The 68,607-nt window shown below is 35.5% G+C and overlaps 12 protein-coding genes across 18 annotated transcripts; 8 read left to right on the forward strand and 4 right to left on the reverse strand.

Annotated features, from left to right (window-relative positions):
- The first annotated feature begins 5,722 nt into the window (after positions 1–5,722).
- On the forward strand, positions 5,723–7,660 carry LOC145621423 (uncharacterized). The gene is made up of 3 exons (XM_081676154.1): positions 5,723–5,889; positions 6,243–6,356; positions 7,150–7,660. Exons 1-3 carry the CDS (start codon positions 5,781–5,783, stop codon positions 7,302–7,304), a joined length of 378 nt encoding a protein of 125 aa, XP_081532280.1. The 5' UTR covers positions 5,723–5,780; the 3' UTR covers positions 7,305–7,660.
- A 1,545-nt stretch (positions 7,661–9,205) lies between these two features.
- Positions 9,206–10,722, forward strand: LOC145621289 (scopoletin glucosyltransferase-like). The gene has a single exon (XM_081676032.1). It carries the CDS (start codon positions 9,250–9,252, stop codon positions 10,720–10,722), a length of 1,473 nt encoding a protein of 490 aa, XP_081532158.1. The 5' UTR covers positions 9,206–9,249.
- An 885-nt stretch (positions 10,723–11,607) lies between these two features.
- LOC145620635 (scopoletin glucosyltransferase-like) lies at positions 11,608–13,399 on the forward strand. The gene has a single exon (XM_081675335.1). It carries the CDS (start codon positions 11,773–11,775, stop codon positions 13,222–13,224), a length of 1,452 nt encoding a protein of 483 aa, XP_081531461.1. The 5' UTR covers positions 11,608–11,772; the 3' UTR covers positions 13,225–13,399.
- Positions 13,400–14,989: 1,590 nt separating this feature from the next.
- LOC145619387 (scopoletin glucosyltransferase-like) lies at positions 14,990–16,697 on the forward strand. The gene has a single exon (XM_081674070.1). It carries the CDS (start codon positions 15,054–15,056, stop codon positions 16,482–16,484), a length of 1,431 nt encoding a protein of 476 aa, XP_081530196.1. The 5' UTR covers positions 14,990–15,053; the 3' UTR covers positions 16,485–16,697.
- Positions 16,698–17,160: 463 nt separating this feature from the next.
- Positions 17,161–18,743, forward strand: LOC145620760 (scopoletin glucosyltransferase-like). The gene has a single exon (XM_081675465.1). It carries the CDS (start codon positions 17,244–17,246, stop codon positions 18,708–18,710), a length of 1,467 nt encoding a protein of 488 aa, XP_081531591.1. The 5' UTR covers positions 17,161–17,243; the 3' UTR covers positions 18,711–18,743.
- Positions 18,744–19,576: 833 nt separating this feature from the next.
- LOC145620623 (scopoletin glucosyltransferase-like) lies at positions 19,577–21,097 on the forward strand. The gene has a single exon (XM_081675325.1). The coding sequence runs from the start codon at positions 19,637–19,639 to the stop codon at positions 21,095–21,097; it is 1,461 nt and encodes a 486-aa protein (XP_081531451.1). The 5' UTR covers positions 19,577–19,636.
- Positions 21,098–21,736: 639 nt separating this feature from the next.
- Positions 21,737–27,953, reverse strand: LOC145619510 (phenylalanine--tRNA ligase, chloroplastic/mitochondrial-like). 3 transcript variants are annotated; one of them, XR_014108137.1, is made up of 12 exons: positions 27,633–27,953; positions 26,986–27,176; positions 26,195–26,401; positions 25,993–26,110; positions 25,516–25,592; positions 24,427–24,606; positions 24,260–24,304; positions 23,653–23,757; positions 22,526–22,639; positions 22,125–22,232; positions 21,970–22,019; positions 21,737–21,885 (listed from the first exon to the last, which is right to left on the reverse strand). XR_014108137.1 is itself a non-coding variant. In XM_081674215.1 (10 exons), the coding sequence occupies exons 1-10, from the start codon at positions 27,892–27,894 to the stop codon at positions 22,182–22,184; spliced, it is 1,350 nt and encodes a 449-aa protein (XP_081530341.1). In that variant the 5' UTR covers positions 27,895–27,953; the 3' UTR covers positions 21,769–22,181. The 3 variants fall into 3 exon arrangements, 1 of the variants encoding a protein (XP_081530341.1); XR_014108136.1 differs by having other exon boundaries at positions 21,769–21,885; positions 21,970–22,232; XM_081674215.1 differs by having other exon boundaries at positions 21,769–22,232.
- A 1,592-nt stretch (positions 27,954–29,545) lies between these two features.
- LOC145620803 (polyadenylate-binding protein 2-like) lies at positions 29,546–35,989 on the forward strand. The gene is made up of 9 exons (XM_081675519.1): positions 29,546–30,250; positions 31,995–32,113; positions 32,220–32,876; positions 33,044–33,121; positions 33,194–33,283; positions 33,811–33,948; positions 34,886–35,056; positions 35,214–35,420; positions 35,560–35,989. Exons 1-9 carry the CDS (start codon positions 29,965–29,967, stop codon positions 35,797–35,799), a joined length of 1,986 nt encoding a protein of 661 aa, XP_081531645.1. The 5' UTR covers positions 29,546–29,964; the 3' UTR covers positions 35,800–35,989.
- A 6,546-nt stretch (positions 35,990–42,535) lies between these two features.
- On the reverse strand, positions 42,536–49,869 carry LOC145619460 (putative E3 ubiquitin ligase SUD1). The gene is made up of 9 exons (XM_081674149.1): positions 49,383–49,869; positions 47,822–48,514; positions 45,947–46,708; positions 45,527–45,738; positions 45,054–45,413; positions 44,668–44,828; positions 44,417–44,580; positions 43,606–43,752; positions 42,536–43,206 (listed from the first exon to the last, which is right to left on the reverse strand). The coding sequence occupies exons 1-9, from the start codon at positions 49,749–49,751 to the stop codon at positions 42,724–42,726; spliced, it is 3,351 nt and encodes a 1,116-aa protein (XP_081530275.1). The 5' UTR covers positions 49,752–49,869; the 3' UTR covers positions 42,536–42,723.
- A 1,498-nt stretch (positions 49,870–51,367) lies between these two features.
- On the forward strand, positions 51,368–56,552 carry LOC145619269 (filament-like plant protein 7). Of its 2 annotated transcripts, none has more exons than XM_081673928.1 (6): positions 51,368–51,491; positions 53,037–53,201; positions 53,447–53,579; positions 53,657–55,427; positions 55,615–55,681; positions 55,891–56,552. In XM_081673928.1, exons 2-6 carry the CDS (start codon positions 53,103–53,105, stop codon positions 56,380–56,382), a joined length of 2,562 nt encoding a protein of 853 aa, XP_081530054.1. In that variant the 5' UTR covers positions 51,368–51,491; positions 53,037–53,102; the 3' UTR covers positions 56,383–56,552. The 2 variants fall into 2 exon arrangements, with proteins under 2 accessions (XP_081530054.1, XP_081530053.1); XM_081673927.1 differs by lacking the exon at positions 51,368–51,491 and adding an exon at positions 52,677–52,749.
- LOC145619270 (protein IN CHLOROPLAST ATPASE BIOGENESIS, chloroplastic-like) lies at positions 52,367–60,854 on the reverse strand. Of its 4 annotated transcripts, none has more exons than XM_081673930.1 (12): positions 60,554–60,844; positions 59,232–59,315; positions 58,611–58,685; positions 58,484–58,526; positions 58,324–58,381; positions 57,966–58,133; positions 57,821–57,883; positions 57,640–57,734; positions 57,467–57,548; positions 57,050–57,160; positions 56,763–56,915; positions 52,367–52,724 (listed from the first exon to the last, which is right to left on the reverse strand). In XM_081673930.1, exons 1-11 carry the CDS (start codon positions 60,672–60,674, stop codon positions 56,775–56,777), a joined length of 1,041 nt encoding a protein of 346 aa, XP_081530056.1. In that variant the 5' UTR covers positions 60,675–60,844; the 3' UTR covers positions 52,367–52,724; positions 56,763–56,774. The 4 variants fall into 4 exon arrangements, 3 of the variants coding, with proteins under 3 accessions (XP_081530056.1, XP_081530057.1, XP_081530055.1); XM_081673931.1 differs by having other exon boundaries at positions 52,367–52,727; XM_081673929.1 differs by lacking the exon at positions 52,367–52,724 and having other exon boundaries at positions 56,562–56,915; positions 60,554–60,843.
- A 2,040-nt stretch (positions 60,855–62,894) lies between these two features.
- LOC145620083 (wax ester synthase/diacylglycerol acyltransferase 10-like) lies at positions 62,895–66,273 on the reverse strand. The gene is made up of 6 exons (XM_081674730.1): positions 65,515–66,273; positions 64,947–65,022; positions 64,248–64,315; positions 63,694–63,906; positions 63,229–63,366; positions 62,895–63,053 (listed from the first exon to the last, which is right to left on the reverse strand). Exons 1-6 carry the CDS (start codon positions 66,271–66,273, stop codon positions 62,895–62,897), a joined length of 1,413 nt encoding a protein of 470 aa, XP_081530856.1.
- Positions 66,274–68,607: the final 2,334 nt, after the last annotated feature.

Here is a 68,607-nt window from a genome sequence, read left to right on the forward strand (position 1 = left end):
TTGATATTTATAACTTAATATCTGACCATTATTATCTAATTTCTGACAATTAAGAATTTTTTTTCTTCATGTTTGTATGACCGGACTCACGTGAGTCCGTTCTACACAATACTTTTCCTTAATGTGTTGGTTTATTGACTGAATTTGACTTTTACTTTATTTGATCACTTCGTATTAGTAGGTTGTGTGTGTGTGTTTATATTGATTGTTAGATATCTATGAATCAACCATTTGTAAAAATGTTTGGTAAATCAAGCATTCAAAACGATGTTTGATTAATCAATTCAACCTTCCATGTCAACTACTTTTTATTAATAAAATAACACAATACTATTTGGGTCCTAAAACCAATTTGAAAGATGTTCATATGTTATTTTAATCAACGAGTCAACCAAAACCAAAACATACATTCATTGACTTATGAGCTAAATAAAAAGTCATTTACCAAACAATATTATTAGTTTGATGACCACATAAAAAGCCAACAACTAAATTTTTTTTTTCTTCAAACAAGATCGTTGTTTGATTTAAGTGTTGAATCAATAATTTATCCTTAAATATAGAGTAGATACTGTTTTTATTATACCTCTAATAAGTCAATTTACCTTCCTTTAGATGCACCAATATATGACAATGAAGAAACTAAAAGTATTTTTGTAGCAATACTTTCAAGAAAAAGTTAAAATTTTACACTAGTTGCAACATACAACACCTTTGGTTGGCAATCTTGGCATGTTGTTCCTTTCTAATTTCCCTCTCTCTCCCTGTCACATACACATATATACCATAATCTACTTCGTATGAGTATAATTTAATTTCTCAACAACATTACATATAATCTTTTGAGGGGGAAAAAAAAAACCATGTCAAACACAATTACACACACACACACATTTAAAAAACTAATAATCATGCAAATTGGAATTTGGAGTATGATTGTCGAGATGTTTGTATCATCAACTCACTTAATACCATTATCATATCCAGAGCTATCTATTACTCCGTATGTTGCTAAGCGGTGATTAATTATCCAAGTTTGCCTTTATACATTTTGATTTTTACTTTTGTATATTGAGTTTATTACCCCTTGTATATTAGTATATATACTAATATACCTATGCATGCATAATACATATACAACTAATACAAGCATTATGACTTAATAATGCTTGCTTATTATTTATAATATAATGTGTACACTATGCATTGTTCATCCTTATTTGAGAATTCATACTTGTTTTCCAGCTAAGATTAAAGTTTCACCTTATGACTTTGAGATTATGGCGTCAATCTTGACCAACTATCATTATTGGTGGTGAAATTTGTAAAAAAGACCAACTCAAAGGCCCAAGAATATGTTTTATACTCTATCAAAATTTATCATATTCTTTCCCTATTATTCTCAAGCGCCAGACTTGCCTGTTCACATTTACTGAACTGAATTGAATAGAGCTGAAATGAATATTTTATGAGAGAGAAAATAAGGAACTGAACTGAATTGATTGGAGCTGAATTGAGTTGAACTGAATAGGCCCTTAATTGTGTAGTTAGCTGACTAAGGGCCTGTTATGGATTTGATTTTTCTTTAGTTAAGGTGAATTTATAACAAGTTCTTGGTACAGTGAAATTTCAAAATACTAGTATTTATTCCAAAACAAGTTCTTTAATTTTATTAAATCTATATTACTAAATGTACCGTAAAAAAAAAGGGACATTTTGTAAAAAACTACCTTATAAAATACTTTTTTTTGCGAGAAACTACCTAATAAAAAAAAATGTTGTAAGAAACTACCTTATAAAAGGGTAATGTTGTAAGAGACTACCATTGATCGGAAAGTCACCGTTGACTTTCAAATTCCGGCGTTGACCAAATGTGACATGATCAACGCCGGAAAATAAAAGTCAATGATGATTTTTCGACCAAGGGTAGTCTTTTACAACATTTATCCTTTTATAAGGTAGTTTCTTACAACATTTTTTTTATTAGGTAGTTTCTCGCAAAAAAAATGCTTTATAAGGTAGTTTTTCACAAAATGTCCTAAAAAAAAGTGTTTAAAGGAAGTGAATTGAAGTTGATGTAAAATGTAAATTATTTGGTGAATTGACAATCTTACGGAAATATTATTTACAAGTTTATACCTACGAAATGAAATACTTCGTACATACATTCTTCACAATTGTTATTTGTACTGTGTTTGTGCTTATAAAGTTTGTGAGGTAGCAATCATGTTTGTATCAGAAGATAGGAAAATTGGGATGCATATGGCTAGTGACTAAGTTATTCGATCAACATGTGTAATGCTTTTAGGCACTTTATAAGAGTTCTAACGTGCATCTTTATGATTAGTATACATCTATGATCTATCTTTTAAATTTTACTTACACTCTCTCTCATCTCCTTTACTTACTACTTGATGATCAATATGTACTTTCTCGATTTCTATTTAGAAATTTAGTTGGTGCACTTACATAAAGTTAATTTGACTTTTTAGTATCAAGACAAACATAGTTATATAAACAGTAAGCTTGTTAAATTCATCTCAATGTAAATTTCAAAAATCATTTTGTTAATCAAAATCTATTATTTTTTAACTTACACTCTCTCTCATCTCCTTTACTTACTACTTGATGATCAATATGTACTTTCTCGATTTCTATTTAGAAATTTAGTTGGTGCACTTACATAAAGTTAATTTGACTTTTTAGTATCAAGACAAACATAGTTATATAAACAGTAAGCTTGTTAAATTCATCTCAATGTAAATTTCAAAAATCATTTTGTTAATCAAAATCTATTATTTTTTAACTTATACAGAAATAAAGTTATCTATAAACGAGGAATTGAAGTAGTAGTGTGGAGTGTTTCAAAAACCTTAATAAAATCCATTGTATATTTAAATTGCCTAAGGGTATTGCATTAAGCTAAGAGATTTTCTTCTATTCCCTTTCTATCTTTCTTGTTCGAGCTAGTCACTAATTATGTACGTACTATTTCAATTGAAATTTTGAAATATATATGTGGATGATCCTATGGTTGTCGTTTGAAAAATGACAACCATAAGTCAGAAAATGAATGGTTAAGATCTAATGATTTTTGAATTATTTTAAAATGTTAAGATTAATTACTTAAACATTATATACTGACAAAAATTTAATTTATATATTTTTAATTTTATTGATAATTAAAACCGAGTTTCATAAATGAATTTGAAAAAATTGAAAATTAAAATAGCCAAGGTGTTTCATTTTAAAGTATAATTAAATTATGCTTTCAAATTTAGATTTTGATATGTATATAGTTGTGTTAGTGCACTTCTATTGGTGCAATAGACATCTCCTTTATTTGTCGTATGATAGTGCAATGTTATGGTGCGACTCATCTCGCTATTAAAGTGAAAAATTAACTTTGTATATACTGATGACTAAAGAAGCCTCACCTATATGATACCTCAATGCATGTTTCACAAATTAAAGTAAATAAGTTAGTACGATTTGAGATTTGAAATAATGTCATAATTGTCATTGTTATGATAATAATAATAATCTTAAATTGAAATAAAAAAATCTATCTCAACAATAACACTAAATTTACTAGAAAATGAAAGCACGAGTGTGTAGAAAAGAAAGCAATCAAAATGAAATCGTAAAAGAAGAAAAGAGAAGGGGATACAAATTTCTAAAAAAAGCAAAAATAAAGACGAACCACATAAAAAAAGAGAAGATAGAAAAAGTCTTCAACATGTACTACATATCTATTATGATTTTTGAAGCATGCTTGAACCTTCTCAATCTTCATACATGTTTAGTCATCTTCTTATAATTACTCTTAATTGCATGTTTACATCACTACTTTAGTAAAATTTTAATAAGCACTTTCATAATCTTGTAATTATCTTTGGTACGTTGGACACGCTATTTGTATACAATGATATATCGATCATGCATCAACATCATTAATTAATTCATTTTGGGACTTGGGATAGATGAACAATCCTAACATGATTTAACTTAGCCCTTAGGGGTAACTTTTCTAGTGTATTGTGTTAGTATTAAGGTCGCATGTTTAAAGCTTGAATATACAATATATACAATACCTTTGAAATGATTTGTTTATATATACTTGTTGCGTTTGATTTTAGTTGACACATTTTTACTTTTGCCATCACTATTTACATAAATAAGTTATTTTGACTTTTATTTTTGTAATTTATATAAAGAAAAAACATAGTAGTCATCTAGGATCTTGTTTTATTCATCTCAAATCCTCAACGTTTATTTTAATTTCTCAAATATCAATTATTTACTTGTTGCAAGTAACTGAAGGTATTATTATTTAAAGTTATGCGTGCATAAGAAAACACACGTAAATGAAATGTGTCACTAATATATAAGTATAGATGATGATATGTTTATGAAAAGGCAAAACCTAACAAATGCCCTTGGGGCATTGGATAAGATGACTAAGGGTCTGTTCACATTTACTTAATTTCAGTTCAGCTCCAATCAGTTCAGTTTAGCTTCAATCAGTTCAGTTCAGTTCAGCTCCTAATTTCCCCCTCTCATAAAATATTCTTTTAAGCTCAGTTCAGTTCAGCTCAATTTAGTAAATGTGAACAGACTCTAAAAGCGGAATTATTGAATGAAAATAAACGTTAATTACAGTGATCAAGACAGCATGATTTAAGTACTTCGCATTAAATATATTGTCTATATATAATTTAAAGAAAAGAAAAAATCACATGTTTATTTTTATGTCACGTACTAATGTTTAATTAATGCACATGTGACATGTCTCATTTCAATCTCTTGCAACCTCAAAGTTAAGGTTATTATGTACTTCCTCCGTTTCTATTTAGTTGACACGTTTGATTTAGGCACATACATTAAGGAGAGGAAAGAGAGTGAGAGAGAAGGAAAAAACAAGTGGGGTAGCTTGTAAATGCAAGGTAAAAAATTTACCCCAAAAGGAAACGTGTCGACAAAAAAAAAACCTCCTAAAAAGGAATACGTGTCTACTAAAAAGAAACAGAGGTAGTATATCATCATTATGGAGTAGTAATGACCTTTTATGGCTCAACAACATCATCACTTGTTAAGCATTAATGATCTTATTAAAATCTGCTGTCAAAAAAAGGATCTTAGAGTCTGTTCTCATACGATTATTTTCAGTTCAGTTCAATTCAGCTCTAATAAGTTCAGTTCAGTTCAGCTCCTAATTTCCTTCTCTTATGAAATATTCATTTCAATTTAGTTTAGTTCAGCTCTAATAAGTTCAGCTGAGTTTAGTCATTGAGAACATGCCCTTATTGGACAAGTAATTTATTTTGATAATTATTCCATCTTGTTAGAATAATATTGCACCACATAAAACATATTACATTGGAGTGATTGCCTGATTGGACACATTACTACATGATTAACCTTTAAACAAAAAAATAATAATAATAATAATAACATAAAGCTTATTGTAGAGGTCAAGTAATATTAATTGAGAGAGTAATATAGTAATGAGAATTGCATGATTAATTAAATTGCTTTCGTACAGGAAAAGAGTTGTTCAATCATGCAACCAGGTTTTTTTTTTTTTTTTTTTTTTTTTTTTTTTTTTTTTTTTTGAGGAAAATCATGCAACCAGGATTTGATGTGCATGTATTCACCTACTTTGCGCACATTATTGCATTTTTACATGCAGTGAAAATTGACCTATAAATACACCTCCTTCGGCCTCATTCTTTACTTCACAATATTCTTAGTGCTACTTCTTCAATTCATATAATATAATGTCGACCTTCATCATGAAAACTTTGCTACTCACCATTTTCATCCTCATGTCCTGTACTTCCTTCCTTTCAACTACGTCTTTAGTTGCTGAAGCCGCTAGGCTTCCAGGTAATTATAATTATGTACTCGTACAAAGTATGAAGTACGGTGTATGTTACTATCTTCATATGATGTCCGCTCTATTTTTACTGCTCATTTTATACTCCTTCAATTTTATATGAACAACCACCCTATTTTAAAGAGTAAATTAGAGCAAGTCTTGAAATATGAGTATTATTACAAGACATTGAAACTTTTGGCTCAAAAAATTAGTAGAAGGAAGCTACCCTTGAATAAACATATAAAAGTAACTACGTATGTAGTCATATATTGAAATATGCTACATACGGAGGACCTTATAATATAATGTTTGCCCTTTTAACCTTATTATGGCTCTTCAAATTTTTGTATGCATGTTGCAGGGGGTACTATTGACGACTGGTATGCTAAAACTTTGAGAGTTGTAAGGAGGCCAGGACATTCGCCGCCACCATATCCAAAGCCAGCACCTCCAGAGCGTGATGGCGTGGTTGCAAGTAATTTTCTATGCACTCATAGTTCACTTATGTAGTAACTACTACACTGGGATAATAAAATTATTGCCTAATATAATGATCAACTATTTTGCGCATTTTTTTCATGTACTATGTATATTATAATTCATATTAAAAAGTAGAAGGGGAAATAGGTATAATCATCATTATTGTTACACAAATTATAGGATTGATGAAATTACACAATAAACGTTTTTACTTTTTAGTCATCCTGGTCATATCTTATAAACTTACTCATAAACGTCAAGCCATACCAAGCAACAAGGTAATAATCATGCTTGACTGCTCATCCATGCTATCCTAAATTATTAAATTTATGGTTGGTGATTTTGTAAGTTAATTATACATCTAACGCTTTAAATAATCATTTGTTGGATAATTAAATATTTGTGGCTCCTAAACTCATCCTTAACCTAACTTGATTCAATGATTCCTACTACTTTAGTTTCTTATTATTTGCAATAAAGGGTATCGTTATTGTGACATAAACAAATTATTGTTGCAAAAATAGGAAACATGGATAATATTTTTTTTTTTTTTAAAAAAAAAAAAAAAAAAAAAAAACTATGGAGTAACTTGATTCCAAGGACAACCTTTGTTGAGGCCCAAAGGGGCCCAACCCCTCACCAATTTTAATTTCTTTCTCTCTTTTTTTTTTTATTTATTTATTTTGGAGAGAAATGTTGTACAATGATTGTAAACATAATATAATCTTAGTTAGACTTAATGACTTATAATAGTACTAAAGATGTTATTATACATGAATGATGTGCAGGTTATCTTAACAAAGAAAGTAATAATGATATTACAGAGAGGCCTAGACATCCACCACCTTCATATCCAAAGCCAGCACCACCACACCGCGATGTAACATCTTCAAGGGCTGATCAATTATCCGTCTTCTCAGCATATATTATGACTACTGTATAAACAAGTGATGCAGTCATGCAAATCACTATATATTACGGTGCTTATATTGGTGTAGGACTAGGCGAAAAAACGACGTTTCGTTCAAACCCTAAGTGATTCTATCTATCTCCGGGGGCTGGCCTGAGGTCTTAAGCTACGTAGTACGTACACTTCTGCTTCCTTGATATATTTGAATTATATTTGTATCATAAGGTTGCTATGCGACTATCTTTGATGTATTTATTGTAATAAGTTAATTGCATGCCCTTGTTTTGGGCCTTACTCCCTATCCCAAGCCTGGTTTCATCACCTATCGTATAAAATATTGTACTCCGTAGTATTAATGAAATAAAATCACTGCCCTTGTTTTCTAGTAAGTGCAAGCTATTTAATTAGCTAATATTGTATTAACTATGAATGTATCATAGGCTATATATTGTCAATTAATGAATATGAATAACAAATAAACAAATTAATAAATCATTGGTAGGTTATAGTTTTTAAATTCATATATGTACTCATAGTTCAGTTCGTGTTCTTTTATAATTTTGTCCACTATGGTTAAAAGGTGAAATTTTTTGTCGGTAGACATCTCAACACGTTCAGTTTAGTTGATTATATTTATTTTTTCTAATGAGATTTTGTGTGAGACGGGTGTATATAAGCTCTTGATCGTTTCACTAGTAATTTGTCAAGACTTTGTGGTTGGTAAAATAGAGGTTCAACCGTACTGTATGGTACATACTTTGACATTAGAACTTTAAAAAGAATATGCTTACTGGGTTAGTAGCTTGTACAAAGTATTAAAAAACGTGGGTGATTTCTTCCGTGAATAGATTTTCATCCTTTGATTGATTAGGTGAAAGAATAACTTATTTTAGAGTTTATGAATAAAACCGACCAATTGTTAATAAAAGACAAGAAATTTTAAAAAATTGGTTAAAGAAAAACAACCCACTATAAAAAGACTCCATACATGCAACTACGCAAGTAGCTAGGCAAGGGCGATTATTATTGACTTCATATCTTCAAAAAGATATGCTTTAATTTGAGCAACTTTAACCAATTTACTGAATGGTGAAAAAAATCTTGGTGGGAGACAATGGTTGATTTGATATTGATTAAAATTATCCTCCTTTCCTTCAAAACAATGAAAATATTATTCATGTCTTTTTTTTTTTACTCTCTCCGTTCCCGGATACAAGGTCACTTATTTGTTTCAGACATCAAAATATATATTGATTTTAGCCTCTGGTACTCGTATTGAAAGGTGATACATTCTAGTGATTTAACTAAAAACTCTACGAATGAAATATTAATTAAATCAATATAAAAATCACTGAGCAAATAATTACTAAAGGTAAATCATGTCAATTCATCATTTCTCCGTTTTATGTAGATACAATATCGTTAAATGATTTCTTGACCCGAGTTTGGATTGATTGATCCAAACTCGTCCAAATTGCCATTATGGGAACTCGCTTAGTTAATAAAGTCTCAAGGATACACAACTCTTGTGTTCACATATATTAGAGGTCTATAGCACAAAAGACAATAATATTATTTCATATGAAAGAAATGCAATATCTGAGTTTTCATAAATATATTATTTTTTTAAAAAAAAACTTGTTCTCATACTGCTGCTAATGCACCTTTCTAGCTGGATTTTTTGTTTCTACTAACAACTTTTGCATAATTGCAGACCAATCATCAGATTTAAGATAATATTAAAAAAATCATTCACATAAGATTATGCAAAAAACTGGCCTTTGATTCCACAATGTTGTTCACTCTATCATGTGGCAAATTTGCTACTTCATATTATTTGCTTTTACAATATTACTGATCAAATTTTTTAATATGTATAACATCAGTATAATTTCTATAATTTGTTCTTTCATAATAATCTTGCATTACAATAGTATACTATAACCTGTTTTACATCTTTTTACATGTTAAAAGAAACATGGGCAATGAATATCAAGGTAACCTTCATATAGTGTTCTTCCCATTTATGGCTCATGGCCATATGGTCCCAACACTTGACACCGCGAGTCTCTTTGCAGCTCGCGGTGTTAAGTGTACCATCATCACTACCCCTCTAAACTCACCATTCTTCACAAAAGCCATTGAAAGGAGGGAGATAGATAAAGATTCAATGATAGGAATCAATCTGTTTAGGTTTCCGTCAGTAGAAAATGGTTTGTCCGAAGAATGTGAGAATTTGGAGCAAGCCATGATGTCTTCAGACATGGCAGAGAAGTTCATCAAGGCTGCATCGATGCTAAGAGAGCAGCTCGAGCAGTACTTGGAGAAGACGCGGCCTCATTGCCTTGTGGCCGACATGTTCTTCCCATGGGCAACGGAGTGTGCAGCTAGGTTCAACATTCCTAGGCTTGTTTTCCATGGGATTAGCCTCTTTGCACATTGTACTAAAGAGATGGTTATGATGTACAAGCCTTACAACAATGTCTCTAATGATGAGGAGTCGTTTGTTGTTCCTTTCCTTCCCCACGAGATTATGCTAACAAGGTCACAACTCCCACGAGAGTATTTGGTTGAAGGAGAGCAATCTGAACTCAAGAGAAGGCACAAAAAGATTCAAGAATCAGAGGTCCAATGCTATGGAGTGATTGTCAATAGCTTCTACGAGTTGGAACCTGATTATGCCGACTTCTTTAGGAAACAATTGGGAAGGAGAGTATGGCATATAGGCCCGGTATCCTTATGCAATAAGAGCCTTAAGGATAAGGTGCAAAGAGAGGATGATGAATCTTCCTTGGATGAACATGAGTGTTTGAAATGGCTTAACTCGAAGAGGCCAAATTCGGTGATTTATGTATGTTTTGGAAGCTTAGCTCACTTCATAGTACCTCAATTACAAGAGATAGCAATGGCTCTAGAAGTTCTGAAATATGAATTTATTTGGGTTGTGAGGGAGGATAAATACCGAACGAGTGAAGAATGGTTGCCACAAGGGTTCAAGGAAAGGACTCAAGGAAAAGGTCTAGTAGTAGGAGGGTGGGTTCCACAAGTGCTAATCTTGGAGCATGAAGCCGTAGGAGCATTTGTGACTCATTGTGGGTGGAACTCGACACTAGAGGCAATCTCAGCTGGTGTACCGATGGTTACATGGCCTCTTTTTGCTGAGCAGTTCTACAACGAAAAGTTGGTGAACCATGTCTTAAAGATTGGGACTCCTGTTGGAGCTAAGAAGTGGAAAGTGGTGCATTCTATAGAAGATCTTGTGAAGCATGAAAACATAGTGAATGCGGTCAGAAAGATTATGGACGGCAATAAGGCTCCAGAAATGAGAAACAAGGCAAGGAATTTGAAGGACATGGCAAGGAAAGCCATGGAAGAAAATGGTTCATCATATAATGATTTAACTTCATTGATAAATGAGTTGAGAGATTACCATTCTAAAAAACATGATTAGTATATGGTAATATATGTCCAAGAGTCATAAGACAATAATAGTGAAAGTTTTAAGGAATGCTCTAAATGTAAATAAGGCTAATGACAAAGATTATGTTTATTTGTGCTTATGGGTCTCTTCCAATACTATATGGAGAAACCCATTATTTTTTGGTGTTATTAGGCCCATTTATGGAAACCTTAATGACTGATTATGAGGTACTTAGGGTTTGCTTAAGGAGCAACATCATTAGCTTCCTAATGTTGATTTTAGAAGTAGCTCATCTGGTTTCCAAGAAAAATCTGTGATTGTCACTTGTCAGACCCTGAGTATAGAGTTCAAACACATATTTTTGTGGTCTGATTTTGGCCGAGTTTTCGTTTGCTGGTCCAGTACACATTAGGCTTCGATCTGAACGGCGTGATCGGAATTTGATGGCTTGGCTAGTGAGATATATGGCTGCATATCTGAGCTCTGTTGTATAGTGAAGTTTTCTACTCTGCCACCCTCTGTTTTGAATATGTATCCTAGCTTTTTTCATTTGTTCAATTGCTGCCTAGCAGTGAGCTTTAGTCATAATTGATTGTTTTGTTATTGGGATAAAATATTGTACATGGAAAAAAGCCTATTAAGCAAAGCTAAAAACTTAGATATTCATGTGTGTGAGATTGATTAATTTCGGACGGATATTAACATAAACAAACTTTATGTGTCATTGTACTGGTTGTCTACATCAATATTTCCACTAAGACAATGTCCCTTTCTTGCCAAAAAGCACATAAAAAGTTTCTTGTATTCTTTGTATCACAGAACCAATTAGAAGACAATATATGTTATTGGTGTTTCAATACATGTCATGTGTAGCTTTCTCAATAAGAAATTAAGAATACTCCATTAATTGCTGACCACTTATTAATTTATTTTAGACTAAAAGTAATACAAGAACATGATATGTTACATATGAAATTATGCTTCTTCACCTATACTATTAAAACCATAATAGAATTCTAGGCCATCTAGTAATCAAAACCATCTAGTTTACCTGATAATTTTTCTTTTCCTCATAAAAAAATGGGTAATGATGAACCTCAACAACTCCATGTAGTTTTCTTCCCATTCATGGCATATGGCCACATGAACCCCACCATAGATATCGCGAAGCTCTTTGCAGCTCGAGGAGTCAAGGCAACCATCATCACCACACCTCATAACTTATCATTCTTCACCAAAGCCATTGAAAAGAGCAAACAAGCCGGATCCCCTATAATTCATGTTGAGCTCTTCGAATTCCCATCAACACAATGTGGTTTGCCTGATGGCTGTGAAAACGTAACTCAAGCCATACCAATTGGCATGATCTCGAACTTCATGAAGGCAGTCAAGATGCTAGAGGTGCAGCTCGAACAATACTTGGAAAATATTCGACCAAGCTGTTTAGTGTCTGATATGTTCTTACCATGGACCATTGAATGTGCAGCAAAGTTTGATGTCCCTAGGGTGGTGTTCCATGGGACTTGCTACTTTGCTCTTTGTGTTCAGGAAGTTGTTAGGCTACAAAAGCCTTATATGAACGTTTTGTCTGATGAAGAACCATTCATCCTTCCTTCTCTACCCCATGAGATAAAGATTACAAAATTGCAAATTCAAGAGGATTTAAGGAAAGAAGAGCAAAGTGATGCCAAAACAGAATTTGATTTGATCAAAGAATCAGAACTCAAGAGTTATGGTGTAATTGTTAACAGCTTTTACGAGTTGGAACCTGATTATGCAGACTATTTCAGTAAAGAATTAGGAAGGAAGGCATGGCATATCGGCCCTGCTTCACTCTGCAATAGGAGCATTGAGGACAAAGCGCGAAGAGGGGATCAAGTTTCAAAAGATGAACATGAGTGCTTACAATGGCTGAACTCTAAGCAACAGGATTCAGTCATTTACATGTGTTTCGGAAGCATGACTCAATTTTCGGTACCTCAGCTGCACGAAATTGCAGTAGCTTTAGAAGCTTCCAAACAAGATTTCCTTTGGTTTGTAAAGAATGATGAGGACTTAAAGAGTGAAGAGTGGCTGCCAGCAGGATATAAACAAAGAATGGAAGGTAAAGGCCTAATACTAAAAGGTTGGGCTCCGCAGCTGCTCATCTTAGAGCATGAAGCCATAGGAGCATTCGTGACACATTGTGGGTGGAACTCGATCCTAGAAGGCATCACTGCTGGTGTCCCTATGATTACATGGCCTGGTTTCGCTGAGCAATTCTACAACGAAAAATTAGTGACCGAGGTATTAAAGACCGGGGTCCCTATTGGTGCTAAGAAATGCGGTTGGGATCCTTACATCAAAGATTTGGTGAATCAGGACACGATAGAGAAGGCATTGAGAGACATAATGGAGGGAGATGAGGCGCGAAAGAGGAGAAACAGAGCAAAGGAGCTGAAGGAGTTGGCACTAAAGGCTGTTGAAGAAGACGGTTCATCATATTCGAATTTAGGTGCATTTATCAATGAATTAAGGCATTATCATGCTTAAATGCATGATTAATATAGTCAATCAGTATAGTTCTCAACATCTTCAGACTACTAAATTTTCTTGCCTAATCAGGACCATTTTTAAAATATATAATAATTATCACTCTTTTACTTGTCGCTTTTTAATACAAGAAGGGGTCTGATATAATATATGCTATGAATATACTTGTATTCTACTGTCTTCTTCATACCAATAACTTTCTAAAGATATCTCATAAATGCTTGAACCTTCAGCCACAAGAAGATAGAAGATGGTCTTCCAGATGGATACGGAACTTGTGGACCTTCATACCGCATACGTCAAATTTTGGTCTAATAAATAAGACAATAATTCTAGTAGTACCCTCGTATGCTCCTTAATAATAGTCACGTATATTAATTTGAGATGTCTAAAATATTAACAACAATTAAGTTTATAAATATGTTGTAAGAAGATTATAAGGCCATTTATGTCTCTATACAGGATTAAAAAAAATTTTAAATTAGCGAGAACATGAGATTGAAATAAATGAATTGGTTCTAGCCGAAGGTAAACCATACGTGCTTATATAAGTACACATGTTGCCTCTCAAATAAATTATATTGTGCATAACATTGCCGCCATTTTGTCATGTTCTTGAGCATATGTTATACTCTGCATGTGCTTAACACAAACCTCCACCAGAATATTTTCACCTAGTAACTTCCACCGTCACCAATATTTCTCTAGTAGGGATGGTAACGGGTTGGACTCTAAGCGAATTATGCTAAATCCGACTCCGACCCTATAGAAAGTCGGAGGTTAAATTCGACTCCTATACTGTAATAACTCTAACTTAATTAGTTCATTTTGAGCATCCTTAATCTAGCTTTCTACCCATTCAACCAAAAAAATAAAAAAAAAATAATAATAATAATTACTAGTATAATAGTTTTTTTGGTGTTTAGAGAGCCACAAGGGCGGGGGTGAGAATCGATTCCAAGATCTCCTGAAATCGAGAGGGAGCTCTAACCACTTGAGCTATCCCTCACTCTCAGTATAATAGTTTATTATCATATTTATTCTTTAAATTACAAGTAATTATTTTTACTTTTCTTTTATTTTACTTAAGAAATAACATAACCTAAGTACTCCCTCCATTTTTAGATACTTGCTCCAATTCCCCATACACGGAGTTTTAGGATAAATTAGAGAAAGTAATACGGAGTAAAATATAGAGATAGTGGGGTTAATAGAAAGTAAATTGAAGGAGAGAGAATGTAAAAGTAATGAAATTGGGTGTCACTAGTTGAGAGAAATGAATTAAATACTATAAAAACTTTCCAAATAAAAAAATGAAGCAATTATTTAAAAACGGTCGCAAATGAAAAGTGAAGCAAATATTTAAAAATGAAGGGAGTACCTAACTACTCCGTAGACATTATTGTGAGACTATTGAATACACGACTTTTCTCTTACAGTGGATACTGCCTATGCCTTCCTAAACTGACGTAATGGAATACCAGCCACTCAGCCAGTTTCAAATTTGCTTTCCTCATTTCGAGCTAGTTCCAAGCAATTCTAGATCACATTCATATAATACATAGTATATATGTAAGCACACAGTATATCATTGTCTAATAACACTAGTTTTTACCGAATAATTTTCTTTAACTTAAAGAATTGACGTGATTGATAACCAGCCAACTTCAAATTTGCTTCTCTCATTTCGAGGATGCTCCAAGAAATTCTAGATCACATTCATAATTTGCGTGGTATATATACTAACGCAATATATTATTGTTATCAAATATCAATCTTATAAAATTCTAACTAGATCAGATTTTTCTCTCAATTATTTTACCATCAATATGGGTGCTGAACCTCAACAACTCCATGCAGTTTTCTTCCCATTCTTAGCCCATGGCCACATGATCCCAACCCTCGACATCGCTAGGCTCTTTGCTGCGCGAGGTGTCAAGACAACCATCATCACCACCCCTCTCAACAAGCACACCTTTACTACTGCCGTTGAAAAGGGAAACAAGTCCGGAGCCCCATTGATCGATATTGAGGTGTTCAGGTTCCCAGCTCAAGAAGCAGGCCTACCTGAAGGATGTGAAAATCTGGAGCAAGCCTTAGGGCCTGAAGAAATGAACAAATTCTTTAAGGCTGCCGCGATGCTAAGAGAGCAGCTCGAGCAGTTCTTGGAAAGGATTCGACCCAACTGCCTTGTGGCCGATATGTTCTTTACTTGGGCTACTGATTCTGCTGCCAAGTTCAACATACCTAGGCTTATGTTTCATGGGACTAGCTACTTTTCTCTTTGTGCTGTAGAAGTTGTTAGGCTTTACGAACCTTACATGAAGGTCAAGTCTGAGGACGAACCATTCCTTCTTCCTAACCTCCCCCATGAAATACATATGACAAGATTGCAGCTATCAGCAGATTTATGGAAAAATGGTGGCAACACAGAATACAAAAGGCGGAACAATGCAATCAAGGAATCAGAACTAAAGTGTTTCGGGGTGATTGTCAACAGCTTTTATGAGTTGGAGCCGGATTATGCAGATTATTTCAGGAAAGATCTAGGAAGAAGGGCATGGCATATTGGTCCTGTTTCACTGTACAACAGAAGCATTGAGCAAAAGTCGAATAGAGGTAAACAAGCTTCAATAGGTGAACATGAATGTCTGAAATGGCTTAACTCGAGGAAGCCTGATTCTGTGATTTACATCTGTTTCGGAAGCACTATACATCTTATTCCTCCTCAGCTGCACGAGGTTGCAATGGCTCTAGAAGCCTCAGGACAGGAATTCATATGGGTTGTTAGGAACGAGGATGATCTTGGAGGATTCGAGGAGAAAATGTCAGGTAAAGGTCTGATTATAAGAGGATGGGCACCTCAGGTGCTGATATTGGAGCATGAAGCCATAGGAGCCTTTGTAACACATTGTGGGTGGAACTCGACACTTGAAGGGATCTCAGCAGGTCTGCCAATGGTTACATGGCCTATGTTTGCCGAGCAATTCTACAATGAGAAGTTAATAACTCAGGTTTTGAAGATTGGAGTCCCTGTCGGAGCTAAGAAGTACACTACAACGCCTTCTATAGAAGATGTTATACCTCAAAATGCCATAGCAAAAGCTTTGAGAGAAATAATGGTTGGAGATGCAGCTGAGGAAAGGAGAAGCAGAGCAAAAGAGTACAAGAAGATGGCATGGAAGGCTTTACAGGAAGGTGGATCTTCATATTCAGACTTAAGTGCATTAATAGATGAGTTGAGAGATTTATCCACCTAAATTCAAGGCTGCATTTCCATCTTAAAGTGCTTTTAATACATAGCGCGATTATGTATTAATGTATTATGTATAAGCATTAGATATAGCTCTTACAAATTTTTTTTATATAAATAACTCTTAAAGCTACATTTTTAAATTCATTTCCTTCCCCTATATATACTTATTCGGTCAATTTCTGTAAATTAAATTTTGTTCAAAAATTGATTTATCCTGTTGTGGTCGCTAATAATAGTAACGTATGTTACTTTAAGATGTTCAAAATATTAGCAATGACTAAGCTTATAATTTTTTTTATTTTTTACACAGGTATAAATTTGTTTTAAGAAGATGATAAAGCTATTTATGTCTCTCTATTTATAATTTTTTGGTATCTAATCGATTTCACAACCCAACTTTAAGAGTGGAAAATATGACTAGTCTTGCACCAATTATAAGATTTAGAATAAATATACATTTATCAATTCCAAATTCTCCACTGCCAATGACTCGATGAATGAAGCGGCTAGACTTGGACACCCCTATAATTTCAGTTGATTTTTTTTGCAGCAACAATTGAATTTATTCATATCAATTATCATCCATATACGTAATAAACTTCCTAATAAAGTTCCGACACTAACGGTGTGGCATTCATTCATCCGATAAACAATGGACCATAAATATAACACCGCATACAATAAAACATAATCTAACATCATTCTAATTTACTTTCCCACTATTATTTCCCTCAAAATTCATACATTTCAAACAAACATCAACATGGATGTTCATGAACCTCAAGAGCTTCATGTTGTTTTCTTCCCATTCATGGGTCAAGGCCACATGATTCCGACCCTCGACATAGCGAGGCTCTTTTCCGTTCACGGCAATGTGAAGGCAACCATTATCACCACCCCTCTCAACAAGGCCACCTTCACCAAGGCCAATGAAGAAAGTGAAAAGATCGGAGATCCGGTTATAAACATTGAAGTGTTCAAATTTCCTACAAAAGAAGTTGGCTTGCCTGATGGATACGAGAGCCCGGATCTATCATTAGGAGTTGGGATGATCCAGAAGTTCTTCAAAGGTACAGAGATGCTAAGCGAGCAGCTCGAGGAGTACTTGGAGAAGGTCCGACCCAACTGCCTTGTGGCCGACATGTTCTTCCCATGGGCAACTGATAGTGCAGCAAAGTTCAATATCCCTAGGCTAGTCTTCCATGGGTTTAGCTACTTCTCCCTTTGTGCTCAAGAAATTATAAGGGTACATGAACCCTATAAGAACGTGTCCTCTGACGATGAGCCCTTCGTTCTTCCTTTCCTCCCCCATAAGGTACAGATGAGAAGATTGCATATCGCAGAAGATCATAGGAAAAGCGAGGGATCAGAATTTAAACGGAGAATGGCCAGGATCAAGGAATCAGAGGTCAAGAGTTATGGAGTGATTGTTAACAGCTTTTATGAGTTGGAACCGGATTATGCAGACTACTTCAGAAAAGAATTGGGGAGGAGGGCGTGGAGTATAGGTCCTGTTTCAATGAGCAACAGACGCACTGAAGTTAAGGCTCAGAGAGGGAAACAGGCATCAATAGATGAGCACGAGTGCATGAAATGGCTAAGCTCAAAGAAGCCTGATTCGGTGATTTACCTCTGTTTTGGAAGCACATCAGTCTTCATAGCTCCTCAGCTGCAAGAAATCGCAATGGCTCTGGAAGCATCAGGAAAGGATTTTATCTGGGTCGTGAGGGATGGTGGTAATGGAAAGAATGAAGAGTGGCTACCACAAGGATTCGAGCAACGGATGGAAGGGAAAGGTCTAATAATAAGGGGATGGGCACCACAGATGTTAATCTTGGAGCACGAAGCCATAGGAGCATTTGTGACTCACTGTGGGTGGAACTCTATACTAGAAGGGGTCTCAGCTGGTGTGCCAATGGTTACATGGCCTGTTTTCGCTGAGCAATTCTACAACGAATTATTAGTGACTCAGATTTTGAAGACCGGTGTCTCAGTTGGAGTTAAGAAGTGGGATAGGACACCTTCATTAGAAAACATCATAAAGCGGGAAGTTATAGAGGCAGCTTTAAGAGAAATCATGGAGGGGAACGAGTCAGAAGAAAGGAGAATTAAGACAAAGAAGTTGAAGGAAATGGCAAGGCAGGCTGTTGAAGAAGGCGGTTCATCATATTCTGATTTACATGCATTGCTAGCTGAGTTAAGAGGTAATCACCTCCGACAGCAAAATTAGCAACTATGCACCGTAAATCCCTCTCTACTGTACTCCTTTCTTAACTCCTGGCCATTGACGACAATGTTTTTTCTAGATAAAAATTCCTTACTTGCTAGCATTTCATACTCATAAGAAGTTACAAGCTTACACACTTGGTATACTGACGAATCATGTTTCTAAAAACACAGGCCGTTATAGTATAGACTTCAGCAAATAGCTACCAACTGCTAAGACTTAGCAACTCAAATTAACACATCCTTTGGTAATTTTCACTTCTGCTATCTTAACCTTAAATTTCCAACAGATGTTGTTCAAGTCGTAAATATAGGATTGTAAGGTTGTACCATTTAGTTTAAAAATAATTTTTGCTCATGACGAGTGCTTCCTAATGACTTTTTTACCTCTATAAAAACCCTAAGAATTATTACGAAAAGATATCAAATCTATCAATTACTTTGAAACAGAAGTGCATATATTACTCTAGTCCAAATCACAATACCATCGGTGAGAAACAGTAAAGAACACGTGCAATGTTCAAAACCAAGTCTACTGCCAACGAATGCAGAAGCGAAAACTCTTCCAACTTCTCTTTCTTTATTTTGGTGAAAAAAATTCATTCTATACCTTAGTAAAGAATTTAAAGAAAACCAGTCAATTTTCCCAATTATTTAACGTAGGATTGTATACTACGGAGTACCAAGTAATTAAGTTAGTAAGATAAACGGGGATGACATAATCGATTATGTAGGCATACAATAAACTCATTGGCACGTCTAAACTGTCAACTTTGACTAGTCTTTCCTTGTTAAAGAGTAATTACAACTCTTTTAGCCAACATGAGCCATCATATATACCGTTAAACACTAACCATCAAGTTCATTCTCATTCTATCATCTCTCAACTATCATTTATTCCAGAGATTATATACCAAATCAGAGGTCGATATGGGTGCTGAACCTAAAGAGCTTCACGTAGTTCTCTTCCCACTGATGGCACATGGCCATATGATTCCAACCCTTGATATAGCAAGACTCTTTGCGGCTCGTGATAGTGTGAAGGCAACCATTATCACCACCCCTCTCAATGTTGCCGCCTTCACCAAGGCCATGGGGAGCAGAAAGAAAATCGAAGCCCCAATTGTTAACATTGAAGCCTTCAGGTTTCCGGCTCAGGAAGCTGGCCTACCTGAAGGGATTGAAAACTTGGAGCAAGTACTAGGTTCTGAGTTAATGAGCAACTTCTTCAAAGCTACAGAGATGCTAAGTGAGCAACTCGAGCAGTATTTGGAGAAAGTCCGACCCCACTGCCTTGTGTCTGACATGTTCTTCACATGGACAACTGACAAAGCAGCTAGGTTTAACATCCCGAGGCTAGTCTTCCACGGGACTTCCTCCTTTTCTCTCTGTGCTCAAGAAGTTATTAGGCTACATGAGCCCTTTAACAATGTGTCCTCAGACGAAGAAACATTTGTTCTTCCCTACTTTCCCCATGAGATACAGATGACAAGATTGCAGATCTCAGAAGAATTAAGGAGCAATGAGGATTCAGAATACAAAAGGAGAACAGCTAAATTCAAGAAATCAGAGCTTGAGAGTTATGGGGTGATTGTTAACAGCTTTTATGAATTGGAACCAGATTATGCAGACTTTTTCAGAAAAGAATTGGGAAGAAGGGCATGGAATATAGGCCCTGTTTCTCTGAGTAATAGAAGCATAGAGGATAAGGTTCAGAGAGGCAAACAGGCTTCGATCGATGAACATGAATGCTTGAAATGGCTTAACTCAAAGAAGCATGATTCGGTTATTTACATCTGTTTCGGAAGCACAGCAAGCCTCATAGCTCCTCAACTGCATGAGATTGCAATGGCTGTAGAAGCCTCAGGACAAGAATTCATATGGGTCGTGAGAAATGATAACGGAAAAAGTGAAGAGTGTTTACCAGCAGGATTCGAGCAACGGATAGCAGGGAAAGGCTTACTTATAAAGGGGTGGGCCCCCCAGGTGTTAATTTTGGAGCATGAAGCCATAGGAGGTTTTGTAACTCACTGTGGGTGGAATTCTACACTAGAAGGGATCTCAGCTGGCGTGCCAATGGTTACATGGCCTATTTTCGCCGAGCAATTCTATAATGAAAAATTGGTGACTCATATTTTAAAGACTGGTGTCTCTGTTGGAGCTAAGAAGTGGAGCAGGACACCTTCACTAGAAAATCTCATCAAGCAGGAAGCTATAGAGAAAGCATTGACAGAAATCATGGTGGGAAAAGAGGCAGAAGAGAGGAGAAACAGAGCAAAGAAGTTGAAGGAAATGGCACGAAAATCTGTTGAAGAAGGCAGCTCATCATACTTGGACTTAAGTGCATTGATAAATGAGCTAAGAGATTATCACCTCCAGACAACAGAATGAATGAAGTTTGTATTTTCATCCAGTGTTTGGATTCTTTTACCTTCTTCACTGTACTTTTTTTCTATTTTTATACCATGCAAGTTTTAAGATAACGGTCTTAACACGCTTACACTTTTCCAACTCTTAATGAGCTTACTTGTTGCAAACACAGGCCATAATCTTATAGACTTCAGCTAATAAGACTAAGCAACCTTAAACTAATACATTCACTGAAAACTTGATGCAAAAATTCAACTAACTACCAAAACTAAAACCCAATGCAACTAGGTTGTGAGAAATGGTGAAAATGGAAATAGCAAAGAGTGGCTACCTCCAGGACTTGAACAAAGGATGAAATGGGAAGGCCTAATAATAAGAAAATGGCTCCATGGGTATCGATCTTGGAGCATGAAGTCACAGGAGCATTTGTGACACGTGGGTGGAATTCAACACTCGAAGGGATCTCAGATTCTCAGCTGGCGAGCCAATGGTCCGTGGCCTATTTTTGTTTCCGATTCAGCTGATTTAACAGGTATCATACATTGCCCAGAATCCCAGGGTGATTAAAACTCAAACCATTGGCAAATTAACAATATGTATGAGATACTAATAAGGATCAGTAAGCTACTCAGCAGAAACCTAAAGAACGAAAGAAGCATGTTTACTCCACAGTCAATGCACCATTTAGAACATTAAACAAAAAAGAAAAAGATAAGCCACTCCATGAACATTAAACAAAAAAGGAAAAGATTAGCCACTCCATGAGTAACTTACAATGCGTGATATTCAGGTTTGAAAACCGCAGACATCTACAAATAACAAAGTAAAAATTATTGTTTTACTCATGTAGAATACTGATAGGTTCAAAAACAGCAGAATTCCACAATCATTACCATGTAGAATACTAGTACAGCATTATCTACTCCTCAATTTTGAGTCGTTCCTAAGGTTCTCATGCATGTGTAAAACCACAAAAACAAATAAGCTGAAAACTACCAATGAATTTTATTAAGCAAAAAGGAACTGTTTCATGTAGTATAAATTATACCGAATGAAGAAATTTACAAGGCAGAGGTCACAAGCAATAGATCTTGGTGCCACATTCTTATCTTAATACAACCTTCAACTTATCCTGCACCACTTCTCTCACTTTTGACTGCATAGATAAAATATGAGCATACTTGATTAGCAAAGTGGAAGTGAACTATCCAATTCAGAGTTCTATTTTCAGATAAATTGTTACATGATAGCTTGACAGCAAAAGTTTTTATCTACTCCTCAATTTTCAGGAATTATGAGGGAATTGAGATCTAAGGATTTTGTCATTAAAGAAAGCTGATCATGTGACAATGGAGATATTCACTCTTCGAGAAAAAGGGAAAATCTAGGAAGTCATTCCATTAAATAAAAAAAGACAGTGTCAAAGATACAACCAGATATAGGATATACCTGTAAGTCATTTATCTCCTCATCTGTAAGAGAACGCTCCATAGATCGGTAAGCAATTCGATAACAGTGACTAGTCATGCCTTTCTTATTGGTAAAGTTATCAATCAATTTCACCTGAAAAGAAAAGATAATTTCCCATATCAATATGACATTATCATAACCTAATTTCACAAGCAAAAAGAGCTTTACCCCTTTCCACGATATATAATAATAATAACAATAACAATTACAATAACAATAACAATAACAATAACAATAACAATAATAATAAATAATAATAATAATAACAAATAAATAAATAAATAAAAGAAGAACAAGAACAAGAAAGGCAGAAGAGAGAGATAGACTGAGCCTCTGAGGTCATCTGGTTGTTGCAATGGAAACAGATTAATATGTAGTATATGTAGTAGAAAACATTTCATAATGACACACCATGCATGGCCTCTGTAAATGTTTTGACTAATTTACATTGTAGCTTCACCACAATCATGTATACTTAGTCCGAAATTTTCAATTTTTCATTACCACTTATTACCATTTTCAGACGTAATAACGAGCGGTTACGAAATTTTAGGAAAAAAAAACATGTGATGAAGATTCATAACCAAATGGAAACATCCATGGAATATAATACACAAAATCATTAGCATTAACACAATATAATGATATATAACCTTGTATCAAACAAGCAATAAATTACTTCCACCATTTCTTTTTAGTTGAGAAGTTTCGACTTTTGCATTATTCACGCACTCACTAATGACTGTTGTGATTTACACACAAGAAGAAACATACATATAGAATCTTATTAAATTCTTCTCGATGCATAATTTTGGACTATCAAATATATAAAATTCTTAATGTTTAATATTTAAAGATATCAATGACTAATTGTATGCATTGGCAAGCGTTACGAAAGAAACACATCAACTAAATAGTTTATTTCCTGGGAATTCCCAAAGGTGAAACCAAAATTACCAAATTATGACTCCAATATATGAAATAGCCAATAAAACATTGGGTTAACCAGCCATCTTTACAGCAGAAGGGTGAAAATGGTCTGGTTAGTAAGTGGTAACTAAAGTGAAAGGAGTAATAGATCTTGAAAAAATGAGATGGATGCATACCTCTTCCACAAGATCTCCTGCAATGCCTCGGACCACTTCACATAAGTTGTTCTCGGTAAATGACTCATTTATCCAAAAACTCATGTCTTTGTAGCAAGGAGGGAACTACAGACAAAACCATTACAGTTAAAGCAGCAGAAAAAGCAGTTCCTTATAGCAATAATAACAGTAGACACATTTTACTGCTTAAGATTCAGGAAAATAAAATGAAAACACCTAACCAAGAAAAATAAAAGGCATAGCAATCTTTTAAGCTTCATAAAAACCATAATGAATCCTAATTTTTACAGAAATGACTTGTGAAAAATTCTGAAATGTTTTTTCCCTTTAATTATTTAAATCACTTCAAGGGGTTTAATTTCCAAAGGCTTAACGGCTTAACCTCAAGGCTTTCAAACACCTGCTTTGAAGCATATGCCAATTTTTTTTCATTTTCACACATTTATTCAGCTTTCCCTTTAACAGAGAGGAACCAGCTTTAAAATGCACATCAATTTTCCATGACAATTCTTTCAAAGAGAAAAACGAGATTTACATCAGCATATGCCACATCTTGTATATTTTGACTAAAAAAAACACATATATTTCAATTTTCTAGCTACATTACCTTTGAAAATGGCTTAAACTTGACACCAAGCTGGCCTTTGGTGAACTGTACAAAATTTATGCCCAGTCAGAACAACAAAATTACAACAGAACACAAGTTAGAGTTTTAACATTGACAGTGAAATTCACAGAGAGAAAAAAAAAAAATCACTGGGGATCTGGTGACACCTGAGAAGTAAAACGCTCATCATTCGACCAGAAAAGTCGAATATCAGGTATGTCAAATAAGACCATTGCTAGCCTCTCTAATCCCAATCCAAAAGCCCAAGCATAGTTTTCTGTATTTCCACTTCTCTGTAATATCTCTCGCTCCATTACTCCACAACCCAATACTTCCAGCCACTTTTCCTGTCCAAAATAATCACGAAAACAGATGCAAATTCATTAAAATAGAATCCATAAACTCACTAGAGCAAAATACCACCAGTCAAACAACGAGAAGAAGATATTCAAGTAATAATTAATCCAAATCATCCTAAAGCAGGTCATGCATTTTGAAATTTGTATCCATGGTGGAGGGTATAAGAAAAAGCAGTTACAATGTAAGAGTTTCTAGGGTTTGGATCACAACCTATTGCATCTAGGACTAGTGATCCATAGAAAAAGAGCATACCAACCAAAAAAAATCCAAATAGCTATCCCTGACAAGGATATAACTAAGTTTTCAATCACCCTTCTATCTCCAATATTACATCGTATTGGTTATTTCCTGATACTTAAAATTCCGTAAGCAAGGGGTACCTAACTACTATATTTTTCTAGTATTACGTAATTTGGAACAGTTTTTTTTCAAGATTGGCTACTTGCTTCATCTACTGCTACTATGTTGGTGTTATAATGCAGTTACAATTCTGGACTTTTCTTAGTGATGTTGATATTAATCATATCTCTTCTGCAAATGCACGCGACAGATAAACATATCAAAGACAATAATTCATGGGTCAAATTCAGCTAATTTTCACTAAGAAGGGTATAAAAAAGCAGATCAGAAATAATTTTACATGTCTTGCAATTATAATTACTTCATCACGTCACTTTACTGCTTGGCTTTATATTGTACAGAATGCAAACACTACTCAATTGAACCCTCAGTAGAGACAGTTATAATAACAAGAGCTATGCATACAGCCATTGCAAGCTTTGCAGCAGCATCTACAGCAAAGGGTTCTCTATTGCAGTGTTTCCAGAACTAAATTGCAGGCTCAAAGAACAAGTATTTTAAAGTCAATGATATATGAAAAGGACAACAATCTATACCTGGAAAAATATCTCAAGTTCAAATGATGGACTGGTGAATGGAAAATAGGTATCAACCCACCGCATCTCGACAGCACCTGCACCAAAAGGAGATGAATCAGCAGAACAGCCAGAAATAGTTCCTCTAAGACATCAACCCCTAAATAAACTACGGAAAATAGATAATTATAGAAAAATGAATATGCTGATAAACTGCAATCTGTATAGTCTAGAGGGGACAGAGATGGAAAAAGAAGTTTATGAACATTATAACAAAGAATTGTAGATCAGTCACCTAGCAGCTTCAGTGGGTTATATGAGCTCAAAAGTCCATCATTAACATTACATTCCAATCAAGGCTGCCGTTTTTCACAAAAGCTGTTTTTTAATAGCATGAAGTTTATCTATATCCTTCTACAAACATTACCCCCATCATGCATGTATCTCATTGGATTTAATATAACACTCATGATGAAATAACAATTTGTGTATATTTACCAAATAAGTGGCGTGCCAACCCCTCCAGACATGTCTTTAAATCCTGAGCTGTATACGTTGTAGCATCCAGGCCAGATGACTCCCAATCTTCTGGGGAAAATACACGAACACCTTCCATCTGTTACCATAGTATACAAAAATATGTGAAGTAACTCGATAAGCCAATAGAAAATCCATTAATTTGAGACCACAGAAATTTAACCTGATGGAACACTGGATAGTGGGTAGAGTCAATAGAGTCTCTGCGATAGACATCTCCTGTCACAAGGAAATGAGTGTGTCCACTCCTCAGTATTTCAGCTTGATGAGCACTTGTATGACATCTCAAAACAGTTTGGGAGTCAACATAGTACGTATCATTATAACTCCTGCTAACATGATCAGCAGGAACCAAGACATCATCAAAATTCTGCAAGGACAGATTCTAACATTATAAAGATGCACAGTGTGCAGCTCGAAGGTATAGAAGGAATTTAATAAATGGGGAAAACAGAATACAGCAAAGAAACCAGCACCAACAATGAATCACCACAGCAAAAACTCAAACATTAGTAAACTTGCTCATAGCTATTTTATCTCTAACCTTAATGTGCATAGTCATCTAGAATGATCCCATACTAACAACCTAACTTTCCAGTATACTGCCTAGCTTGACCCTCATAACAACATACCCTCCCCATGTTTAAGTTTGACAAAGCTCCATTGCATGTAATTAATCCAAATATTATGAAGTAAGGTTTTTAGGGGGTGGAGTGGGGGTGGGGGGTTAGCGGGTAAGGGAGCTCAAACCAGCACATAGACACCTTTGAACAGGGAATAGATAATCCGCCTTTTACAGTAAACATCCCTGCTTGACCTTGCATGCAGTGTAGCCTTTTCACATGAACCAAAACACGAAATCATGACTACATAATGAATGACACACGCGAGCATATAATAAGGCAAACCATGCAAGAAAACTTGACATTGAATGGATTAAGGATAAGGGGATACCGCTTTCACGGGAACAATTGGACAAAGATCTTCGAACTTTTCAAATTTGTTGGAATAATTCGTATCGAAATAATCATATATTGCATTCTTCAATATGCCAAGTGGATGTTGATCCCTCCTATGTAGTTGCATCCCAAGTTTTGTGAAGATTGTATCAGGGACATTGTTTGTGGGATCATCGCGCACCACATCTGAATTCCCCGTCAGATAGAACAGTAAGACCATCGAAAAAGGCAAAAAATTGAATCTTCAATCATATGACAAACACTTTCACTCTTTTGTATATTAACTTGTAATTCCATTCTCTACTACATTCTTATGTAAAGCAACCAAAATCTATGTAAAGCAACCAAATTCTTAAATAGGGTACTCCGTAATTCAATTGCATATAATTTGTACAGCAATTCTACTTCCCTAAGACTAAAACCCCATGAAAAATTAACACAATAGATCACCATTTAATAGATATATAAACCAAATTACACACCAAACAAGCAGATTACCAATTACCCAAGTTTAATTACCAATTACACCAATTCAAATTCTAGCAATTCCCCACCAAATAAGATAAAAATCCGAAAACCCCAAAATTAAAAAAGATCAATTGAACTCAAAAAAGAAGTAATTTTGGTAAGTGGGTAATCAACCTTCTTTGGAAATCTTAACACCGCCGAGCTCAACAGCAGATGCCGCCATTACTGGTTGCCGCCATTTCTTGGTGCGGAGATTGTCGGAGGAAACGGCAGAAGAGGTGGAGAAAGCGAAGGCGGCGACACGATTTCTGGAGAAATAGAGTGAAGGTTTAGAGAGGAAGATGGTGGAGTGAGCAAGGGAGATTGCAGCAGCCATTGCTGCAGTTGTATGAGTAGCAGCACACAGTTTTTTCAGGCATATTGACTGGATAAGCATTTTTATCAGATGGGGTTTATGGTTGAAAGGTTGATGGTGAAATTTGACAAACTGACAGTGTGTTTGGGTTTATGGGGGTGATTATGAGCTAATACTACACTAATCTATTCACCCTTCCATTTGTTATTTTTATGGATTGATACTTAATTTTTACGGATTAAAACTTAATTTGTTCGAGATTACGAATGCATAAAATTATTGATTTTAATTAATGTTAATGTTAATCGATCATGGATTATCTCATAGTTTGAAAATTAAAGCACGCATCATGTACATTTAGATTTTTCACATATGATTGAAAACTTAGTTTTATTAAGCATTGTTTGGTTTGTTCATTGAACTTGAACCAAAATTGAGTTTGAGTCGCGCTTGGACTGAGTTTTGATCGAGATGAGTATCAAATAATTTGTGAGCAGGCTTGACTTGTTAACATTCTATATCTTGTGCAGTTTAAAGGTGTAAATCAAGGCATTGTCCTTTTATTTTACGTTGTTTTATTTAATAAGACGATTTCGCATGCTGCTAGCTTCAAGTATGACCGTTTATCTTTGAGAAATTTGTACCTGGATGATAATGAACTTGCTTAGCTACAAAAAGCAACATGGTTGAAAAGAGTGACTTGATAGATTTGCTACCTATTATTATCAATTGAAGAATAACATTTCACTTTTGCAAAACTACACGTGACACCCATGCAATTGAAGTAGTCCGTAATACACTTCTTTCAGGATTTATTTCCTCTAGTTACTTGTGAACTCCTTCATCATCCAAAATTTTGCCACCGATACATATAAAATCGCCAACTGTCACATATATGGTACATTATTTAGCTGATTTCTGAAAGCAACTCTATTGATTTAAATCATGACTTGAAATGTTTGTACCTCCTTAATACTAGCAGATAAATCATTTCACGTAAACAAACTTACATCCTTACACTCAAACTTGTTGACACCCATTTAATTAAAGTAATCCTTAATACATTTCTTTTGAATTTATTTCCTTCACTAACTTGTGAACTCTGTAATCATACAAATTTCTGTCTCTGACGCATATAAAATCACCAACTGTCACATACATGGTACATCTTCTATCATCTAGTCTAATATTTAAAAGCAACTAGCTATATTGATTCAAGGCATGACTTGAAAGGTTTATAACTCTTTAATATCAGTTAATCAAACATTTCACACAAACAAAGTTACATTTTACATTCAAACTTATTTGTTAATTCCCTTATTCATACGTATCCTTACTTTATACTTCGTACTCCACATTGTAACAACCCAGAGCATCGCCTAATTCGATTTTAAATCAAGTAGAAGAATGGTCAAGCCATCTTGCCGACCTTTAAATAAAAGTTTTCCATGCCACCATGGCTTGTCAGCAATGGGCAACATTCCCAAATTTCAACTGTCAAAACACTCCAAAAGCTTATTACCAAAAAACTAATTAAACAAAAAAAAAAAAAAAAAACCCTTAAAATTTCTTGGAAGTCTTCAAAAAATAAATTATCGACCACGTCAGCAAAACACCGGACCCCACGTACCCTCAAAATCTACGGCTCAACTCCCATCTCACAAACAAATCCAACGGCCCAAAACATCTTCTTCCTCTCTATTTAATCAGCAAAACAAACCCTTAGTTTTCTCTCTCTAAAACCAGTTGCTTACTTTCTCTCTCTAAAAGTTTCTCATTTTCTCTCTCTTCCGTCGTCGCCGCCGTCGTTTCCGGCGGCGCGATCCTCTATCTCCGGCGAACTCCGCCCTAATTTACCCTCATTTCCACCCTTCCCTCTCCTCTCTTTATCTCTCTTAATCTTAAAAAATCGAAAAAAAAGTTCTTAGAAATTACCCAGAAAAAAACCTAAAAAAATTTCGTTGATTTTGAAAAAAAAGAAAATTTATTTTGTTGTGTTTGATTTGTTGCCGAATAATCAGAGGAGAGGGAAGTGGTTTATATAAAAAACCGAAAAAAATTGAAAATTTTGAAAAACGAAAAAAACCCTTAATTTATTTTTGTCCTTCTCTCCTAAATTTTAGGTTTTAGGGTTTTTAGGAGTGAGAAAAAATGGCTCAACCTCAGGTTCAAGCGAATGGCGGGGCTCCGGCGGCTACTGCGGCCGCAGTTGGCGGTGGTGCGGCGGCTCCTGCTGGTGGGGCTGCTGCGGCGGCTGCGGGACAGTTCGTTACGACGTCGTTGTATGTGGGTGATTTGGATGTGAATGTGAGTGATTCACAGCTGTATGATGTGTTCAATCAACTGGGTCAGGTGGTTTCGGTTAGGGTTTGCAGGGATTTGGCTACTCGCCGATCACTTGGTTATGGTTATGTCAATTATGCTAACCCACAAGATGGTCAGTTGCTTTTTTAATTTTAATGGGTTTTTTTATTCCAATTTATTTGATGAGGATTTTGTTTATTCTTGATTGTATTTTGTGTAATTTGAACTGTAGTTTTGTTTGATTTTGATTTTGATGGGGTTGTTAGATTTATTGAGAAATTTTGCTTGATTGGTGATTGGATACTTGATGATGATGAGTTGGGTTGTTGTTTTGACTTTTTGAATTAGTGCATGTCGTTTTAGAAATGGTCTTATATGGGGTTAGTGTCAGGGACTCAGGGAAAGGATTGTATTTTGAGTTATTAATTGGATCGGAATTGCTCGGTCGCATTGACCATGAATAAGTTATATTGGGTTGAATATTGTTTTTGTTAGTTTGATGGAAAATCATCTGGCATTGACTGTGAATAATCTGCAATTTGGCGGATGGAGTTTACTTTTTAGGGGCGGAATTGTGTGAGCTGATTTGCATATGAAGTGACACTAATTAGTTCAATAATTGGGTAACCTGAATTTTAAAAAAGTGGATTTTATCTTTTAGTGGTGTAGCACGTATGTGGTTTTTTTTCAAGGAATTTTTTGATTGAAGAATCAGAGGCTATCCACGGGGGATTATTGAAAGTGAAAGGGGGCCAGGGTGATGATCTTCATGTTGTTTGAGGATTCTTAGGAATTAGTGTTCAGGGGCTAATTTGTTGTATTTATATGAGAATTCTTGAAAGTTTGTCCATCAATTGGATTGAAAGTTCATGTAAATGGTATGGAATTGGCTGGCAAAAATATTTTTACACTTTAGAAGGCTGGATTGTGGTAGGATGTGTAATTTTGGTGCAGATGATGGTTGATAGAATGGATTATTGACCATGGTGTATCTGTCGTGCATACAAATAGACAGTGACCATGGTTTATCCTTGCTTGTGGCAATCAGAACTTTCAGGAGGAAAGGAGCAAACATTAGGCAGTGTTGAAGTGTAGCATCGTGGTTCATGGTATAGATCTAGATTGGCCCAAGTCTCATATAGCTTGACTTTCTTTCAACATTATTTAGTACTTGAAGAAGTCTTTGAAAGATTTCTCTTAGGCCTTTTGGAGAACAAGACTCTATTTATAGTGCAGAAAAATGGCATTCAATGCAGTTTGCTTTGTCAGAGGTTCAAGTTTTAGGTGTAGCTCTATTGATGTGAGGATTCTGAGGAATGGTTTACTTTTTTAATTGTTTTATGAATTAATGTTTCTGCAATGGGATACTCCCACTTAAAGGTTATGTTGTTGGATGTATGAATATAGGAAAAGAAGGTTTGCTTATAATTTGAGGATAGCTCGATGAATTTTCTGATTGCAAACGTTTATATGCTATTACTTTAAATGTTTATCTTTATTTATTTATTGTTTTTTTTTTTTTTTTTTTTTTTTTTTTTTTTTTTTTGTGTTTACTGATGTTTTTTCAGGATTTGTCGAACTCTGCATGTTTTATATAACTAATGTCTTGTTTAGAGTTGAGATGCTTGAGGTTTGGTATTAATTACTCAGAATTGTGTCTTGGTGTAATATAATCTTGTAGATAGCTTTAGCCATTGAGATTTAAAATACATTATGCAAGTTTTAACCTTGAAACAATTTAAACGTTTATTGGTTTGGATTGTTAAAATGAGCATTTTTATTTTTTTGAATTTCCAGATTTATTGCAGATTTTGTATTGGTCTTTAAATTGGTCTTTGAAATGTGTTTTACTTCCTGTTGTTGCATATTCTTCACAGCTGCAAGAGCGATAGATGTCCTGAACTTCACTCCTCTCAACAACAGGCCTATCAGGATAATGTATTCTCACCGTGATCCAAGTGTCCGTAAAAGTGGGGCTGGAAACATTTTTATCAAGGTAATGGTTCCTCTATATTGTAGAAGGGGTCTTTTTATTTCATTTGTTCACCTTTCCAGCTCTTTTCATTTCGGTTTGTCTTATCTTTGTTTTTCTTCCTACACAGAATTTGGATAAGGCTATAGACAACAAAGCATTGTATGATACCTTTTCTGCTTTTGGGACCATCCTGTCTTGCAAGATTGCTACTGATTCATCTGGGCAGTCAAAAGGACATGGTTTTGTGCAGTATGAGACTGAGGAGTCTGCTCAAAAAGCCATAGAGAAGCTGAATGGCATGCTGTTGAATGACAAGCAAGTCTATGTGGGCCCTTTTCAGCGAAGGCAAGAAAGAGAAAATACCGCTGACAAGACCAAGTTCACAAATGTTTTTGTGAAAAATCTTGCAGAGGCAACATCAGATGATGATATGAATAAGATTTTCAGTCAATATGGGAAAATTACGAGTGCTGTTGTGATGCGTGACGCAGATGGAAAGTCAAAATGCTTTGGGTTTGTCAACTTTGAAAATGCAGATGATGCTGCCATTGCTGTGGAGGCTCTAAATGGGCAGACAGTTGATGGTAAGGAGTGGTATGTTGGTAAAGCCCAGAAAAAGTCGGAAAGGGAAGCTGAGCTGAAAAATCAATTTGAGCAGAGTATGAAAGAGGTGGTGGACCAATATCAAGGAAAAAACCTATATGTTAAGAATTTGGATGATACCATTGACGATGAAAAACTCAAAGAAGCATTTGCTCCATATGGCACCATTACTTCATGCAAGGTGAGTCATGTGCATGTCACTTGTATACTTCATCACTTCAGTCTTCACTTGTTAACATTATTTACTTGTGAAAATCATGTATAGAAGCTTAAGTAGGTCTGGTTGAACTTGCTCTTATTTCTACGTGTTGAATTTTAGTCAATTGTATTTGGTCTAATTTTTTGCAGATAGTGCGAGATCCTACTGGTGTAAGCAAGGGATCAGGCTTTGTTGCATTTTCGACTGCTGAAGAGGCGTCTCGAGCTGTAAGTCGATGTGTGTTAGTTGATGTAATATTGTTTTAATGGTCTATTTATCACCGGTGTTTTTTTGGTCAGTTGTTGGAGATGAATGGAAAGATGCTTGTTAGCAAGCCTCTTTATGTTGCCCTTGCACAACGTAAGGAAGACAGAAGAGCAAGGCTGCAGGTATGGATCTCAGTGTTTGTATGTTGGGGCGGAACTAGAAAATTATTTTATGCAGAACTAGAAAAACTTTAAACTCATTTCCAATTTTCTTTTTTTGGATGTTTTATAAAAACTTTTAGTATTTGGGGGTGTTGAGACTGTTGACACCCCACCCTTCTTTTTTTTGTTTGTATGTGTTAATCGAGTGATTTACTTTTCAAGGGACTGCCAAAGTTGGAATGAAAAAAAGGGATGATATATAATGGGAAAGTGGAAGTGAAGAGAATCGGAGTGATCAGTTTTTATCTCCTCAGACTAGATAGGTGGAATGGTTGGGAAAGTCACCTCTTTTTTGTCTGATCCTATGTTTTTTCAATGTTATCCATCTATGTGCCTTAGTATAATTGTGTGAGTTACTAGGAAAGCTGGGCTTATGCTTGCATTAAGTTTAAGAGTATAAAGTGAGAGAAAGAGAGAGAGAGTTTAGTTTTGATTCTGTGGAAGGTTTATTTATCTCACTGTCAATATCAACATTGATTTTTGTACAGGCCCAATTCTCTCAAATGCGTCCTGTTGCTATGCCACCATCTGTTGGTCCCAGAATACCTGTGTATCCTCCTGGTGGTCCTGGGCTTGGGCAGCAGATGTATTATGGGCAAGGACCTCCTGCTATGCTTCCACATCAGGTGATTGCTAATTTATCCTCTTTGCAGTCTTACATACCTTTGTTTTGTCTTTCTCTGGGCCTGTATTAAGATTTTTATCCAATATCATCACATTGATCACTTAGTATTTTGAGAAATTTGAAACATTTTATTATGAACTCTTTTTAACATCCCTTGGAGTGGTGGGTATATTCATCTTTTTTGATATGATTTTTAATATTGCTTTCATGGTTGCAACTGCTTATTGTTTCGCTGTATCATTGTTTGTTTTCTTTTATTAAAATTATAACTTTGTTTATCGCCTTATCGGGACCAACTTGGATTCTGTATCCGCTCCTGCTGCTATGGAGGGGTGGATGGCCGAGTCTGAGCATCCTAGTTATACATGAGTTTGTACTTATTTTAGTGTAACAAATTTATGCTCATAGGACCAAGTTTTGTATTTTTTTTTTTTTTGCCGAATGAGGACTTTCTTTGGCTGTGATATCGTGGAAGCTGGGGTGTTCCTTCATGTCTGGGTATATAATGGAGGGACTCCTCTGGACCAAAGTTGGCACTGTAGCTTGGTTATAGTGTGCCTTCCCATAATAAATTAGCTTGATAATCTTTGCTGCGTATTTGTTGCATTCTTATCCTGATGGGATGCATGTTAACAAATAAAGTGTATACAGTTCTGTTTTCTGCCCCAGCAGGCCAGCAGGTTCTTCATTTGGGTACTGGGATGGTCTATTGTCTTCTTGTTGGTTGTTTTTTGGAAATGTGAATTTGTGTGCATTTTCTGCCTTTACCACTGGTCACTTGAATGTTGAAGCTCTTCCTTTTCTTCTTATTTGATATTTGGTTTAGTTTCTCTTATTGCTGTAAACTTATTCATCTTTTCCAGTCTACTTATCACTACAGAAATAATTATTTTCTAATGATTTTTTTTTTTTTTTTTTTTTAATTCCTATTGCTCCAGCCTGCATTTGGATACCAGCATCAAATGATGCCTGGTTTGAGAGGTGCTCCGGTGCCAAATTTCTTTATGCCAATGGTTCAGCAAGGGCAGCAGGGTCCACGCCCTGGTGGCAGACGTGGAGGCGGTGGTCCAGTCCAGCAATCTCAGCAGCCTATTATGATGCAGCAGCAGGTCTAACTTGCATTTGATGTGTAGTCTATTTGTATTTGTACCTATCTACTTGATATTAATTTACACTTGCATACTTGTCTACCGCCTTTTGACTGTTCATATTTAGGATGCTTCAATCTTAAGTCTGATTATGATCTTGTATTTTCTTCCATACTAGATGATGCCAAGGGGACGCTATCATCGTTATCCTCCTGCTCGTCCATTGCCAGATGCTCCTATCCCTGGTGTCACTGGAGGAGTGCTTCCTGGTGGTCAATTTGATATGGGTGGCATGCAAATGCGTGAATCTGCGTTGTCTCCAACTGTTCCTGTCGGCACATTGGCTACTTTGCTTGCTAATGCTACTCCTGAACATCAGAGGCTTGTAAGTCTTCTGCTACAGCTAAAATACCTCCTTTTCTAATGATTTTGACCTGTAACTCTAATTTGTTTAATAATTTTAAGTTTGAAAAATTTTATTTATTGAAGTTTTGATTAATCTTTGTTTCTGTTCAATCTATAAGCTCTTGGGAGAGAATCTGTATCCATTGGTGGAGCAGCTGGAGCCTGATATGGCAGCTAAAGTGACTGGGATGCTGCTGGAGATGGATCAAACTGAAGTCCTGCATTTGTTGGAGTCTCCAGATGCGCTGAAGGCCAAGGTTGCCGAAGCAATGGAAGTCTTAAGGAATGTTACTCAGCAGCAGCCTAGCAACCCTGCTGATCAGCTTGCTGCTATGTCACTGAATGACAATCTCTCTTAAGGGAAATGAGCCAAATTTACTGATTCATAAACTAGAACTGAGTTTGATTTCATGTTTTGGGATTTGAGAAACCTTCTGGTGTGCTGTTGAACTGAGATTTGTGGTTGTTGACATCTTGATAACCTGTTAAGGTTTTCTAGACTAAATTTGCTTCAACTTTTAGCCGTTTGTCCTAAAATATTGTTCTTTATGCTCTGTGTTTGACTCTTGATAGTATCTACTGTTTCCTAAATTAAAATTGATTGGCGGGTTGTAGCTGACAACTTGAACCGAGCATGGGAGATGGTGAGAACTGCTCTACAAAACTAAAATTTTGAAGACAAATAGCTACTGGATTAAAGATTGCTTGTAGTTTTGAATGGATACTAGAGGCTGATAATGGATTACTTTTACAAGAGTTAAATTACTACACGAAAAATAACATGACTACATATCCCTATTTTTAAGCTGTTTACAAATTAGCTTATTCGCCTCAATTAGCTCTTTTAAAAAGCTCTTTTATCAATCAACAAATGCACTCAAACCTTTAACTTGGTCAAGTAAGGTTTTTTACTTTTCCTTTATTTATTTATGTATTTTTTTAGTGTTATTTTTTTTTATATCAAAACTCTATTTACCTAACATGGCCAATGCGACTGTGTTATACTGTTATGTAATTTACTTTTTAAAGTTGAGTCCACTATCTATCCATATATCGTATTCCTCAAGGAGGTACAGTCAATAATACATTGGGAATGAGCTAAATTTAGAGCTGTCAATTCGGGTATTAAAGTTGGGTTTGAGTCGGGTCAATTTAGGTCTCGGGTTAAATCAGGATTAAGTTATATCGGGTCAATCTAGCTTCAGATCAGGTTTAGGTTTAGGTCGTGTCAAATTCAGTTCAAGTTGTAACGGGTCGTTCATCTTTTCGGATATAAATTCGGGTCCAATTTGAGTTAAAATCAAATCGGATTTAATTTCTGGTTCAGGTTATATTGAGTCAGGTTTGGATGGGTTAGCAAGATGGTACATTCGGATTTGGGTTAGTGTTGAGTCGGATTTTGGTTCAAGTTCAATTCTAATAAATATCGATGTGGCCAAGTGAAGTATATAATAACGCCTTCCATAATTTGATCAAGCATCATCAAGATTTTTTTTTTTTTAAACTATACGAGTAATAGAAAACAAAAGTTATATAAGCTGAACAAAATATTTTATTAAATCGGATTGAGGGTTTACAGAATTATACCATTATATAGTTGAATAAAAGGTAAAGGTATATAAAATTTTATTAAACTTTCTACGACTCATGTTCATGTTTTAATTGGGTCGGGTATTGGTTCAGTTTCAAATTGTTTTCGGGTCTAATTAAATAAGTTGACTATTACTATCAGGTCTGGGCATGTTCGAGTTCAGGTCATAAAATATTGAATCAAATGGGTTTTCGGTTAAGATCAGGTCAGGTTCAAGTCAGGTTAAATGTCACTAGTTTCACCCCATTGTTCGAGTATAGGCTGGGTTCCGATCTTTGTCCGTTAAGGTCGGGTTCTCGGGTCGGGTTAGTTTTTGACAGCTGTAAGATTATCCACGCTTTTTGAGGAAATTTTGAGGTTTCGGGGCCCGGTGGCAAAAAGTGTTGAGACCCGAGGAGATGTATCTCGGGGTCATATAATGCCGTTTGAAACCATATATGAATATTATATGTCATAAACATACGTGTTAGTCTTGAGTTTACGAAGTCAATGCAAGTTGTGAACGGGTAAAATGACCGTTTAAGGGCATATAGGATAGTTCCAACGACCCAATCGAACACCCGGAGGTATTAGTGACCATGGTAAAGATCTCGGCAATTTTTATTTCCGGGCCAAAAAAAGGTCAAAAAATTACCAAATTGAAGGCTATAATCCACGCTTTTTGATGAAATTTTGAGGTTTCGGGGCACGGTGGCGAAATGCCTTGAGGCCCTAAGGGATACATCTCGGGGTCATATAATGCCGTTCGAAACCATATATGATCGTTATATGTTGTCATAAACAACCATGGTAGGCTTGAGTTTACTAAATCGGTGCAAGTTGCGGACGGGTAAAATGACCATTTCAGGACATATTGGATGGTTCCACTGACCCAATTGACTCTCGGAGGGTCATGGTAAACATCTCGGAAATTTTTATTTCCGGTCGAAAAAAGGTTAAAAAATTACAAAATTGAAGGCTATAATACACGATTATAGATGAAATTTTTAGGTTTCGGGGACCGGTGGCGAAAGCCTTGAGACCCCTAAGGGTACATCTCGGGGTCATATAATGCCGTTTGAAACCATATATGATCGTTATATGTTGTCATAAACGTCCGTGGTAGGCTTGAGTTTACGAAATCGATGCAAGTTGCGAACAGGTAAATTGACTTTTTCAGGACATATTGGATTATTCCACCGACCCAATTGGACTCTCGGAGGTTATTATGGACCATGGTAAACATCTCGGCAATTTTTATTTTAAGACGGAAAAAGGTCAAAAAATTACAAAATTGAAGGCTATAATAATTCACGTTTTTCGAGGAACTTTTGAGGTTTCGAAGCCCGGTGGTGAAAAGTGTTTAGAACCTAGGGGATATATCTCGGGGTCATATAATGCCGTTTGAAATCATATATGATCATTATAAGTTGGCATAAACGTACGTGGTAGGCTTGAGTTTACGAAGTCAATGCAAGTTGTGAACGGGTAAAATGACCGTTTAAGGGCATATAGGATAGTTCCAACGACCCAATTGAACACCCGGAGGGTATTAAGGACCATGGTATAGATCTCGGCAATTTTTATTTCCGGGCAAAAAAAAGGTCAAAAAATTACCAAATTGAAGACTATAATCCACGTTTTTTGATGAAATTTTGAGGTTTCAGGGTACGGTGGCGAAAAGCCTTGAGTCCCTAAGGGATACATATCGGGGTCATATAATGTCGTTTGAAACCAAATATGATCGTTATATGTTGTCATAAATGTCCGTGGTAGGCTTGAGTTTATAAAATCGATGCAAATTGCGAATGGGTAAAATGACCATTTGAAGACATATTGGATGGTTCCACCGACGCAATTGGACTCCCGGAGTGTATTAGGGACCATGGTAAAGATCTCGGCAATTTTTATTTCCGGGCCAAAAAAAGGTCAAAAAATTGCTAAATTGAAGGCTATAATTCACGCTTTTTGATGAAATCAAGGCCCGGTGGCGAAAAGCCTTGAGGCCCTAAGGGATACATCTCGGGGTCATATAATGTCGTTTGAAACCATATATGATCGTTATATGCTGTCATAAACGTCCGTGGTAGGCTTGAGTTTACGAAATCGGTGCAAGTTGCGAACGGGTAAAATAACCATTTCAGGACATATTGGATGGTTCCACCGACGCAATTGGACTCCCGGAGGGTATTAGGGACCATGATAAAGATCTCGGAAATTTTTATTTCCGGGCGAAAAAATGTCAAAAAATTACAAAATTGATGGCTATAATATATACAAGATTTTAGATGAAATTTTTAGGTTTCGAGGACCGGTGGCGAAAAGCCTTGAGGACCCTATGGGTACATCTCGGGGTCATATAATGCCGTTTGAAACCATATATGATCGTTATATGTTGTCATAAACGTCCGTGGTAGGCTTGAGTTTACGAAATCGATGCAATTTGCGAACAGGTAAAATGACCTTTTCAGGACATATTGGATTATTCCACCGACGCAATTGGACTCCCGGAGGGTATTAGGGACCATGATAAAGATCTCGGCAATTTTTATTTCCGGGCTAAAAAAAGGTCAAAAAGTTACCAAATTAAAGACTATAATCCACGCTTTTTGATAAAATTTTGAGGTTTTGGGGCCCGGTGGCGAAAAGCCTTGAGGCTCTAAGGGATCAATCTCGGGGTCATTTAATGTTGTTTGAAACCATATATGATCGTTATATGTTTTCATAAACGCCCATGGTAGGCTTGAGTTTACTAAGTCAGTGCAAGTTGCGAATGGGTAAAATGACCATTTCAGGACATATTGGATGGTTCCACTGACCCAATTGGACTCCCGGAGGGTATTAGGGACCATGGTAATCATCTTGGAAATTTTTATTTTCCGGCGAAAAAAGGTCAAAAAATTACAAAATAAAAGGCTATAATCCACAATTTTTGATGAAAATTTTAGGTTTCGGGCCCCGGTGGCGAAAAGCCTTGAGACCCCTAAGTGTACATCTCGGGGTCATATAATGCCGTTTAAAACCATATGTGTTCGTTATATGTTGTCATAAATGTCCGTGGTAGGCTTGAGTTTACGAAATCATTGGAAGTTGTGAACGGGTAAGATGACCATTTAAGGGAATATTGGACGGTTCAACCGATCCAATTGGACTCCTGGAGGGTATTAGGAACTATGGTAAACATCTCAACAAGTTTTATTTCCGGAAGAGAAATGGTCCAAAAATTACAAAATTGAAGTCTATAATAATTCACGTTTTTTTAGGAAATTTTGAGGTTTCGAAGCCCGGTGGTGAAAAGTGTTTAGTCCCTTGGGGATATATCTCGGGATCATATAATGTCGTTTGAAACCATATATGATCATTAAATGTTGTCATAAACGTCCGTGTTAGGCTTGAGTTTACGAAATCACTACAAAATGATCGTAAAGGGCATATTGGATGGTTCCACCGATCTAATTGGACTCCCGGTGGGTATTAGGGACAATTGTAAACATCTTGGTAATTTTTATTTCCGGGCGAAAAAGGGTAAAAAAAAAATAACAAAATTGAAGGCTATAATCCACGTTTTTTTAGGAAGTTTTGAGGTTTAGGGGCATGTGGCGAAAAGCCTTGAGATCCTTCCTCCTAAGGGATACATCTCAGGGTCATATAATGCCGTTTGAAACCATAAATGATCATTATATGTTGTTATAATAATGTCAGTGGTAGGGTTGAGTTTACGTAATCATTACAAGTTGTGAACGGGTAAAGTGTCTGTTTTAGGGCATATTGGATGGTTCCACCAACCCAGTTGGACTCCCGGAGGGTGTTAGGGACCATGGTAAACATCTTGGTAATTTTTATTTTCCGGTGAAAAAATGTCAAAAAATTACAAAATTGATGGCTATAATCCACGCTTTTAAGGAAATTTTGAGGTTTAGGGGTCTGTGGCGAAAAGCCTTGAGACCCTAAGGTATACATCTCGGAGACATATAATGTTGTTTGAAACCATATATGATCATTATATGTTGTGATAAACGTTCGTGGAAGAGGCTTGAGTTTACGAAATCACTACAAGTTGTGAACGGGTAAAATGACCATTTAAGGGCATATAGGATGGTTTCATCGACCCAATTTGACTCCCGGAGGATTAGGGACAATGGTAAACATCTCAAAAGTTTTATTTCCGGGCGAAAAAAGGTTAAAAAATTATGAAATTGAAGGATATAATCCATGCTTTTTGAGGAATTTTGAGGTTTCGTGGCCCGGTGGCGAAAAACCTTGAGACACCAAGGGATACATCTCGGGGTCATATTATTCCGTTTGAAACCGCATGTGATCATTATATGTTGTCCTAAACGTCCTTGGTAGTCTTGAGTTTACAAAATCATTGCAAGTTGTGTACTGGTAAAATGACCGTTTAAGGACATATTGGATGGTTCCACCGAACCAATTGTACTCGCGGAGGGTATTAGGGACCATGGTAAACATCTTGGTAATTTTTAATTCCGGTCCAAAAAAAGTAAAAAAAATTACAAAATTGAGGCCAAAAGGCTTGATATTTTGAGGTTTTGGGGTCTGGTGGCGAAAAGCCTTGAGACCAAAAGGTATACAAGTTGAATCGGATTGTGGGTTTACAGATTTGTACCAGTATATAAGTTGAACAAAAGGCATATAAATTTTATTAAACCTTCCATGACTCAAGTACAAGTTCTAATTGGGTCGGTTACTAGTTAGGGTTCAGATTGTTGTTGGGTCGGATTAAATCGGTTGACGTTTACTCTCAGGTCGAGAGCAGGTTTGGATTCAGGTCAAATAGTATTGGATCAAATCGGTCGTCGGTTAACGTATGGTCAGGTTCAAGTCGGGTTGCTAGGCACTAGTTTCACCCCATTGTTAGGGTACAGTTTGGGTTCAGATCATTGTCGGTTCATGTCGTTCTCGGGTCAGGTCAGTTTTTGACAGTTATAGCTAAATCCAGTTTGGGTGTTTGAGGTATGTGTTTGAAACTTTTAGAATCATAAAACAAACAAATAGTATGGGTTTAAATCATTCTAAACGCATACCTTATGTCGTAAGTATATGAACCAAACACCCCCTTAAGTGTTATGTTTCTTTTGTTAACCTTCACCTTGGCAAGTTTACAAATTACAACCACGTAGTTTAGTCCTCTTGCAATAACATTTTGCACTTAGAAACTCAAGTCACAAGATGAATTAGAAGAATAACCCCAAATAAAAAATGCAAAAAAAAAATATATGAAAAAATGAAAAGAATAGCTTATGGAAACATACCTATATAAAGCCAGTAATATGGAAACATAATGACACGAGATGATTAATTAATACGTAGATTCATCATAACGACTGAAGATTAGTTGTAATATTAAGATCCCTTCATGTTAACGAGTTATTGAATTTCATCGCCATCGTTAATATTTGAACACTTGAATGAATCATTAGTTAAAATCCAACTGGATTTTCTCTCTTTTCCAAGAAACAGGACTGTAGTGTGTAAAAACTAAAACTTAATTCTACGCTGTCAGCTGATAGCTACGAAAAATTATTAGGAATAAAGGACAAAAAAATATTACATTTCCTCTTCCTTCTCTTACTATTACAACATGTTATATGCACAAACTAAATAATCAATCTACATTTAACTCGCATAACTTCTTCCAAAACAGGTATGGAACTACATGCCAGGAAATTGACTCGTAGATTCGTATCTATAACTAAGCATCAACTTGGTTGCCTCGTCTTAATCTCAGACCCACATCTTCTTGTCTAATTACATCATTTCGTTGCATACTCAGAGCTTCTGTTTCTTCAGCAGCCCTTCGTATGGCGGCTTCCCCAAAATTATGGAGTCTGCGACCAATAAGGTAGCGGTCATCACGAATGGAATTGTGCAAGTTAGTGAACCAGACATGGAACCTCTTGGCACAGAAAAATAACACGCTTAAGCACAGGCACCCCAACCAAGCAAACCGGTAAACGGCCGAGTTGACAATCAAGGGGTAACCAAAAACGGGAAATACTCCTCGAGCTAAAACATAGGGTACGCAGAGAGCAGTTAGTAGCTTTAGTATTATAGGTAGCACTATCTCCCGCAGCACCCAAAGACCCTGTAGCCTAGAGAATCCATCTTCTCTAACTCTCTCAAATTTTGCTCTCCAACTCTCATCTACCATGGGCATCATGTGGTCCAACATGACCTGTCGAATATAAATTTGAAACAAATTAGAATTGCACGTTATAATCATGCAATCAACTTCAAACATTAACTAGGACTTCAAATTATGGGACACCATGATACAATTCAGAGTTGCAAAAAACACATCTGTAGCAGAGATACAACTTGAAGAAAGAGTACTCCAGAATTTCTACCAGAATCTGTATTTCAGTAATATATAAGCGTGTTTCCGGTTGATAAACACTGAGGACAAAACATCAGCAATCCAGCACCATCCGAAAAACAAGTGACTATCAATGCACGGAAGCATAAATTATATGCCCAACAAGCAATTTAGATAATACATTCTGAATAGATCCAGTTAAATTACCAAAATAAGACAGGCAACACATACTACAATCCACAATGATCAGATACTCACCAATCGTGTCCATATCTTCAAAAATATCAGTCCCAAAGCCCAATCCTGGTAAAGGAGGAAAACTGGGCTTTCATCTACTGGTACTCGCATTGGTACGATCACCAAAAGCTCAAATAGCAGTCCTATCAAGACAGGAATAACAAAAATCTGGACAGCACAACAATAAAGGGTCAATACATGGAGAATGATTTACTAAATGTAGGATACATATATTACAATTTTTAAGGAACCAACATAAAACTAATACTGACCAGCAGCCAACTAACATCTCTCACAGGAAATTTTTTAGATATATCAAGTTTTTACTTTAAAATACGATAAAAAAAACTTTCAAACTAAGGTTCTTCACAATATGTGCTTCTCTGCATTGGTCTAAAGTAAAAAATGCTGTAAATTAATTGTGAGACAGACAAAGGGATATCTTAAGGATCCTACGATTTCTAACAGATACCTCCCCGCCTATTCTTTATCCTGGTGTTGCTAGAAAGCAATCAGACAATCATTGAATTACACAAGCTGTGACTGTAACTTGTTGATTTTTCAACAGCAAATCGATGCATCTAATTAATCGTTCCAATAAAAATAATCCTGATGAAAGGGGTGAAAAATCACCCCTTCCAGCTCCCACCCGGCAACTCCCAATAAAAGCAACCCCCTAATTCCACTGGTATTTGTAATCATTCTGATAAAAGGTAAGTTGATAAAGAAATGAAAAAAAAAAGTTTACAATAGTGTCCAACCCTTTCTCAATTCTTCTTCTTCCATAATCTGCATGGTGTAGAGATTTGGGTAAACAGTATATAAAACTTACCCATATTGATAGAAGTGCAAAACTCTTGAGAGCAATTCCGCACCACTTCCAAATTTGGCCAAATAGAACTGCAGCCCTCCTTGATTTGACCTGCTCAATGGTATACCTGACTCCAGCTATGGCAGTCCAAATAACATAGCTTCCAATGGTGAAAGCATACAGGTCTGCAGAAAATAAACAAGGACGTATTTAGAACGTTTCCTCAAAATATCAGAGTAAAAACTATAAAGCACAACAATAAACAGTAGTACCATTGCACTTTATGCCATGCGTTATAGGAAGAAGAGGGATGGAGTTGAAGATAGCCCTTCCAAGAGATACGGGTACAATAATTAAAGCAGAATTGAATACGAGTAAGGTCATCCAAGCCACCACCAAGAGCAAAACAATACGAAATACAAATCTGTATCGCCTGTAAAGATTCAAAAGAAGAATCAATTTGAGAATGGAAATCAAGCAAATATGTATGTAAGCAACAAGACAAAATTCAAACGGGAAAATGAAAAACAAGGGTGAAAGACAAAAGTCACAAAACTAAGAATATAAAACATAGATAGTGATTTCTAACAGCATACTGGCACATGATTCTAGGACACTTTGTGGCTAAAAGTACAATGGTCAGTCATTAGTAACTTACTCTGCATCAGATTGCTCTTCTCCATCATATTCCTCCAAATCTGAAGTTTCAGATCCATGGCCCTCGTTATTTTGAGCATCTGGAAGAAGTGCTAGATGATCCTGCTGTGCACCACCCAGCTGCAGACCACGTAATCTGTCCTGCCTAACTGCTTCATCATTGCCATTATCTTGATTACCAGCTTCATCAGACTTTGGGAGTAAAAAATCTGTCAGGCCAAGTGTCCAGCCCACAGCAGTGAACCAATACCGAAGAAGAGACTTAATTGTTGTTCTTAGTTTGAAATGCTCAATGGCAAAGGGAATGCAGATTTGAAACAGAAGTATGTCAGCAGGTATCTCAGTAAATGGATCTGCGACTCTGAAAGATACCCAAATGTAAGTAGCATATTAGCAAATGAGAATACAAAGGTCAGAACAGAAAAACATAATGATGATCATCAACAGCTTATTAAGTATAGAAAGTGGTCGTACGAAATATCAAGGGGAAATATGGAGGGTGCCATCCGCATTGCAAGTTTTACAGGAAGGAAAACCAGCATCACAATCAAACTGCCATATACAGCTACAGAGAGCAAAACTCTACGAGCATGTTTGTGGACAGGATCATCAATAAGATCGCGAAATGGATTGTAGTTAGGATCAGCCGGATCTCGAAGGAAATAAAGGACTCCACTACGCAAAACCTATCAAAAACAAGGAGGAAATCAATAAATGAGAGAAATAAAGGACTCCACTACGCAAAACCTATCTAAAACAAGGAGGAAATCAATAAATGAGAGAAATAAAGGACTCCACTACGCAAAACCTATCAAAAACAAGGAGGAAATCAATAATACGAGAAAAGTGATTTTTATGAAACAGTAAGCACATCTCAAGGAAAGGGTAGCATACCCCTCGGAGAAGGCTGACAAAGATGCTTATCTGCAGCATGTAGAATATCCCAACAACCCAATGAACCAAAGAACTAGCCAATGGAGAGACTGAAAAAAATTCAACTCTTTGACCCATTGATTTCCCAAACATCCTGATTGTGCAAATATCCAGCCACCAGCCACACATCAAAGGGAAAACCCCAAGTTCAATAACCAGAAGGAATGCAACTTTGATCATAGTCATTAAATGTCTCATGCCCGCAAAGAACTGCCGTAAAAGGGATGGAATATTCTCTGCTGCTGAAGCAATACCTTGGAACCTTCCCATAGTTAGTGGCTCACCTTTGGTATACTTAATCAATGCAACCAAACCAAAGTAAAGAAAGATGAGGGAGAAAATAAACATGTATCCAACAGCCAGTGTCGTAACATCAGAAAGCTTGGATGTTCCAGCAGTCACCCCTTTCAGGACATCTGAGGTCAGAGGGGAGCTAATGTTGTTCGGAGAAACATTCAGCTCACTTGCATTTGCACTCAAAATTTCAGCTACATTATCAATCAGGCTTTCAGATTTTTCAGAAGACAGATTAGTGACAGTTGTCAAGGCATTCTTCAAGGTAATATTAGCCAAGGAAAGAGCTGATTCTGTAAGTGGCATGACTGTGGAAAGTGGATAAGTTGCAGAAGAGAAAAACCATGATATATAATGTAATATTACACGTCCAAGAGAGAAAGGAGCAAATATAACAACTCCAAGAAAGATCATGTTGCTTGCCAAAACCTGCAGCCAAATCAAAACAAAGAAGCCAGAATTAACAAAGAGAACACAATTTTTAATGCCTCCAAAGAGGAACCCTCGTCTGTTCGGGAAGGGCCCGAGAGGTTATTTCTACTGGACCTCTGGACCTAAGCATGACAATCATCTACTATGTTGTAGCAAATAAGAAACACAGTTAATGAGACACAATCAATTGAAGTAACTAGCCTGTGTTATCAATTATCATGCAACAACTTTTAAGCACTAAAACTACATAATAACATGAAGTCAGAACGTCAGATATTACATTGCATCAAAATCAGTCCCTGAACTAAACTTCAAATAAGCTGCATGTGTATCCATCCATGTTAACCAGAACAAATATTGAAATATAGCTCATATTTACACAGAATAATTTGATGCAAATTTCCCAAACAACTTAAAGAGTTAAAGATTTTAAAAAGTAGATAATTGTTAAGTTACATAACATGGAGATATAAGTACTGTAATTAATGTTTTAGCTAACAAAGTAAACATTATGCTCTATCAGTCTATCTCTATCTGGTGTAATGCTAACATGTTCTAACACCAAAGAAAACAGCAAGATAGCAACCGTCTTTTATTTAAAAAAAATTACAATTACAATCAGTAAAAAAAATTATGAATATTCTTGAGCAGGTATTTTTGGGTAGTACATTTAGAACAGTGTATGAAACTCAATAAAACAACCACTTGAATGAGCACATCATACAGACAAACATGTATTCTGAGATATTTTAAGTTTTACAGTATACAAGCCATCCTAAGACATCTACAGATATCATAAACCAGAAAGAAATTCAACAGAAGTTCTTAACAAATCATGACTCACAGAACTTTCCCATAAAATGTCCTAACTGACATGTCCCAAAGAGTCTATTATCCAGAGTCGTACAGAAAAATATTCAATCAAATACTTCATGCTCAAATGGGTAAGCAGTATCAATGTCAGCAATTCTACCTCTAACCCTACTATATAATGCCAAATTTGTTTATTTCCATTTCAGTTCTGAGGTTTATTTCCATTTCAGTTCTGAGTGCATATGGGAATTTGGGCTAGGGTGAAAAAAATTATGCAAAAAATAAGTAGATACTCACAGTAAAAGCATTCTCAACCAAATGGAAAACAGGACCCTGCATGCCCACAAGCTCATCAAAGGGAACATCTTCTGCACCATCTGCATCATCCAGCCCATCAAAAATCTGATCAACATGAACTTCCAGCCGAGCAGCCTGCCTTTCCCATTGAGCAGCGACATTTTCAGCCCGTCTGATCAATTGATTAGCTCCAGCAATTACTTGAGCAGCTTCACCAACATCATCCACATTGCCATCAGCAAGCAAATTTCTGTTGACCTGTCCAAGAGGCCTTCTCACAGCTCTGGCCCCATTCCTATCCCCTTCATCCTCTCTATCAGCATCTTGTCCTTGAGCTTCTCGTACATGTCTAAAATAATCTCTCAAAGATGTAGCCCCAAGAAAAATAAACACAATACTTGCCGAGAGAAGAAACCCATGCAGACAATCGGTAAGAATAACGGTAAATGACATATGACTGAGGAATAAACGATTGGCTTCAGAAAAACTACGAACAAAAGCCAATCGCCAAATCCAGAAAGTTATGAAAGGGATAATCAGAAGCCAAACAGATAGCACAAAACCAAGACGTAAAAAGAATTTCAGAACATGACAAGTCTTCTTCCCTATCCCAAGAACAAACTCCCGGAAAGGAAGTCTAGTTGGAGCATTCTCAGCATAAACAGGGGAAAATGCAAATGCATGCTTGCACACCTGCAGACATTCGAGGCATTGTCATCAGATAAATGGAGAAAAAAAAAACATATATCGCATATTTAAGTTCTATAAGATATCATAGAATGAAAACTACATGCATTATAACAATTAACTTTCTCAGAAGCTAATTACTACGAAAAGATAGTTTTATAACATAGTACCACAAGAGCCAAATTCATGAACACTGAAGCAAATTGGCCTCTCTAATACGGAGCAATTTTGGACTACTTGAGCTAAGGCTGCATACAATTAGATCTCCCTAGACCTCACCTCAACAAGACGATTTATAATATATAATGTTTGTAGTCGTTATTTAAAGCAATTGCTTAAACAGACTAAGTACTCTCTATAAAGATAGACGGCTGTATACAATAGAGGGAAATGCCCCATCATGAAAATGGTACAAGACCCTCATAGACTAGTCAGCTTCATTGCAGCAGCATGATTGACAATCACCACAACTTCACCATTAAATTCAACTTACGACACCAGAACTCCTTGACCATCGTCATAGTGTGACAATACCATTGAAAGAAAAATAAAGACATAAAAAAGATGTGATCACCTCTCTTGATAAACCCTAATTCTGAAATTACTAAATACAAATTACTTGCACATGATCATATGCTACCACTCTCTCCAAAGATTGATAAAACCTACTAAATCCTAATCATCTCACTGCCAATAATTACAAGATTAAATCTTGCCCCAATTTCCAGAGAAAATCAACATTTCTAAACTCAAAGAAGCAACAAACACCACAGAATTCAATCAATTTCTCCACAAATTCTCAATTTATATTCAACGAAATTAGAAACTATAAAAAATCAGAGAATAATTGAAAAAGAAGAGAAAGAGCTGAAACCTCGCACTGACGAGCATTACTATGATTAAGCCACTGAAGAAGACAATCCTGATGAACAAATTTAATACTTCCGCTACAAGCACACGGATACCTCAACGGATTATCCGCATCACCTGGATTTCGACAAATCCGACAAACATCTTCTTCATCATCATCATCATCGTACGATTTATTCACAGAAACCGATGACGGCGGCGATGAAGACGCCGAAGAATTCTCCGGCGCCGCCGTAAAATTACCGTCTCTTTCTTCTTCGATTGAAACATCATTCGAATCCGTCAACTCATTAGACGACGCATCTTCGGAATTCGAAGTTCGGATCTGAGAATCGTAAGAAGCTGAAGCCGACGTCGCCGGAGAAATCTCCATTGAAGAGAGAGAAAATCTAGGGTTCCGACGAAAGATGAATCGGATGATTTTTTGGGGAAAAGGGGGAAATTGTGGTGATGATTAGAGGAGAGAGAAAATTTTGGGAGGGAAATTGCCGGTTTTGTCCCTGAGTTTTGTAGTTTGGGTGACCGGTAAAGGCGGTAATATAAAGAGGTTAGGGTGGATAAGAATATCTGATTATCTGATGGAGAAAAAAAACACCGACTTATTATTGTGAAATGTCGTTTATGCCCCTCAATTGTAAACTGAACCAACCACGTATTTTGCGATGAAAATGACTATGTATACAGAAATAAATACTTCTACGCGTTGTTTAATTTGGGTGTAGGCACTGCTGTATTTTCCCTGTTGTGTACGCTTTTGAGCTCGCGAGTATGTGTGCATTATATTAATGCTAGCGAGTAAAGCTTCGTGGTTTTAATAAGTATGCTTTATGTCATTTTATTTTAAAATATATTTTGAAATACGTACAAGTATGTACAAGCTTTGTGGTTTTTAATAAGTATATTTTATTTTATTTTATTTTAAAGTGTATATTGAAATACGTACAAGTATGTGATTATGCAATATATGGAGTACGTAAATGATTTAATAGTTGTAAAATTATATGTTGGCAAGTATACTACTACCTCCGTTTCACATTTTTTGCAACTTTGAAGAGGGCACGGACTCTTAGGCAAAATTTGTTTGTGAGTGTAAGATAGAGAGAGAAAATTAAGAATGCATGTGATGAGGAGAGAGAAAGAGAGAAATGACAACCTAAAAAGGAAAGAAAAGATTAGTTGCAAATAATGTGTAGCATCCATTTTTGGCAAAAGTTGCAAAAAATATGAAACGGAGGTAGTAGATTAATTTAAATAACTCCGAGTAATCATAAAGTGTAGGTATAAGGTACCATACTATTTGAATTGGGATATGTGCTAAGGTAAGGTTGGGAAATAAATGTGTGTGGATGGATGAAGAGTTGATGGAGTAACTTGGAGTCTTATTATCCTCATGTACTTTGTGTGAATTAAAGATGTACTAGTAATGATCTTTAATCAGGAAAATGCTTGTGGAGTCTGTATGGATCAAAATTGAATTTAATTATTGAAATTGAATTTTATTGATTACAATCTTTGTTAATTTGTATCTTTGTAGGTCAAGAAACAAGGTCTATTATTTTTTTTTTATTCAAAAGACATTTTAATTTTTAACAGAGTTAAGTAGTGGTTGGCGTATGAACTAAATATTGTGATTAGTAATGTAAAGATGTTAAGGTGATACACTCAACGTGAAACTACTTATACGAATCACGAGTATAATTTAGGATATCCAAAATAAAGTTACCAAATATTTAGGTACCTAAAATGAAATTATGTCAAACTTCATAAAAAGAAAAACATTTTGATTTACAATAAGTGGCCACATGGAGGACTTAGAGTCCACCAACTAGAGCTTAGTATGTGGCAGCTTTGCTTAGGCAGGGGAGTGTTAATCCAATCAAGAGACAAAGACACAATAACCAAATTCTAGATCATCCCTTTTATACTTCATTTAACTAACAATGAATGACAATCACAAAACAAAAAGAGTAAAAACTACATGATTGAACTATAAAAACAGATTTTGAAAAGATGGAAAATACTTAACCCAAAGAACAGAAAATAAAAGAAGAAATTGGACCAAATAAAGGAGGAAGAAGAATGAAGATCAACACCTAAAATAAGACACAACAAGGTATGTTCTTTTCATTATTATTGTACTAACTAATTAGTTTTTTTTAGTTATGTTTTCATACATGCATGTAACTATGTAAGTGATGTAACATGCCAATTATAGTAAATTAGTTAATGTCAAGTTAGAATAAAAAAAAGTGATTGCATGTTATAGCTTTAAATAACAGATTTAATCATTAAATATAGATTAGCTGGATCATTTATTTTGATATATGGTGGGTTGTTCATATCTTGAAGCTTAGCCTTTAATGGTGGTTTGTGGTAGTGTTAAGTTGGAATAAAGGCCTTAAATTTCATGTTGGTTACACTTGTATTTTCCAATGATCATGAATTGGTGAGATGCATAATGGCCATGGGGTAGTAGCCATAATCGATGTTGGTTCATTAGTAGAGTTGGCAGATGAGAATAAAGTACGAGTATATATTTAAAATTGCGTAAAAGCAAACAGGAAGAATTTTATGACTAAAGGAATAAATTTCATTCTTAATGACTCGTCCAAATTTGAATACTAATAAAACCAAATTGTAGTATTTGCATTTTTACTCTCTACAAGTCTATGACATACACCACCAACATGCTAGTTTGTACTTTTAGTTATGAACACTGCCTTAAAAGGCTAACCATAATGAGCAAGCTCACCATCAAAGAAACATGCTTTATAATTGTCATTTTCTAACACATGCATTCATCTTATTTATTTACCTAAAAAGCATACACCCAAATTTAACAGCTAACAACTATTACAATAACTACTTTTATCGAACAAGCCCAGACACCAATAAGCGCACCTTCAGTTGTAATATGTGCTAATTCCTTTAGTCGATAAAACCATTACTAGTCAAAAACGAGACGAATGTTCGAAACTCAACTGAATCTATACATCTAACGGTCATGTCTCATATATATGTAGATGATCTAATTTTGCCAAGAGAATTAATCACCATACCTTGTACCTTCTAAAGTTGTAACATGTTCAAGTCTTTAGCAGACAGTAGCAGAAAGATAGTACAGCAGTAGCACACATACAGTAGAATCCAATGTAATAATGTAGTCAAAAAAGTAAAAAACACAGTCATTCTACTGTCTGTTTCCTTAATCACCGGTTATTTCTCTGCTTTTTCAACGGACCCATGCGTGCTTTTCTCCACTCACCTTCTTCATTGGCCCCTTTCTCCCCACAACATTATTACTTCTTCTCTCATTTCTTGCTTGTCGGTGACATTTCCCATTTTCCTGCTATAATCATGAACCAAATTTGGTTAGTTTATCCTATATTATGTGTATATATTATAGTTTTATAATGTCTTTGTTGAATCATATAGTATGACATGTGTGGTTTAATAAGTTTGTTATTATTATTAATCAAAAACCCAAATCATGATTAGTTAAGTTGGGGTATGAATTTTACTTCCGTGTGTTTCAATTCATCATCATTAGTTTTCCTTCATCATTATGAAAGGTTATGTAATGAAATGGTGCTTTTATAGAAGCTGGTATAATGTTGTGAAGAAAAGTGATGGATTATGATATTTACTTGTTTTTCAGGTTGTTTTGACAATGTACTAGTGCAGTAGCTCTTCTTTGACTGTTGTTAGAAGGGGGGGAGAAGCTATGGAGAACAAGTCGTGGCGGTGGCGGAGAAAATCATTGGAAAAGACGGTGGTTGATGATGGAAGAGCTAGTTTGTCTCTAGAAGGAAATGTAGAAGAGGTAAAGCAATTTCCCCTGTTTATATTTTGGGTACTGTCATTAGATTCTGAGCTCAACAGAATGTATAGTGTATAGATATATTTCATGACATTCTAGATTTATGTGATTGTTAATTATAGTGTGACTGAACAAAGTCATTATGTATATGCAGCTGATATTAGGTACATTTTAAGCATATCCTTTAGTATAAACGACTGTGAAAGTAAATGTATTAGTTCTGATTTCTGTTGGTATATTGACTGCAGGGTGAAGAGAGAGCTGGACCTGCGAAATGCCCGAGTAACATCAGTGATAAATCAGCCTCAGTCATATGTGACTGTAATGCTAAGGATGAACTAATCAGAATGCACTCACGAATAGCAGAACAAGCACTAGCAGGTACATAGCGAGGTTTTACTGCTTTCTGGTGTATGTCTGGATATAGAAGTCTAATTGTTATTAATATCGTATCACAGGTCAAAAGATGGCAGCAGCAGAGGCAGCATACTTCAAGCAAGAGCTAGACAAAGCGCTGCAGCAAGGAGAACCAGCCGAGCAAAAACTGGCTAATCTCAATGCTGCATTGAAGGACTGCATGCAGGAGATAGAGTCTCTCCGAGATGGACAGAAGGTGTTAGTGGATTTTGAGAAGGAAAAGAGGAAGTTGGATGGTAAATTAGCCGAAGCTAACAAAAGGTTGGTAAACTTGTCTGCTGAAAATGCCAATTTGATGAAGGCACTTCTCTACAAAGAGAAGTTGGTCCAAGATCTTGATAAGGGAAAAGAGAGTCTGGAAGCCGAATTCGGCATGCTAATGGACAGGTTAGATTCAGCTGAGAAAGAGAATACGCTTCTGAAGTATGAGTTCCACATGATGGAGAAGGAGCTGGAATTGCAGAACGAGGAATGGAAAAACAGCCGTAGATCAGAGTTGGAGAATGCAAAGCAAGTAAAGAAGTTAGAGGCCGAGTGCCAGGAGCTACGCAATCTAGTTAGAAAAAGGCTTCAAGGTCTAATCGCTCCATTGAATACAAAGAGGTCAAATCCGAGGATAGGGGATTCTCCTGAAAAATCTGGCAGGGGAGCAACTTTTCTCATTGACAGGGCATTCAACATGGAGGAGGAAAACAAGATGTTGAAAGAGATGCTGGCTTTAAGTAACGGTGAACTTCGGTCTTGGAGAGTCAAATATGGTCAGATGGCATCTAAAGTAGCAGAACTTAAAGCACAGCTCAACGAGCTTTCAGAAGCTGAAAACTCGATGCAGTTGGCTATATCTGATCTTGGCCTCAGCAATTATGATGAAGTCTGTGATTCTGAATCATGGGCTAATGCTTTACTAGCAGAACTCGAACAGTTTAGACAAGAGAAAACCAAGAATGAGCCAGAAATGGAGAAATATGCTATAGTAAGCACGGATACACAAGGTTCGGGGAAGGAGTTACAATCAACCAGTAAAGAAATTGTTCCAGTTTCTGTAGATAGTCTGAGCAACAAGGAGAAAGGGTTGCTTAGACAGGGTGATTCTTGGCTGGATAAGATCTTAAAGGTGATCTGGGAAGAACATCTAGTTTCACAAAGAAATATGGGTGAGCTTTTGCAAGACATTATGATTGCTTTGGGTTACGATAATCTGCATAAAAATGACAATCACAGCTCAGATATTCGTGGTCTTTTGACATGGGAATCCAACGATTCTACTCCCACAGAGAGTTCAACTCTTGCAAGCTTTTTAAGCAACAGTATCTCAGTGGAAGACACCAAAGGTCAGAATGTAACAGATGGTTCATTCGCAAGTGAAAAGATAAGAAAACGTTTCAGTATTGGCAGATCAAAAAGTGACAACCGTATGGTTGTTGGCTCTCTTAACCGTCATGATACACTTGCTCAGATGATAGCAATTCAATCAGCAATGCAAGAAGAGAACAGACAAGTGAAGGAGAAGCTACAAAGTGTGACTGAAGAAAAGGTATCTCTAGGAAACCAACTTCAAGAATCAAAGCAAGCCATTGAAAGCCTAGAAAGAGAGCTAGAATCTCTCAAGGAATCAAAAGGCCTTACTGAGGAACAAGTAGAAAATGAGAGGCTCATTAATGAAGATCTTGATACACAGCTTACTGTTGCAAAAGCCAAACAAAACGAGATCCTGCACAAATTATCATCCTTAGAGGTAGAGTTGGAGGATAAGAATAATTGCTGCGAAGAATTGGAAACAACATGCCTCGAGCTTCAGCTTCAGTTAGAAACGTAAGAGGAAACAGCTCTCTCCCCCCCCCCCCCCCCACACACACACACACACACCCTCCTCCCTTTGGATTCACACACAGACGCTCACACAACATGTATGTATGTATGTATGTATGTATGTATGTATGTATGTATGTATGTATGTATGTATGTATAATTGATCAGACTATAGGTCATGTGACTACAGGTTCAGGCTTTCCAAAAAGGAGTTTCCAGAGAATGACACAAATCAAGTAGAGAAGATACTGAAAACAGTAAGTACTCCGTACTTCATATGCTAAAGCTTCAGAATACGAGTATTGGTTGGGATAACGCATATGCACTCCATCTCATAACTCAAGCTCCCCTTTATCTTATTGGCTCTTTCTCGACATGTGCATATATACTAAAGTTTAAAATGTCTAATAAGACCCTTCCGGCCTTGTTAGTTGTCACTTTTGGCTGATATGTGTTTGAATTGCAGGAAGCAATTCAAAATTTGGCCAAGCAACTCAAGGCATTGCCATCACCAGATACAACACAATTTGACGAGCTTCCCTCTCCTGATACTACTACATTAAAGATTCATAATTCCTCATCGATTGATAACAAGAGCCTAGCCATACAACGCTCTACCCTCCGCGATCGTATGTTGGAGGATACTGGTGATCAAACAGATGGTCTCAAGAATCTAAAAACTGAAGGAGAAGAAAGTTATGAAGACAGCTCAGAGAAGAAGAGTGTCAACCATACGGAGTTCAAAGCTTTGCCACCTCCTCCTGGGCTAAAGGTCCAATCTCTTGAAGAAGTGAGCACATTAGCTCTTGTGCCAAGTAAGAAGCCGGGTGGTGGGTTTGGTTTTATCAGAAAGCTGTTCTTTAGGAGGAGGAAAGGCTCCAGCAAAACAAAAGCTGCTCCATTGCAGCGCAACGCAAGTACCTTAAAGAAACAAAGGGATGTCTTGCTTGTGATTTAGTATTTTAATATAGTATATGAGCTTGAATCCTTCTCCCTACTCTTAAATTTTTTCAAAAACATTGAGTAAGGAGCCTTTTGTTGCAAGCTAGTGATATAAGGCACTAAAGTTTGGGTTTGCACGTACATAATCAATCAGCATGAATTCTTAAAATTAAAAGGTTGTAATAATACTTGATATGATTAAAAAAAAATATATTGTATTTTTCTGTCATGATTCTATACAAGACTATCTCTTCCAATTGTTCCAAAATGTGAATTCCTTAGTAATATATACAAGGAAAAAAGTTACAATTGACAGGTTGGTTGAATCAACTTCAAGGGCGATCAAAATTGGAAAATGGAGCAAATTTCTGGACAGAATAAAATGGAGCACATCACCTCGTTTTAAAATCAGTCTCTGTACATAACAAATCTAGCAATTTCATCTAGTCCAGCTTCCTTGTAGCATTCAGCAACTCGCTCAAGACATTCATCCCAAGATCCTTCAATGGAAGCCAAGTCCAACAAAAAAGCGGCTTCATCCAATGCCACCTAACATGAAGTTCGAAAAATAGCTTGCTTAAAATGTCTTGCCTAGAATTCCTATCAAACTTCAAGTTCATCTTCCCCAAACAAAAATTGAATTTTGCAAAAGCAATTATAATTATTTAATCATGCATTCGTACCTGGATTGGTTCTTTTCCTTTCTTCAAATCCTCCTGCCTACCCTCTTCTGTCACCTTCTCCTTGATGTATTCAATTTGTTCATCTTCCCAATGTGCCATATCAGCAACTTCCTGATCAACATCAATAGACATCAGAAGCCCAAAAAAAAAAAAAAAAAGAAAGTCTCTTGTCAAAACAAGAAGAAAATGGTTTAGAAAGTGATTTCATTATCCTCATCCTTAACTTTCTCTATATTTTCCGATGCAGAAGATTCTTGTTCAGTTGTAGTAATTTTTCAATCGAAATATGACAAAAAATTCTAAAAGATTTTAATTCTTTTTAAGAAGGGGGAAGGTCACCAGGCTAACCAAACCTGCAAGGAAACTTTGGGAAGGAACTGGAAATACAGGAAATGATGGGGAAGAAAGGATGCATACCAGGTATGGACAACCTAAAGTCCACCATGGTGATTTCAGTGCCACCCTTGCAGCATCTTTAGCTTCTGAAACACGCCCAACCCTGATAATTAACAATTTAAGGTTATACAACTTCCAAATCATAAGCAAACTATCTAGAACCCTATCGACAACTAAAGTACAAGTCTGCATACTTCAACAAGATCTTTGAATTGAAAACATAAGGCCGTGCAAACCCTGGGAAAAGGTCTTTCTTCGTATAAAATTCTCCAGTCACCAATGCTGAAACCTTCAGGCCACATAGAAGAGTATTACAAAAACAGAGCAATCGCAATATTCAGCAGAAAAATATGGATAGAATCCAAGTAAGCTCACATGATCGCCATCATCGAAATGTCGCATCACTTTTCTCTCTAAAACATCTGGAAACAACCCGACCTGAGTAAAGAATGGTGTCATTTAAGATTTAACAAGTTCAAGCAGTCAGGTTATTAAGTAAATTTCAAATTTCTCCTTTAACCTTTTTAAGAAGATAGACATCAAGATTAGGAGTCTGTGACTCAGCAATATCACCCTTCTTATAAAGCTTTTTTCCAGCCTCAAGAGAAGCCGCAAAAAGCACATCATCACCATCTTCCCTGTTCAATGCATCTTCCTCAACAAGTATTCTGTGAATATATTGATTTACCTGGATTGCAAAGTAAACATTCATCATGCTTTGAAACATGGGGCCTCATTAGAATGGGTACTGCAAAAAAACACATTGACGGTGGAAGACTATGAAGCATATACTAGACAGAGTACATAATCCTTCAACATTGATACTAAAACTTGTCTATATACGCACATGAACATATGCTTTCAGAATAATTTATTACATTCTTTGCCAAAAGCCAAACCCCATGTTTGTGTACTTCCACAACTGGCATCTCCATCCTGCAGTGTAGGATTTGGAAATCTAAACAGTTGGTAATGGGTTTATGAGAACTTGTAAAAGAAGTTCAAGGAATTGGGTACATAAGTTTTCAAATTTCCTACCCTGGTGGAGCTGTTGGCCATCGCAGCAAGGCAGTTACAGCACCTGTTGAAGATAATAGTTCATTGAGCACATAGAGAATTAAATGATAGAGGAGACATAATTGTGAACAGTTATAACTCTTATAACCTGAAGAATTTTCTGATAGAGGAATAACAAGTGGAATCAATCCCTGCCTAGCTCCTGGGGAAACAATAGTTTCACCTGCTTGAAGCATAATAAAGTAACATTTCAGGTCTATTATTAATAAAACAAGGTAAGGCTAAAAACTTTTGATGTCTGATGCCAAAGAAATTTTTTTTTTTGCAGATATGAAAACAACAACTGTGCCCACCCTGCATGGCTCCTACCTTATCTGGGCATATGCAGCCTTATATTTATGCAAATGACAACATAAAATAAATGTAAGGTTCTTGTTTCCCCTAACTGAAGTATATTGAAAATATCAGGATTTCATATGTTGGTGAGGAACAGTTACTACAAACTATCCACAGTCCACAGACAGCCATGGATACACATACTTCTTGATTATTCATTTTATAGAATAAATATAATACTAGTGAAATCAAAACCACAATACATTCATATTTGATGCATGGATCAAATCTTTTTTTTTAACTAGATATAGTGTTATGACTGGTGAGTTTATGATGTTAAAAACAATACTTTCCTAATTTACCACACGTCATACCATAGAAATTTGATCCCTCAAAGATGATGGTTGAGTACTTGAGTATGTATGAACTATACCCTTTGTTTGTAGCACATTTAGCAGCTCATGAAGATGCTCAGGGGGTTGAGTGCAAGCAACATCCTTTATAAATGATTTATGGCCTGCACATATAACAGAGATGTATAAAAATTTATAGAAGTAAAATGGTAAGAGACAGAACTCAATCAAGTATTATGCAGGCCATGTCATCCATAAACACTTTATCTACCAAGTACCAACGAACCTCTACTTTTCAAGAAAAATATAAGTTCATAAGCAAGCTATCAGCTGTACATTATACCAACATTAATAGTTTGTCTCACGCAGTCATGACTGTAAATCATTAAATCATACGGAGTAATAACTACCACTATGCTGCACACAGGCATCATAATCACACAAGAAGAAGATTGGAAATTTTTTATTTTTTATTTCCAAGCTGAACCTCTAAGCAAGCAGCCCAAACTAATAGATAATCCAACACAAAATCGTCACAACTGAATCACGTATGAGCCAATGCAAACTCGAGTAAATCAAGATCAAGCTTGACCCTCATCTTGTTTTTTTATGAAAACACAACTATAATTGGCCTTAGAAATACATACTACATAAATTTCAATCCACCACAAGCACACCAACAAGAGAAAACTTGTTGACAAAAATCCATTCAACATTTCTCCCATAACCAGATTCCCATCACCTCAGATCCCATAACAGAACTAATTAGGTAACTTAATTCTAAATCATATATTACTTCCACTCAAGCCTAAATTATTCTCTTCCTTTATATTGTCTACTATATACTTCGTATATCTTATTACAAAGCCATTTCTTATAATCCACTACTCCAAACCAATCAATACATCGAATTTGCAACGTAAGGGGATTAAATCAAGTCTTAAGTGGGTAGTTGTTGATAAAAGTAACCCTCCTAACACCAACATTTTTCAAAATAGAGTTACAACTTACAATTAAAATTGAGAATCATCCTTTCAGCCTAATTACAAAATTCTTATAACACCATTGCTATCAAATAAGTGCTGAATACAATAACAAACTCTACATTCTCACATCTAACACCAAAAACCCACATCAAAATTGCAAATTATAGCATTATTCTAAGTTTCCTAATAATAATCAATCTAATGTAAAACCTATAATACAACCCATTACAAAAAATGAAAAAAGAAGAAGATACCCAATTCATTAAAAAAAGAACCCAGAAAAACCCAATTGTGGATTAACAAAACCAGATTATGCTAATTCTAGGTAAACAAAACAAATTCAAATAACATAATTTTGTATCAAAGATCATATATAATTTGGGAACTAAATTAAAGATTAAAGAAAGTGAAGATACCGGAAGAAGAAAAGCAACGAACATGAAGAGGACGAGGGGGGAAAGAGCGCAACCGTGAAGCGGTGGCGCTAGAAGTAAAAGTGGGACCTCCATGAACAATGCCTACTACCCCTGCTCTCATTTTTCCTTTATTATTTTTTTTTTCAATTCTTGAATAAGAAAATAGCGTGTGTATAAGTTTGTAGTGAAGTGGCGGAGTTATTGGTGGCGCCGCCGGTGGAAATGGCAGCGGTGGGGGATGACTGGTGAGAGAGAGGTCGAGATTCGAGAGGGAAAGCAAGTGGATGAGAAATTGAGAATACTAGACTCAAGTAAGGTTTTTTTTTTTATTTATTTTTTATTTTTTATTTTTTATTTTATTTTTTAACGTTAATCCATTTATGACTAATGTTTAATTTATACAAATGAAAAAAATACAAGTATATAGGCCTTGTTCTCTTCACCTAATAAAAAATAATATTAAGTAAAAATAATTTTAGTTTAGTAAAAATAATTTCAATTTAGTAAAATTAATTTCAGTTCAGTAAAAATAATTTTAGTTAAGTAAAAATAAGTCCAGTTTTCGTAAAGAAGAATTATAATTGAAAATCAGTAAAAAATAATTTTACTACAGCAAAAATAATTTCAGTTTAGTAAAAATAATTTCAGTTCAGCAAAAATAATTTTTGTTCAGTAAAAATAATTTCAGTTCGGCAAAATTAAGGTGAAGAGAACGGGGTCATAGTCTTGTGGTTCTTGTTGCCTTGTTGAAAATCGTTTCAATGAATAATTTATCAATATTAAATTGTCATATTTTACTTATTGATAAATGATAACTAGATGAAAACCACGGTGCAATGCCCGACCTTTTATAAAATATTTTGTACTCGTATAATGCTTGTCATTTCTATAAAACTCCATATTTTGATACCATTATGTGGCTTCATTTCTTTGTCACTTTAATAAGCTTTTGATATATACCATTTTAAACGATCAAGTCAACCAAAATTTTAACCTAATGATTGAAATATCACTTACATACATTTAACATAAACTATTGGGTGCGGGCACTCGCACCCAACAGTTCGTGCGGGAGGAGACAACGATGACGATAAAGACAACGATGACGATGAAGACGACAATGGTGGATGACAACTGGCTGGGCTCCGGTAGGACCTGCAGTGTGGCTGTGCAGAGTGCTCGTACGTAGCAGGGCAGCAGCAGGGGAGTGAGGCAGGGGAATTGGTGGTGGCCATGGTTTGTCGCTGGTGGAGTTGTGATTGGGCGAGAAGCCGAGAATGGAGGAAGAGAGATAAAGAGGTGTGATAAAAGAGGTGGTGGTGGTGGGTTCGGTGGGTCGATGGTTGGTGGGTGCAATTGGAGAAGTGGTGTTCGGTGGACGGTGGGTCGATGGTTGGTGAGTGCGGTGGGAGTGGGCGTGATAATTTGTGGCTTTATCTGAGAAGCTGCTAAAACAAACATATCAGCCATAAAAATAGTTTGTACATAGGGGAAGAGGAAGAGGGGGAAAAAAGAGAGGAGGAAATAAATTAAGTTTGAATATCAGGCATCATCCATTACATCGAACATATAAGCCAATTAATGTCTGATATAGTTGACATTAGAGACATATAAGACATTAATAAAAATGTATTAGCCAACAAAAGATATATATCATATCATCCAACAAGAGGAATACATTAGCCAACAAGAGAAAATTATCAACCAACAAAAGATACTTATCAGCCAACTGATGAAGCATATCAACCAACAAATGGAGCATATCAACCAACAAAATGATGAATTAGCAAATAAAAACAACAGGTAAGCCAACAAAATGAAACATATAAGCCAACAATAATTGAAATATACATATCAGCCAACAAAATAAAATATCGATCAGTCAACTAAAGAAACATATAAGCCAAATGATTTCTAATTCACCCAAAAAAAGAAAAAAAAATATCAGCAGACAAAAAGAATATATTAGCCAACACAAAAGTTATATCAGCCAACAAATGAAATATATCAGCCAACATAGAAAACATATCCGTCAAGCCAACCGCACGAAAATTTGCGTGCGGGTGCCCGCATGCAATAGCTTCTCTGCATTTAATTACGTGCCTATTGAAATTTGATTCTTTTTCAAGAAGGTAAGATTTTTCATTCAGTGAAGTTAAATCGATTAAGGATATATGTGTTATACAATACAAATTTGATATTCAATGAGCAAGGAGTATACACTTGTTTAACATAAGAATTATTGATGAGTTTTGCATTCTCCTTTTATGAGAGTTCGTAGTCTATTCAAGATATTCAATGTAGTCGTAACACATGATCCAATATCTAATGCGTTCATAATCTACAACCCATGCATCTTATTAGCAGCAGCTTCCTTCATTTCAAGCAACGCATCTTCAAAGCAGGTGGCTAGAAATTCAGGGTCAGGTATCACTTTTTTTGCTACTTGAATTTGCAAATCTGCCTTCCCTGCGTAGCTTACCATATGCATTGTGATTGCCTAAACCAAAGAATGTCATATATGTGAAAAACGTGTAAATACTTTTTAGGAAATGCATTACATACTCCTTTTGTCTCCATATATTAATCCTTTCTGGACAGTGATTGTCTCACAAAAAAGTTAAAAACGAGATGACTTTCAAAGACAAGAGAGATTAGTTGACATCACGGCTTACATGAGGTTGACTAGAAGATGTGATTCTTATAAAAGTTACAAGGTTGCTAGCAATTGAAATCTCCTCTTGAGGGCCAGCCATGTTCGATATAACGAAGCTTGTATTACAAAAGACTTTGCTATAAAAGTCACTTACAACCTGCATGCAATACAAGAAAAAAGAATGTATTGCATTAGATCACAACGTGTAAGCAAAAATAGGACAATCGGGTGTAATCATTTATTGTACAATCGGGTGTAATCATTTATTGTACAATCGGGTGCATGTACATTATTCAAGCCCCATGCATTAGATCATAACGTGTAAGCAAAATAGGACAACACGAAAAAAAAAAAAAAGAGGGAAATATAGAGTATTAACTAATGTTGAATTGTTAATGAACATTGGCAATAGTATTAATATTCAAAGTGTTGTTTTATTAAAAAAAAAAAATGCATGTACTTATTATTCCTAGTAATTAATTACCTTATAACCAAGTAGTGAATATGTAAGCTTTCCTAATTTGTCCCATATACGAGCTTCCATCGAATGCTTTTTCTGATCCATTATCACCTTAGCTCGAGCTGTGCAAGCTAGGGCATCTAAATCACGTTTAGAGTAAGTGATTGGCAATAGATTTAATGTAAACTTGTTGCCCCAAGGTGTGCTTGAATTCTCCGATAGCATAGCAGACACATCCTGATTACAAGTTTACAACAACATTATTATTGTTATTGTTATTGTTATTGTTATTGTTATTGTTATTGTTATTATTATTATTATTGTTATTATTATTATTATTATTATTATTATTATTATTATTATTATTATTATTATTATTATTATTATTATTAGCCATGAAATTAAATACTAATGCAAACCTATTATTAGGTAAGTAGAACTTGTTATGGGGAGTTGCATGACCAATCTAACAACTTGATATAATTAATTCAAATGAAAGTAATATATATTATGTACAAAGCTAAAGATTTATGTATTTGTGAGCAACTAGTAAATGTAAAAGCAAGAATAATGAAAACCTGAATTCCTGGCTGTTCTCTCAAGTCAACAGGGCTAATGCCAGTAATTTGAGTGCCTTCTTGCAAAGCTAACAAGAAAGAAAATCGCTCACAATTATGCTTTTCGATCTCAGAAATATTTTAAATATGGAGTGCATATTTATTATTATTTTTTTTAAAGCAATATGGAGTAGTGAAGTACATATTAATCTTATCTTTAAAAGACAAAATAAAAATATAGCAATCATTTGGGCTAAGAGTGATACACACATTATATGCTAAAAATATTATCTCCGTTCTATTTTACTTGTCATATTTAGTAGAGCTGATCATAATGATCCAGCCCGATTTTGGGCAGTTTTTTCCGACCCGGCCCGATTTAAAAAAAATTTGGCCGGGTTTGGGAAATGGAATTTATGCATTTTTAGTTTGGCCCGGCCCGAAAAGCCTGCATGGCCCGACTAGTTTGGGCGGGTTTGGGCACACGTTTTTCATCCCGAAGCTTGGCCCGACCCGAGAAATGGGCAATTTTTTTTTTTTTTTGTCTTCGGCCCGCCCATTAATCACCTCTAATATATAGCCAATTCATATAAAAATTTAACTAATTTTAAATTTACTTGGAACGGAGATAGTATACAACTCCTTAATAAGGGTAAAATCAGATTGAATATATACTAGTAGTACTATTAGTTTGATATCACCTGAGAGGAATTGATTTACCTTGAGTAGGATGCCGAATGTTGAGATATCTTGTAAGTCCACACCATATTATTCCATAAAGAACATCATTTACGGTCTGCATGTAATAGTTAATAATAGTACAAATGTTAGTAACTATTCCCTGCATTCCATACATCACAATGTTTAATGTTTATCATATCTATATATGTAAATCAACAAATAGTATTAGATTATTAAATACACATTGAAACATTTGCATGTTATACTTTGTTCTTTTTACCTTATTCTTTATTAGATTGTATTTTTATTTATCATTCTTCTTCCAATACAATATAGTTTGTTACTCGTTGTATATTATAAAATTCTCCTAGTCCTCAACTTTTCACCCTGTAACTTTTATGAGATTATGTGTCAACCCTCAAGCCTACGGTACGGTCTTTGACATTTATCGAATCAATTATAAAGAGCTGAGTTAATTTAAAAAGCTGAAGAAAATTTTCCAAAAAAAAAAAAAATAAAAATAAAAATAAAAATAAAACAGAGGATATACTAGAATATATATACAAATTTCGTTTCAAAAAAAAAGAATATATATACAAATTCTTACCACATTTGGGATGGCGTTTTTGATGGACTTCATATCATTAATTTGAAACCTTACTGTTGTGACCTTCCTTGGCATATGTTCCACCCCTTGAATTCCACTAATGACAGTCCCTTTATCTTTAATCCATAAACTCCTTCCTAAATATTGTAACACATAAATTAGGCTATACCACATAAAATTCAAACTTTTCCATAACCCCATTTTTCTAAAACTCCATTTCTTCATAAAAACATTGCCTTTCTTTTTCGTCATGACCTCTTCATGGTGATGATCACGTCGACGATTTCTTCCAATGGTCCATAGCAATGACATCAATGACATACCATCAGCTAATGCATGATGAACTTTTAGTATCATGCACTTATGTTCATGCATGATGTGTAGCTCCCATAATGGTTTATCCAAGCTCATGGGTGGTGAGATGGCCATGTCAGCCAAATACGAGTTGATGGCATCATCATCGTTGTCACCATAGTTATCATGGTGGATGAAGATATGTTCATCTAGGTTAACATGGGTTTTTTCCCAGCGTTCGGCTCCATTATTGTTTGGATCCATCACTAAAAGGCTTGTGAACCGCGGGATTTTGCATATGATCGACTTGGATAATTCATCTTTAAGGGTGGCTACATCGATGGGTTTCTTGAACCCTACCGCGCAATTGATCACTTGGTAATGCCTTGGGAGGGTGCTTAGTCGGGTGGTTGGCGACACTGGCTCCTCGCTTTTACTTCCTTTTAGGAGGAGATGGGGATCCATATATCGATAAGTATTTGGTAAGGTGTGTTATTATGGGCTTTACTATATTATGTGTACGTGTTGCTTTTTATAGAGCTAAACATAACTTAATTCATGCATGTTATCAATTATTCTTCAAATTAAATTAAGTTAAATTATATTTAAATATATACATTATGAATGAAATCAAAATCGAATCTGATCTACATTATATTATATACAAGTATATTTAAATTTTTACGTGTATCATACTCTCGTTTGCCAAGGACAGGTCATATACACGATACACACATACTAGTTCCAAAATGTCAAAGTTGGACTTGGAGAGTTGAGTCCACTATTTGCCAGCGAAGCCCATTAACTAACATGCATTTCAGCATTTGGTCTCCCATGAGATATCTCATATCAATCTGACGTACTTTATACGTGATTGTGTTTGTGAACATTTAGCATTTACACGCTTTTATACTCCACTAGATGAAGCCCGTGTGATGCACGGTTTATTTGACTATTTTTTTTATTTGTATTTATTCGCTAAAATTTGTTATATATTTGGATAAAATTCCTTATATTAAAAGATACTCCCTCCGTTTCATAATGATGTTCCTGTTTCGTAAATCGATGTAATTTTTTATCCAACTTTGACCGCAAATATCCTTAATCTCACAATAGCAAAAATTATAAAAGTTAGATATTAATAATCTACTCATCAAGACGAATCAAACTAGATCCCACATGACTATATTTATTCTTATAGATTAAGAGAAATTTAGAAGATTCTCTCTTTCTTAAAAAAGTCAAAGTTTCCAAACAGGAACATCATTGTGGAACGGAGGGAGTAACATTTACTATTTAATTATTTTAAACTTAAAAATCTCATTCGCCAATTTTGCTTACGTGGCTTTTGAATTATTTAATTATAAAAGAAATTAATAATCTCTTATTTAATTGGCTATTACTAAGATTTATAATACTACATGGCGTGCTAAGAAAATTAGATCTTACGTGGCTCTCTGAAAACTCGGGAAAAAACTCCCCTTTATATATATATATATATTAGATTTGTATTTTAAACGTGATTTTGTTTGATTTATCTTAACTTGTACTCCGTATTAAAATATCACATATTATAAATTGAATAATTATATAATCGATTGATTGGCAAGATGGTTCTGTTTGTCTCACAACCAAGTATTCCACCTTTTCCTATTTTATTATTTTTTAATACTGTATTTTTTTAATACAAGATTATTGGGATATATTCAATTTACAATAATTTTATCTTAAATGGTTCAATTGCTTTATTAAGAGGATACACAATAGCATTTTATTTAATTAAAAGATACTTTGTAATTTTTGATGAATAGGTTCTACAAGGGTTAATAACTTAATATAAAGTACCTTCATAAATTAAGCGTAATCTTTATGTGGTAAATTTATAGTTAAACAACAGCTCCATCTTACTTTTAGTTTATACTAGGTTAAATCCCGTGCCATGCACGGTAATTTTTAAAACTTAATGCTTATCATTAGTTTAGCATTATTATTTAATTATAAAAAATTAAACCTAATTGCAAAATAGGATAAAATTTCTGTAATTACAAAAAAAAATTAAAAAAATTGATCACACTAAAGAAATCATAGAGAATTCGAGTGAGGGATAGCTCAAGTGGTTAGAGCTCCCTCCCGGTTCCAGGAAATCTTGGGATCGATTCTTACCCCCACCCTTGTTGCTCTCTTAACACCAAATATATATATATATATATATATATATATATATATATATATATATATATATATATATATATATATATATATATATATATATTATATATATACACACACACGACTAATAAAAATAACTGTAAAGTTATAGATTGAAAACAATTATTGCATAATATTGTATAAAAACAATTTATATCTTTGTTTGATTGTGTACAAATGGAATATATTTATAAAATAGGAAGTGAAATATTATTGAATAGTTTGTATTAAAAATTTCTCTAAAAAGCTTTGGCCAAAAAAAAGAAAAAAAAAAAAAGCTTCTGGAGGGAAAATTTTTAACCAGGAGATGACATGTGTCATTCCTGGTTTCGCCTTTAGTATAATGTTATAGATTGAAGTTACTTTAGAGTGCGTGAATGATTTTTCTTCATTTACATTGTTAAATGCGGGCCTGGGCCACACCCGCAAACCAAGAGAGAGAATCCAATTCACAAGTCCAAAGGAGGTTCCATCTCAAGACCATATGGCAATAGGAGGAGTAGCCCCTTAGCCTTATAAAGTATTCAATTCTCTCTTCTTTCACCAATATGGGACGCTTACATGTGGTGACACTTGAAAGGTTTATTCTTC

This window comes from Chenopodium album, chromosome 27 (genome assembly GCF_948465745.1).
Source record: "Chenopodium album chromosome 27, dcCheAlbu1.1, whole genome shotgun sequence".
Taxonomy (NCBI): Eukaryota; Viridiplantae; Streptophyta; class Magnoliopsida; order Caryophyllales; family Amaranthaceae; genus Chenopodium; species Chenopodium album.

Excerpts from the sequence above, each read along its gene's own strand:
- LOC145621423 (XM_081676154.1), top strand. The coding sequence starts at position 5,781 with ATGTCGACCTTCATCATGAAAACTTTGCTACTCACCATTTTCATCCTC. Across the intron at positions 5,890-6,242 it reads TGAAGCCGCTAGGCTTCCAG|GGGGTACTATTGACGACTGG; the intron begins GTAATTATAATT and ends TGCATGTTGCAG. Across the intron at positions 6,357-7,149 it reads GCGTGATGGCGTGGTTGCAA|GTTATCTTAACAAAGAAAGT; the intron begins GTAATTTTCTAT and ends AATGATGTGCAG.
- LOC145619270 (XM_081673930.1), bottom strand. The coding sequence starts at position 60,674 with ATGAGAGCAGGGGTAGTAGGCATTGTTCATGGAGGTCCCACTTTTACT. Across the intron at positions 57,161-57,466 it reads CTTTAGGTTGTCCATACCTG|GAAGTTGCTGATATGGCACA; the intron begins GTATGCATCCTT and ends GATGTTGATCAG. Across the intron at positions 56,916-57,049 it reads AAGGAAAAGAACCAATCCAG|GTGGCATTGGATGAAGCCGC; the intron begins GTACGAATGCAT and ends ACTTCATGTTAG.
- LOC145620635 (XM_081675335.1), top strand. The coding sequence starts at position 11,773 with ATGGGTAATGATGAACCTCAACAACTCCATGTAGTTTTCTTCCCATTC.
- LOC145620623 (XM_081675325.1), top strand. The coding sequence starts at position 19,637 with ATGGGTGCTGAACCTAAAGAGCTTCACGTAGTTCTCTTCCCACTGATG.
- LOC145620803 (XM_081675519.1), top strand. The coding sequence starts at position 29,965 with ATGGCTCAACCTCAGGTTCAAGCGAATGGCGGGGCTCCGGCGGCTACT. Across the intron at positions 30,251-31,994 it reads TTATGCTAACCCACAAGATG|CTGCAAGAGCGATAGATGTC; the intron begins GTCAGTTGCTTT and ends TATTCTTCACAG. Across the intron at positions 32,877-33,043 it reads GCACCATTACTTCATGCAAG|ATAGTGCGAGATCCTACTGG; the intron begins GTGAGTCATGTG and ends AATTTTTTGCAG.
- LOC145620760 (XM_081675465.1), top strand. The coding sequence starts at position 17,244 with ATGGATGTTCATGAACCTCAAGAGCTTCATGTTGTTTTCTTCCCATTC.
- LOC145619510 (XM_081674215.1), bottom strand. The coding sequence starts at position 27,894 with ATGCTTATCCAGTCAATATGCCTGAAAAAACTGTGTGCTGCTACTCAT. Across the intron at positions 25,593-25,992 it reads GTTGGCACGCCACTTATTTG|GTGCTGTCGAGATGCGGTGG; the intron begins GTAAATATACAC and ends CTTTTGGTGCAG. Across the intron at positions 23,758-24,259 it reads AGTTTAAGCCATTTTCAAAG|TTCCCTCCTTGCTACAAAGA; the intron begins GTAATGTAGCTA and ends TTTTGTCTGTAG.
- LOC145619387 (XM_081674070.1), top strand. The coding sequence starts at position 15,054 with ATGGGTGCTGAACCTCAACAACTCCATGCAGTTTTCTTCCCATTCTTA.
- LOC145619460 (XM_081674149.1), bottom strand. The coding sequence starts at position 49,751 with ATGGAGATTTCTCCGGCGACGTCGGCTTCAGCTTCTTACGATTCTCAG. Across the intron at positions 45,739-45,946 it reads TTGTCAGCCTTCTCCGAGGG|GTTTTGCGTAGTGGAGTCCT; the intron begins GTATGCTACCCT and ends TGTTTTTGATAG. Across the intron at positions 44,581-44,667 it reads GCATGGCATAAAGTGCAATG|ACCTGTATGCTTTCACCATT; the intron begins GTACTACTGTTT and ends TATTTTCTGCAG.
- LOC145619269 (XM_081673928.1), top strand. The coding sequence starts at position 53,103 with ATGGAGAACAAGTCGTGGCGGTGGCGGAGAAAATCATTGGAAAAGACG. Across the intron at positions 55,428-55,614 it reads CTTCAGCTTCAGTTAGAAAC|GTTCAGGCTTTCCAAAAAGG; the intron begins GTAAGAGGAAAC and ends ATGTGACTACAG. Across the intron at positions 55,682-55,890 it reads TAGAGAAGATACTGAAAACA|GAAGCAATTCAAAATTTGGC; the intron begins GTAAGTACTCCG and ends TTTGAATTGCAG.
- LOC145620083 (XM_081674730.1), bottom strand. The coding sequence starts at position 66,273 with ATGGATCCCCATCTCCTCCTAAAAGGAAGTAAAAGCGAGGAGCCAGTG. Across the intron at positions 64,316-64,946 it reads CATTCGGCATCCTACTCAAG|CTTTGCAAGAAGGCACTCAA; the intron begins GTAAATCAATTC and ends CTTTCTTGTTAG. Across the intron at positions 63,367-63,693 it reads ATTCACTACTTGGTTATAAG|GTTGTAAGTGACTTTTATAG; the intron begins GTAATTAATTAC and ends TATTGCATGCAG.
- LOC145621289 (XM_081676032.1), top strand. The coding sequence starts at position 9,250 with ATGGGCAATGAATATCAAGGTAACCTTCATATAGTGTTCTTCCCATTT.